At 44.9% G+C, this 71,390-nt stretch overlaps 2 protein-coding genes and 1 long non-coding RNA gene across 4 annotated transcripts in view; 1 reads left to right on the top strand and 2 right to left on the bottom strand.

Moving 5' to 3' along the window:
- Positions 1 to 12,870: 12,870 nt before the first annotated feature.
- LOC132537728 (uncharacterized) lies at positions 12,871 to 28,750 on the bottom strand. Its single transcript, XR_009549184.1, has 2 exons — positions 27,960 to 28,750; positions 12,871 to 14,100 (listed from the first exon to the last, which is right to left on the bottom strand). It is a non-coding gene; the product is annotated as an uncharacterized LOC132537728 (long non-coding RNA).
- Positions 28,751 to 37,956: 9,206 nt separating this feature from the next.
- On the bottom strand, positions 37,957 to 61,464 carry QDPR (quinoid dihydropteridine reductase). Of its 2 annotated transcripts, XM_060188293.1 has the most exons (8): positions 61,308 to 61,454; positions 57,653 to 57,703; positions 55,929 to 56,021; positions 51,734 to 51,830; positions 49,458 to 49,598; positions 42,784 to 42,892; positions 41,179 to 41,262; positions 37,957 to 38,544 (listed from the first exon to the last, which is right to left on the bottom strand). In XM_060188293.1, exons 1-8 carry the CDS (start codon positions 61,404 to 61,406, stop codon positions 38,439 to 38,441), a joined length of 780 nt encoding a protein of 259 aa, XP_060044276.1. In that variant the 5' UTR covers positions 61,407 to 61,454; the 3' UTR covers positions 37,957 to 38,438. The 2 variants fall into 2 exon arrangements, with proteins under 2 accessions (XP_060044276.1, XP_060044277.1); XM_060188294.1 differs by lacking the exon at positions 57,653 to 57,703 and having other exon boundaries at positions 61,308 to 61,464.
- Positions 61,465 to 70,064: 8,600 nt separating this feature from the next.
- Positions 70,065 to 71,390, top strand: part of CLRN2 (clarin 2) — a 10,513-nt gene continuing 9,187 nt past the window's right edge. The window contains exon 1 of the mRNA XM_007517863.3: positions 70,065 to 71,318. Within this exon, the coding sequence (XP_007517925.1) occupies positions 71,066 to 71,318 (253 nt within the window). The 5' untranslated portion in view covers positions 70,065 to 71,065. The remainder of the gene's footprint in view (positions 71,319 to 71,390) is intronic.

Here is a 71,390-nt window from a genome sequence, read left to right as displayed (position 1 = left end):
ATCAAAGACAGCAAGTGTTCTTATTGATCAACATTTTTCCAAGAAGAAAATCCACGGAGTTCTATTGGGTTTAGTGACTTTGCCTGGTTATAAAACACTCCACAGAAGAATTACACACAAAGCATATCTGATTAGGAATCGCAGACAGAGACGCTAATCAGGCAAAGAAGTCTTACAAAATGATCATATTTCCTAAGAGAGCATCCATGTGGTTTGATTTGTGAGAGTTAAACAACTGTTGCAGAGGTCTGTGCTCCTGGCTACTCAGCTGGGCCCGCCTCACTCCGCAGGAGTTCCGGGTCTCTTCTGGAAACCTCTGCACCTGAAGCAGGTGCACTTCATCAGTCCTAAAGATCCACTGTGCACATTGTGACCCAGAACATGGTGCAACCCTATAGAGTGAACACACACTCAGCCATTAACCACCTTCAGTCTCTCACCACCACCACCCCCGCCCCATCACACACACACACACACACACACACACACACACACACACACACACACACACCCCTAATACAGACTGGTACAGATGCTACATTGCCTAAACTAGAGCTAATGGGGTGGGGGGGAAGGCAAGGGGTCAAAAAGCAAAGGTGAGTTGACCAGTTGTCTCTGGGTGTCCTGATTAAGGCTTAGAGCCTAACTCTGGAACCAATGGAGGGGAGGGGAGAAAGAGAGACGGCAGGGAGGAAGAATAGAAGAGAAGAAGGGAGGAAAGAAGGAAGGAAGGAAGGAAGGAAGGAAGGAAGGAAGGAAGGAAGGAAGGAAGGAAGAAAGGGAGGGAGGGAGGAAGGAAGGGAGGGAGGGAGGAAGGGAGGGAAGATGGGAGGAAGGGAGGGAAGATGGGAGGAAGGGAGGGAAGATAGGAGGAAGGGAGGGAAGATGGGAGGAAGGGAGGAGAGATGGGAGGAAGGGAAGGAAGGAGGGAGGGAGGGGATAAAGGAAGGAGAAGGTGTGGGAAAGGAGGAAAGCTAGGAAGAAGATAAGCAGGGCCAGGTGGTATTGCACCTGGTGGAGTGCACACATTATAGTTCAAGGACCCGGGATCAAGTCCCTAGGCCCTGTTTCCTGGAGGAAGCAAAGCTACAGGACTCTCTCTCTCTTTGTCTCTCTGTCCCTCTGTCTCTCTCTGTCTCTGTCTCTCTCTCCCTCCCTCCCTCCCTACCCTCTAGATTTCTCTGTCTCTATCCAAAGATAAATAGAATATATTTTTTAAAAATAATCTATTGGGAATCGGGCACAGGTGGCGCAAAGCGCAAGGACCAGCATAAGGATCCCGGTTCTAGCCCCCGGCTCCCCACCTTCAGGTGAATCACTTCACAGGCGGTGAAGCAGGTCTGCAGGTGTCTGTCTTTCTCTCCCCCTCTCTGTCTTCCCCTCCTCTCTCCATTTCTCTCTGTCCTATACAACAACAACAATAGCTATGACAACAATAACAACTACAACAAGCACAACAACAAGGGCAACAAAATGGGAGAAATGGCCTCCCGGAGCAGCAGATTCATAGTGCAGACATCGAGCCCCAGCAATAACCCTGGAGGCAAAAAAAAAAAAAAAACTATGTTACTCCAGAAATATGGTAGCATTCTGGTGTTTCTCATATCCGGAGTCAGAGTAATTCCTTACTTAGTCTGCGGGGAGGTAGGATCACATGGCAAGGCTGCTTTGAAAGGCTTGCTTCCTGGTACAACTCCCTTTTTGTTCTCCTACTGGGGTGTCTCTGTGGTGAGAGGGAGGTGCTGTGACACTGGCCATTTGCTCTGGAGAGCTGTGCACCCAGTGGACTTGAGTGAAGGACGCATAAATTTTGATTCTAAGACACAGAGTTTGGGGGTGTTTTGTTAACACAGCTGCACTCACCCTACCCCAACCAGTGAAGAAAATAAAAGTCAAAGACAATCTTTTTAATTTTAAAGGAGAAAGTTGCACACTGGCTGAAACCTCATCGAAGCCCAATGAAGACTTGTTGAATGGTGTACAAATTAGTGACGTGTGTGTGTGTGTGTGTGTGTGTGTGTGTGTGTGTGTGTGTGATTTATTTATCTATTAAGGAAAAAGACAAACAGAGAGAGAGAGAGAGAGAATCACAGTAGCACCCTGATGCATGCAAATCTGGGGGTTAAAACCCCATGACTTGACATCTAATGCTGTAGCCTCTCAGCCTCTTTTATGATGTCTGTGATGATTCTAATCACTTTAATGAGGAAATGTTGATTTGCAACACTGGCAAAGACATGTGTCATTGTCACAGGAGTACCATTTCACATCTCCCCAAGATGGGTGTGAGGGCACCTCACCCACCACTAAATTGCCTCTCCATCCAAGAGCGGGTCCCCAACCCCTTTTTTTTTTATTTTATTATTGGATAGAGATAGAGAAATTGTGAGGGGAGAGATAGACAAGGAGAGAGACACCTCTTCACCACTTGTGAAGCTTTTCCCCTGCATGTGGGGACCGGGGGTTTGAACTCAAGTCCTTGCACACTGTAATATGTGCGCCTAACCAGGTACACCACCTCCTGCCTCCCAACCTCTTTTTTTTATTTTTTAAAAATATTTATTTATTCTCTTTTGTTGCCCTTGTTGTTTTATTGTTGTAGTTACTGATGTCATCATTGTTGGACAGGACAGAGAGAAATGGAGAAAGGAGGGGAAGACAGAGAAGGGAGAGAAAGATCGACACCCGAAGACCTGCTTCACCGCTTGTGAAGCGACTCCCCTGCAGGTGGGGAGCCGGGGGCTTGAACCATGATACCTGCGCCGGTCCTTGCCCTTTGTGCCACCTGCGCTTAACCCGCTGTGCTACCGCCCGGCTCCCCTAACCTCTTTTTAATGCTCTCCATTTCAAAATGCTCTTTTGAAATGGAGCATAGTTACTAGACCACCTTGCATCTACCCTTGTTTTGTCTCCTAAGTCTCATCTATGACTAAGAACACCTGACTTGACACCCTTTCCTTATGCTAAGTATACTCCCCACTGTTGTCAGGCTACTCTTTTCCTTGCCTCCAACTGCCTGAGCTATTCGCTGAGATGGCATATGTAAAGTGTATTTCACACTATTAGCGCACAGTGAGCATTCAGTAAAAGTCAGTGATTTGTACAATTGCATTAAGTGTTTTATCATTTCTCCCCTTATTCCGTCAGTATCCACAGTTTTAGTTGTCTATCCCTTTGTCTTGTTTTTTTTTCTATGCCCTACATAAGAATAAAATCATTCAGTGCTTATCTTTCCCCTTCTGCCTTATTTTTTAAAGGTTTTTAATATTTATTTATTTACTTATTATTGGATAAAGACATTAATTGAGAAGGGTGAGGGAGAAAGAGAGAGAGAGAGAAAAACAGAGCGACACCTACAGCCCTGCTTCACCATTCATCAAGCATTCACCCTGAAGGTGGGGAACAGAGGCTTGAACCTGGGTCCTTCTTCATTGTAATGTAGTTGCTTAACCAGTTGCACCACTACCTGGTCCCCTAGTATTCAGTTCATTATTGTTGTCTTTCTATTTGATATGACCAAAATAAATTGAGAGGGAGTGGGGGTATAGAGAAGAAAAAGAGAGAGAGAGAGAGCTGCAACACTGCTTCACCACTCATGTAACTTCCCCCCTTCAAGTGGGGTCAGGGGGATTGAACCCAGGTCCTTATGCATGCTAATATGTGGGTTCAGCCCAGTGCATCTCCACCCAGCTTTTTTTTTTTTACAAAAAGAAAAACACTGACAAAACCATAGGATAAGAAAGGTATGACTCTATACAATTCCCACCACCAGAACTCCATATCCCTTCCCCTCCCCTGATAGCTTTCCTATTCTTTAAACCTCTGGGAGTATGGGCCCAAGGTCATTGTGGGATACAGAAGGTGGAAGGTCTGGGCATTGACAGGTCGATCCATACTCCCAGCCTGCCTCTCTCTTTCCCTAGTGGGGTGGGGTTCTGGAGGAGTGGGGCTCCAGGACACATTTGTGGGGTCATCTGTCCAGGGAAGTCTGGTTGGCATCATGCTAGCAACTGGAACCTGGTGGCTGAAAAGAGAATTAACATACAAAGCCAAGCAAGTTGTTGGCTAATCATGAACCTAAAGGCTGGAATAGAGCAGACGAAGAGTTGGGTGGGGTCTCCATTCTGTAGATAGCTAGTAGGATATTTTAGATTTATTTCAAAGGGCCTGTGGCTATACTAGTTTTTTTTTTCCCTGAGCCTGAAATCTACCTGATGTGCAGGTAGATTCTAGTTATTGTCTGGGAAGATGATGTCATGGCTGTAAAATGGACCAGAAAACTGGATCTGAGAAGAGAGTAGCTCCCAAATATGGCAAGGACTGCAAAAGCTGAATAAAGGCAAGAAACTGGCATACCTTAACAATGACTCTTTAGTCACTATCAGGCCACCCCATCAGCTGGGGCCCTAATCAGGGAGTCCTGAGATTCCCAAACAGACATGATGGGCCCAGACCTCAAATAAATCCCTCTCTCTATTGTTACCGGTCATTTCTATCAGGAACAACACAACAGATCCCTTTGTGGGCCACTATAGGACCTTGCCCTCAACTTGCATCAACAATGGTAGAGAATATCCCATCCTCTGAAGGGAAGATGGACAACATTCTCTATGCTACACCTGAGGAAGATGGGTCCTCATATTGGGGCAGCTTGCAATGTTCCTACTCATGACCATAGAATGTGAGCTCAGATCTACAGAGATGCAGAGGTCACATAGGCTCCTAAGCTAAATATGGGCCCCAGATCAGATCAAATTGATAGAGTTTACAGTCAACAATATTTATATATACCTTTCATGTATTTGGGAGCTACTCTCTTCCCAGATCCAGCTTTTTTTTTTTTTAGTTTTTTAAAAATATTTATTTATTCCCTTTTGTTGCCCTTGTTGTTTTATTGTTGTAGTTATCATTGTTGTTGTCATCATTGTTGGATAGGACAGAGAGAAATGGAGACAGGAGGGGAAGACAGAGAGGGGAGGAGTGTTGTTGTGCGCAGGCTGCGGAGAAGAGAGAGCGGGGGTCTGGAGCGAAGAGGAAACACAAATCTTTATTTGCGCTGGCTCCTCAGAGTTGGGTGCTAGAGAAGCAGGTTGGGCCACGTGGAGGTAGCAAAAATGGCCACCTCACGCAGTAACCTTTCCTGCGTCTGAACACCGGAGTGAAGCGCTGGCAAGAGAACGAGGTGCGGAAGAAGAAGGGCTTTTATAGGAGCAGCTTTCGCAAGAATGGGAAGGGGAGGAGTAACCATAGCACTCCAGGATAGGATAATAACTCTCGTGAGAATGGGAGGGGGGAGGAGTAACCAAAGCACTCCAAATATCACGGGGATATAGACAATGCCCTGAGCGCACAACATGGCTGAACAGGCACTCCAAGAAGGTCCCAACTCTCGCGGGAAATTGCAATAGCCTGAGGGGACAACATGGCAGATGTGACTGCATCGGCACAATTTCCCAGCAGAGGAGAAAGATAGACACCTGCAGACCTGCTTCACCGCTTACGAAGAGACTCCCCTGTAGGTGGGGAGCCGGGGGCTCAAACTGGGATCCTTATGCAGGTCCTTGCACTTTGCGCCACCTGAGCTTAACCCGCTGCGCTACCACCCGATTCCCTTTTTTGCTTTTCTTAACCCCAATGGTCACCTCTGTGCTGCTGAAGAAAAGAAAGGGCGCTATGTTGCAAAGAGTGGTAATTATTAGATTAAAAGTCTAACTTGAGTGAAAGTCAAGAGACAGCCTTGTAGGTAGTAGGTGGACAGCACTTCAAATGCTGTTTCTTCCAATGTTTACTGTTCTAGCAGGTCAGTGCTGGTGTGCCCATAGTGAAAAAAAAAATCTACCCAGGAACTTTTATTGGGGGCTTATCAAAATGGCAGGTTTATTAGCTACAGAAAAACCACCATGGGAAAAATAGTCAGGAGAAAAAGATCAGCTAGATATGTGCCAGGAGCCATGAATCCTTAAACTTAGTTCACCGGCGTTCAGCTATACAGCACAGGTGGGTCCCTGGAGAAAGAGCATCTCACAGGTCCAGGGAGATCAGACAGGAACAGCAACAAATAAAGAAAGAAGGGGCAGAAAAAATAACTTCTGCCAGTAGCTCACTCAAGTAATCTCTTATACCCACACGGTATTAGCTGCATGCTAATTTCATACATTGTCCATAATTCCTTTCGTATTCTTATGTATTCCCATATCACAGGTAAGCAAACTAAGACTGGCAGAAGTCCAGCTAGTCCAAAAATATTCACCCCCAAATTGCCAGGTCAGGACTGTCACCCAGATCCTCTCTTTGAGCCCCTTGTTCTCACAGTCCCCGCAATTTGTCTTGTCCTTTGAAACAAGCCGCCTGGCTGAGCTCCCTCTTGAGAAGCTTGTGAGTGCATCTCCAACTTTCTCTGAAGCATCTCCAACTTTCTCTGAAGCTATTCCCTTGAAGTCTTCAGGAACTGATTTCTCGAATTTCCGAGTACCAGTCACTGGGGACATACAAATTTTATTAAATTAGCAGATGGCTATGGGAATAAAAGCTCTATTGAAGTGATTTTTAATGGGCCTTCTGCTTTCCCTAATGAAGTTTCATGGGTCCCTTCCAAAAGAAAGCTCGTGGCAGGGTAAGACGTGGCCAGACTCCCTTGCATATTTCCCAGGAAGAACCACTTAATGCAATCAAATCACAGACCTGTCAGAGAGTTTCAGGACTGCTTCCTGGAAGGATTTTCTTTTAAGTTCTATTTGCATGAAAATAACCTCCACTCCAACTCTCAAGGCCACTTCCTGATGACCAGGGAGCCAGAGATACATTCCAACAGGAAGAAGTCAGAATCAACTTGGCACTAGGCCTTTACACTTTTCCTCGGGGAGAAAAACAAAATGCAGCTGCTTGTTAAATTCCTCCCATGTCAAGTCTGAATATGTGCACTGTCATCTCAGCCTCACACCTATTAACTAAAAGACCTAAAAGACATCTCGGGTCCTCTATTCCTGCAGCCTTCATGCGATGAAGTTAAGTCCTCTTACACTGAATAGGAGGCTAGAATTATAGCACACATGGGGGGGGGGGGGATTAAGTCAAATCCCCATGCTCAAATGCACTTCTCATTCCTCCTCCTCCTCCTCCTCTTCTTCTTTTTCTACCTCCTCCTCTGTCTCCTAATTTCACTGCAACCCATAACCCCCTACACTTGAATAAAAGCAAGATTTTTTTTCAACGCTGTGTCCATTTTTGTCCCTTCTGTGAGGCCAGGACTGGTTCAGGTGTAACCAGAACCTGTCATCAACAGTCCCACTCACTGGAATCAGGATGAATCGCCTGTGATGGAGAAAGCAGGTATGCAGTGAGCTGGGCTCTGCTGCATTCAGACTTTCCCACTGCAATTCCTTGTGCCTAGAGGAAGACTTCCCGCCTTATTCCAATTTTAATTAGCAAAATGTCTATTGCACCTGCCAATTCCTGCCAAGGCTCACCTACTCCAAGAAGCCTTTTCAGAGCCTACTACTTGGGGAGAGAGAGAGAGAGAGAAGGAGAGAGAGAGAGAGAGAGAGAGAGAGAGAGAGAGAGAGAGAGGACCTGAAGGACTACAGCACTGAAGCTTCCTTCAACATGATAGGAACTAGGCTTGAACCTGAGTGACACACATGGCAAAACAGTGTCCAAGTGAGCTACTTTCCTGGCCCTTGAGGCTTATTCTAAGTGTATTAACTGTACACCCTGGGCTGCTTTGTTTTTGTTTTTGTTTTTTTGCCTCCAGGGTTATTGCTGGGGCTCAGTGCCAGCACCATGTATCCACTCCTCCATGAGGCCATTTTTCCCTCCTTTTGTTGCCCTTGTTGTTGTAGCCTTGTTGTGGTTATTATCATTGTTGTTGGTGTCACTCGTTGCTGAATAGGACAGAGAGAAATGGAGAGAGGAGGGGAAGACAGAGAGAGGGAGAGAAAGATAGACACCTGCAGACCTGTTTCACCACCCGCAAAGCGACTCCCCTGTAGGTGGGGAGCCGGGGGTTCAAACCAGGATCCTCACGCTGGTCCTTGTGCTTGGTGCCATGTACACCTAACCCGCTGTGCTATATCTATAAACCCCCTCCAGAAGGCTCAATCTTATTGTCAGTGTCCACTAGTTGACTTTTTAAAATTTTATTCTGTTCTTTTGTCTCTTTTGTTTCCTTGGACAGCAGACAGATATGGTAGGGAACAGGGGTAGAGGTGTTCTGATGGGTTGGGGTGGGGAGGTAGTTTTTTAAAAAAAATGCAGCCAGAGAAGTGGTTCAGTGCTGGATCTGCATGCAAGAGACCCCAGGTTCTATCACTGCACTACATAAGCCAGAGTTGAGTGATACTCTGTTCTTTCTGTCTCTCTAGCTTTCTCTCTCATAAAAGTAAAGAAATACATCTTTCAAAGAAGAAAGAGAGAGAAAAGGGAGGGAGAGAGACAGAGACAGAGACAGAGAGAGAGAGAGAGAGAGAAAGTCTATACTAAGCTTGTTTTCGGAAAAAAAAAAAAAAAACTTTAAAATTGGCCTGTGGGATAGCTCACCTAGGACACACAGAGCCCTGAGTTTGAGTCCAAGCAGTATATGGAAGTATCACAACACCGGGAAATGTTCCACAGATGGCAGAGTGGTGGTGGCTTTTTTTTTTTTTTTTTTTTTTTGCTCAGTCTCTTTCTTCCTTTCTCTGTTTCTACTCTCTGTCTGAAATAAAAAGCATGAAAAAAAAAAATTAGCCTGGAAACAGTCAAGCCTCATATATATATGAGATTTCAAAAGTAAGTCAGTAAAATTTAAAGGAATAAATTTCTCCCCTTTGTGGTAGCCTCATCTAGAGTTACAATGTATCAAGCTGACTTCCTCAAGAATCCTGTAGACCAGCCTTTAACCGTTATAGGATGGATGCCCTTGACACTGGGGATTAAGAAAACCAGCACTGGGTTTGGATTTAGGCCTCCTGGGTGTCAAAACCTGGTGAATTCTCTCTCTAGCCCAAAATCTGTGAACAGTGGTTTTATAGACAGTCTTACTTTCTTCTGCAGAGACAGACTGTTACTAATAATAGTAATAATGATGAGGAGGATGAAAATAGTGGCTGGCTCTGAATGGGGATTTTATAGTAGACGTTGTTCTATCTTTTGAAAAACCATATGTTTTTTTTTCCTTCTATTTATTTATTTATTTATTTATTTATTTTTATTTTGCCTATAGTAGCTGGGGCTTGGTACTGGCACTACAAATCCACTGCTTTTTTTTTTAATTATTAGTTATGACAGAGAGAGAAAGTGAGAGAGGATGGGGAGATAGAGGGAGAGAAAGATAGATACCCGCAGACCCTCTTCACCACTCCCGAAGCCAAGATTTGAACCCAGTTACCAAACAGGATTTGAACCCAGTTATCAAACAGGAGGTGCTATGGTAAGAGGAAATTCTGGCACTGTGGTCTTTCTCTTTCTCTCTCTCTTTCTCTCTCTCTCTCTATCTATCTCTATCTCTATCTCCCTTTTGAATGAAAAGGTGGCCTGGAGTGACAAAATCATGCATGTTTGAGGGCCCCCTGCTCAATAAAAATAAATACAGAGAGAGAGAAAGAGAGAGAGAGAGAGAGAGAGAGAGAGAGAGAGAGAGAACTAGGAACAACCATTCCAGATCAAAGCAGACATTTCCATCTCCCAGAAAGTCCTCTCCTGTCAATTCCATTCACCCGGATGACAGTCCTCTGACTTTGACAGATTAATTGCTCTCTCCTCTTCATGAATTCAGCACCATGTCATTTTTTTCCACTTTTTTTTTTCCCCATCAGGATTATCATGGAAGCTCTATGCTGACATGATTCCACTGTTCCTGGTGGACTTTCTTTCCCCACCTGAAAATAGAGAATGAGAAACAGAGGAATATTGCTCATGAAACCTCCCAAATGCTAGTGCTCCAGAGACTGGAACCTATGCCAAGGGTGCTACATGTTGGGTGAACTGTCTCCCAGTGCCCAGTCCCTCTACCCTGCTTCATTCTAAACTAAGTCATCTGACCATGTGGCAGGGGGATGCTCAGAGGGCTGGAGTTCTTGTGTCCACATATGTGCACTGGCTATACACAGAGAAGCAGTGTGGAATAATGGGTAGGATCCTGGGGGACACTCAGAGACGACCCCTCTTAGCTCCCCTAATCCCACTGCCCCATGTAACAGGTTCGAGGGAAGAAGCCACCAATGAGTTGAGTGGCAGTAGCTAAGAAAGAGAGCTCTGTTCCCAGCCCCAGGTTCAGTCCCTAAGTGATTCAGAGGACAGGATTCCTTGCGTGACAGAGGAGCAGCCTGGGGACTGGGATCTCAGGACCCCACAGTAGGCTGGGGGCCCGGATCAGGCTCCTTAGTGATTGGAACTCCTTTCACGTGCACCGTTTGTCTCACCTCCCAAATAAATTAATCATGGAGACTTTTAAAGGCTTTTTTTTTTCTTTCAGAGGAATCTCATTACTAACTGCACGTTTGGTTCCACTAATCAATAGTCCTCTCATTTTTAGACAGCTAGTGGGAGAGCAAAAAAAAAAAAAAAAAAAAAAGAGGCAAAAAGAAAGAAAAAAGAAAACCTTCCATTTCTCACTTTATCAGCTCCAGCCTTAACACTGAGTGACTGCTTTGAACTTATTTTATTTATTTATTTTTATTTGATAGGACAGAGAAGTGAGATAAGGACAGTGGAGCTGGGGAGACAGCATAATGATAATACAAAAGATTTTTCATTACCTGAGGGTCTGAGGTCCCAAGTTCCCAACCCCCAGCATAAACCAGAGCTGAGCAGTGCTCTGGTCTCTCTCTCTATTTTTCATTAGTAATAAATAAAGAAGATATTTTTAAAACAAAAGAGGGAGAGAGAGAGATTGCTTCACTACTTGTGAGGCTCTCTCTAACACACACACACACACACACAGGGACAGGAGGCTTGAACCTATGTCCTCGTGCACAGTGATGTGTGTACTCAGCCAGCTGTGCCGCCACCCAGCTCCCTGCCAGGCTAGCGTCACGGGCAGGAGAGTTGATCCAGGAACCAAGCTCATGGCGATAGCAATCCAAATCTTTATTCATGCAGGAGCCCCAGAGTCCGGTGTGAGTGCAGCGGGTTAAGCCACGTGGAGTCAGCCACAACGGCTGGAGTCTGCCTCCAGGTCTGCACGCATGACCTCCTCTAGGTCGGGAAAGGAAGAGAGAAACCAGAAACAGAAGTGGCTTTTATAGGATAAAACCAGAAGTGGCAAGTCAGAAATGGAAATGGCTAGGAAAGGGGGTGGAGAAAGGAAAAAGGCACGCTGTCCTCTCTGGCTATTCCTATTTCCAGCCTCCAGGGATGTTTGGTCAACATCAGAGATATACACAAATAACAGTCAAAGGGCCCCAGAGGCAAATAGCCCTAAACTGTGCCTACTTTCTTGGGTGAAGACCAGGAGTTGCAGAATAAACATTGAATTTTACATAATCATTAGAACTGAATACAGTAAGTCTTATATAGAGTGGTTTACATACTAGGTGAGAGATTATTTAAATATGTACTACCCTCTCAGTCACTAGTCAGAAGGGACATGTGCACCCCTGTGTTCATAGCTGCATTATTCACAATAGTCAAAGACTGGGAAGCAGCCTATATGCCCATCAACAGATGACTGGCTAAAGAAGTTGTAGGATATATATTCCATGGAATACTACTCTGCAATCAAAAAAGATGATATTGTGTCCTTTGGGATAAAATGGATGGAACTGGAGGTGACTGTGCTTAGCAAAATAAGTGAAAAGATGAAAGATCACCACCAGATGGTTTCACTCATATGTAGAAATAGAGATCTGATTTATATGAGCTTACAAAAAAAAAAAAAAAAAAAGTCCAAACGAAACAGAAGCAAGCAAACTTTAAGACTTACGAGGACTCTGGTGGTTCTCTTTGTGAGGTGGGAGGTGGGGATACAGAACTCTGGTGGTGGGTATGGCGTGGAACTATACATTGTAATCTTACAATCTTGTAACAAACTATTATCTCCCCTCCCTTTTCAATTTCTCTTTCCTGTCAATAGTTTGGTTTTTTGGGGGTGGAGTCTTCAAGGCCTAGAGTATCAGATAGCTCACTGGGTAAGGCCCTGCTTTATCCAGTGCTTGGTCCAGGTTTGGGCCCCCACACTTCATGGGTGTCCCACAGCACTAGGAGAAGCTCCAGTTTTGTGACATCTCTTCCCCCCTGCCTTCTTCTTCTTCTAGCATTTGCCCCCCGCCCTCCGCCTGTCTCTGAAACAATAAAAAAATTAAAAGATCATGCCAGGAGTAGTGAAATCACACATGCTCAAGGTGCCATTACCAAAGACAAAAAGAAAAGAACAAAACACAGGCCAAGGAGTGGGTGGTAATGACAGCTGCCATTTCTTGAGTGGATGTCTTGTGCTTAGAAATACAGCAGAAGGCATCTGAGAACACGGAGCCTGGAGTCACTGGGCTGGCTGTCAATGCTGAGCCCCGTGAAACAAATTCCCTGCACGCATCTCTATAAAGTGGTGGGACTGATTGCCTGAAAAAGTGACAAGGCTTATAGTTCATGAGATCCAAGAGAATACAGGCCTCTTTTTTATCTTTTAATAGTAATTTTCTTTTTTTTAAGAGTTTATTTATTTATTAATGAGACAGATACTGTCAGATACTGAGGAAAGAAAGAACCATACATACTGGGATTTGAACTCAGGACCTCATGTTTGAGAGTCCAATACTTTATCCACAGTGCCACCTCCTGGACCACACATCTCCCTTGCTACTTGTTCCCATTAAGGCCCCTTCAGCTCTCAAAATACCATGTTTACAGAAACACCACTGCATTCCCTTAACTGTGAAGAAATACCTTAAGCAATACTTTCTTTTTGATATAGTTTTATTAGTGACTTAATAATGATTTACAAAATTATAAGATAACAGAGGTATAAAGATATAACAAGGGAGTTCTATGTCCTGATTTCCTCCATTGGAAGCTACAAAGTTCTCCCAAGGTTGCAGATATGGGTTAACTATTATTTTTAAATTTTTTATTATCTTTATTTATTTGATAGAGTCAGCCATAAATTGAGAGGAAGGGGGAGATAGAGGGGGAGAGAAAGAGACATCTGTAGCACTACTTCACCACTCATGAAGCTTTCCCCCTGCAGGTGGAATCTAGGGGTATGAACCCAGATCCTTGTGCATTGTAACATGTGTGTTCAATCAGGTGCACCGCCACCTGGCCCTTGGACTATTATTTTTACAACTATTTGTCTATATTTATATATATATATTTGCCCTTCTTTTTCCTTATGGTCCTGCTTTCTCTTCCTTTCCAAGTTACAACTATACCTAGTACTATTTCTGAATGCCCCTTTTTCCTCTTCTCTCTCTGGGTCCTGATGAAGTTGGAAGTCAGAGCCCTCTGGTCATTTTCCCACTATCATTTCTCCCCCTTTGGGTGTATGAACCAAAATTCTTTTGGGGGTGCCGAAGGTGGGAGTTCTGGCTTCTGTCATTGTTTATCCGCTGAACATGGGCACTGGCAGATGGATTCATACCCCAGCCTGTTTCTCTCCCCCTAGTGGGGCAGGGCACTGGAGGGGTGAGGTTCTGGGACACATTGGTGAGGTCATCAAAGCAATACTTTCTATAGGGCCTCAGAAGCCTTCTTTTAAGTGGTGTCAGAGGAATAACTTTCAGTTAATACTAAACATGCAGAATGGAACTGCTTAAGATCAATACCCTTTTGTTCCCCCTTTGTAATTAATGGAGTGATGGCTTTGTTTTGAAGACTGCAACTTACGGTAGGGAGGGAGGACAGGGAAGTGAATGAAGTCAAACACTACTTACAGCACGCTACTTATAGAGTCAATATTTTAGAGTTTCTCCTTAGACCATTTGAGAGCTTCTTTGTGGCCGAGAAGACTGATCTGAGCGCTTGTGAATCTGCATCATCATGGGGTGAGGCGTGTGCTTGTGATTGCTTTTAAAAATGTTTGCTGGAGTCATCTTTCGCCGGTGGTCCTGGCATCTAAGGGTGTGGTGCTCTTTGTAAGTGCCCTTGGTGTCTGGCAGACTGGGGGCTGGCGGAAAGGAATGTTATAATCTAAGAGAGTGGAGAACAGAAAGTGAAATTCAATGCTGGAGCATAACAGTAGCAAGCCTTGTTCTGGTACTTGGAATTACACCATTGGCTCACCTACCTGATGTCTATTGCTTCCTTTTTTCTTTTTAAGTGTTGAGAAAGATGTAGAGAGTGACAGGGAGAAACACCAGAGCACTGTTCGGCTCTGGTTTGTGTTATCGTGGGGGATTGAACCTAGGACTTTGGGGCTGGAACATGAGAGTCTGTTTTCATAACCATTAAGCTATCTCGCCCACCCCCATTGCTTCTTATTTCCCTTTGGTGAATCTCTCTCCCTCTCAGCTCGTCCTTTTCAGTGAAACTGATCACACCTCAGAATTCAAATCGCATATGTGTTGGTATGCTTCTAAGACCCCTCGTTTCATTGGTTTAATCCCCCCTGCTTAACACTGTATTCTGTTTACATAACCACTGTTAACTAAGCACCACCCTGGCTCACGATGTCTTTTTGCTCTGCCCCTTCTCGTGGTCACCCTGATTTCCACCACTGTCTTTTCGCTCCACCCTCTCTATGTCACATCCTGTTTCCACCCTACTTGGCGAGTATATATAAGGACAGGATTGTGATTAGAGATAGCTTAGATTGTGCTGCGTTCTGCATGAATAAAGACTGAATTGTGTACCACTCAGCCATGAGTCTCTGGTCGTTTGTCTCCCGCCCGAGAAGCTAGCCCGGCACATTATGTACTTTAAAAGTGTATAGGATTTGGGAGCAGGCAAAATAGCTCCCTTGCAAAGTGTGTGAGTTTGCCATATACAAGACCTAGGTTCATATCCAAACTCTACTGCCTTGGAGGACGACACTTCAGTGCTGAGGTCTCTCTATCTCTTGTCTCTCTGTATCTCTAATGAAATAGCCTGGTGTGGTGAAGTTTCAGAGATGACCAATAGAAAACGTTAGAAAAATAATAATTGTAAAAGTTATAAAGTTTAACAGGGAAAGCTCTAAAGTTTGTTGTTGTTGCTGCTACCAGGCTTATTAACAGGGCTTGGTGACTGCACTTGAATCTACCGTTCCCAGCAGCCTTTTTTTTTCTTTTTATTGCTATTTCTATTAGATAGGACAGAAAGAAACTGAGAGGGAGAGGAGGGGTGTATAGAAATGGAGAAAGAAAGACTGTGGTCTGAAAGATGGTGCAGTGGATAAAGCATTGGACTCTCAAGCATGAGGCCCAGAATTCAATCCCCAGTAGCACATGTAACAGAGTGATATCTGGTTCTTTCTCTCTCTCCTCCTATCTTTCTCATTAATAAACAAGTAAAATATTGGAGAGAGAGAGAGAAAGAGAGAAACCTACAGACCTGCTTTTCTGCACCTGGTGTGTCACCCCTGCAGGTGGTGAGCGGGGGCTCAGACCCAGGTCCTTGCACATGGCAATGTGTATACTTCACTAGGTGCACTACTGCCCAGCCCAGAAAAGCTCTATTTTAACTAGAGTCTGGTTTTTTTTTTTTTTGGAGTTTTTCAATTAGTAGATTACCACAATTTATTTGTGTGCAATGTGAATGATATGTTAACTACAACCAACTCCAAGAACAATTTTTCTCTACAAATTTCATAACTTAGTGATAATATTGTATTATTTGAACACCATGTTGAACCAAAATTGTTTTGTTTTGTTCCAAACTGAGCATTGCTCAGGGTTTATGGTGGTGCCAGAAATTAAATCTGGGACTTTGGAGCTTCAGGCATAAATTTTTTAAATTTTTTTTGTATATACTATTAAATAGTAATTATATATATATATGTATATATATATATTACTTTGTTAAAATCTGTTTTCAATGTGGAAAATTTAAACTTAATTTACATGTCACATTCAGCAATATGAATTTCCAAATTTATATTGTTTCCAATATTTGAGTTAGAAAAAAAAATTTTTTTTGTCATTGCCAGGATTTCATTGCTCTGGGTCAACTATTTCAGAATTTTAAATAGAAAGAGAGAACGGAGGGGGTAGGGAGAGAGAGAGAGAAAACACAACATTGAAGCATTCTTCAACACAGTAAAAACCAGGTTCACACTTGGATCTCACATATGACAAAGCAGGCACCTTCCTAGATGAGCTATCTTGCCAGTCATGAAAATGTTGAGCCCTTAAAATTAGAAATGAACTAATTTTCACTCTGAAGCCTCTCAGGACATGGATGTAAAACTAGCCCAACTCAATGGGTTAGAATCCAAATTTCTTCTTAATGGATTCAACAAGTTAACAGCTATTGTATTCCTTGTCATATTGCACGGGGGAAAAAACTTAACATAGGGTCCTGGGAAATAGCCCAATGGCCGCACTTAGGACTTGCATGCCTGACTCCCAGGTTCTGACCCTGGCACCACATCAGTAAAACAGAAAAGGAGAAGTGAGGACATGGAGAAAAAGACTCAGATATCCTGTTGGTGGGAATGCAAACTGGTGCAGCCCCTGTGGTAGACAGCTTGGAGAATCTTTACCTAATAAGAATGAAAATACTTTACAATCAAGTAATAACACTCATAGACACAGACCCAAAGTACATGAAGACATTCTATGAAGGGGCATACACATCCACTATGTTCATAGTGGTGTTATTCACAATAGCCGAGGAGTGCAAGCAGCCGAAATGCCAACTGAGAGATGATGTGGGAAAGAAGTTACAAGAATTCAGGAGTTGGGCAGTAGCGCGGCGGGTTTTGCACACATGGCGCAAAGCACAAGGATCAGCGTAAGAATCCCGGTTCGAGCCCCCGGCTACCCACCTGCAGGGGAGTCCCTTCACAGGCGGTGAATCAGGTCTGTATGTGTCTATCTTTTTCTCCCCCTCTCTGTCTTACCTCTTCTCTCCATTTCTCTTCCCTATCTAACAATGACGACATCAACTACAAAAACAATAACTATTTTAAAAAGGGGCTATAAAAGGGAAAAAATAAATATAAAAAAGAGAAGTTACAAGAATTCATTGGAATACTAGGTGATATTTAAATATCATTTAAAAAGAAAAAAAGATGATATTGGATCCTTAGGGACAAAATAACTAAAATAAATAGATAAACATAATTTTAAAGAACAGCAGCAACAAGAATAATAGCTTTCAGCCACCAAGTTGCAGATACTGTCATGATGGCATCCTGACTTCCTTGGGCAGACAACCTCACCAATGTGTTCCAAAGTCACACCTCCCCAGAGCCCTAAGGAAAGATAGAAACAGGCTGGGGGTATGGATCCACCTGACAACATCCATGTCCAGTGGAGAAGCAATTACAGAAGCCAGACCTCCCATCTTCTGCACCCCATAAAGAATTTTGGTCCATACTCCCAGAGGGATAAAGAATAGGTTAACTTCCAGTGGAGAAGATGGGGTATAGGACTCTGGTGGTGGGAACCATATGGAATTGTACCCCTCTTATCCCACAATCTTGTTGATCATTATTAATTCACTAATATAAAAATTACTACTACTAATAATAGAATCTAATGTGTTACTCATTCACATATGAACAGATACATTTCTGATAGTATAACTAATCCATTCTGGCTGCTTGGAATCTCTAGCCTAGATGGTAAATTCAACCAGTTCCCATTCTGTTCTACCAACAACTTAGCAGTATACTTTTTAAAATATGCAATTTGTAGAGTGGTAAAAAGAATAGCTGACTAAATCTCAACTCAATTATGGAATGATAACTGCATGTAATATGGGCACTCAACTGGGTGGGCCACTTCTCAACCCCCTCAAATACCCGTATAAATCAATTATGATGAGTCTTGGGTCCCAGTGGGTTGTGGTGACCTTAGCAGGTCACAGGACAGAGTCCTCCAAGAGCTCACTGACTTGTTACAACCCTCTATCATTCATTCACTTTATCCTCAGAGCATCTCCCACAGAAAGAGAATCCCAAACTCCTGCAGTGATAGCTCTCAGTAGCTGTTAAGTAACTGTCTTTGGATACAAAAGTTGCCTTACCACACAGGTCCTTGTCAATGTAATAGCGGGGAATAAAAAGGAAAGTCTTGGAGTGAATCTTGGTTGGTCAACCTTTTTGTTACTATTGATCTAATAGTTGATTTACAAGATTATAAAACATTAGGGATATAGTTCCACAATACTCCCACCACCAAAGTTCTGTGCCCCTATGCGCGCACACACACACACACACACACACACACACACTCACACACACACACACACACACACACACACACACACACACACACACACACCAAGTCCCCAAGGATAACTAGCATGGTTTTCCCAAGATCTTAGAAATGGATTGGGGACTGAAAAAGAGTTAAGATATAAAGCAGAACAAATTGTTGACTAATCATGAACCTAAAGGCAATTCTTTTTCAGCCACAGGGTTCCAGATACTAGCATGGTGCCAACCTGACTTCGATGGGCAGACGACCCCACCAATATGTCCTGGAGCCCCACCTCCCCAGATCCCTACCCCATTAGGTAAAGAGAGACACAGGCTGGGAGTGTGGATCTACTTGTCAACACCCATGTTCAGCAGGGAAGCAATTGCAGAAGCCAGACCTTCCACCTTCTGCACCCCCATAATGATCCTGGGTCCATATTCCCAGAGGGATAAAGAATAGGAAAGCTTTCAAGGGAAGGGATTAGATACAGAGTTCTGGTGGTGGGAATTGTGTGGAACTGTACCCCTCTTATCCTATAGTCTTTTCAATATTTCCATAGTCTTTTCAATATTTATAAATATATATTTTTAATTTTTTAAAAAAGAAATGGATTGGTTACTTTTAATTTTGGGGAAAAGAGGGGGTTCATGTATTTCAATTTTCTACATTCCACACCTGAATGAAACCATCCAGCAGTTGTCTTTTACTTCCTTCCTCAACTTCAATGAACATAATCACATCAGGTTCCATCCATTTTGTCCCTAAGGATACAGTATCATCTTTTTTACATTACAGGGAAGTATCCTATTGAATTGCCATAACGTCTTTATTCAGTCATCTATCAATGGACATCTAGATTACTTTCATATATGATTGGCTAGTGTGAGTAACGCAGCTATGAACACAAAGGTGTCTGTGTCCCTTCCACCTAGTGCTTTTATGCTTTTTTTGAATGAACAAGTTGGTCAGTCTTTAAGCAATGGGCTCAGTGCTCTTCTAACCATTGTTGAACTTTGGGAAGAGAACTGGGCATGGTGGGCATTTTCTCACCCTTGAACCAGCAAACTATGAAACAGTATTGTGGGGAAGAGCAGTCAAGACATAATTCTTCTTCTTTTTTTTTTTTTGCTACTGTTTTGTTTATTTTTTTATTATCTATTTAAGATAGAGCCAGAAAGAAATTGGGAGGGAAAGGGAAGCTAGAGAGGGAGAGAGACAGAGAGACACCTACAATTCTGCTTCACCACTCATGAAGCTTCCTTCCTGCAGGTGGGGGCCAGGGGCTGAAGCCATAATTCTAAAACATCCTCTTTATTTATTTTTTTAAATTTTTTATATTTATTTATTTTCCCTTTTGTTGCCCTTGTATTTTTATTGTTGTTGTACTTATTATTGTTGTTGTTATTGATGTAATTGTTGTTGGATAGGAAAGAAAGAAATGGAGAGAAGAAGGGAAGACAGAGGGACAAAGAAAGACAGACACTTGCAGACCTGCTTCACCGCTTGTGAAGCGACTCCCCTGCAGGTGGGGAGCTGGGGTTCGAACCAGGAATCTTACACTGGTCCTTGCACTTCACGCCAAGTGCACTTAACCCTCTGTGCTACCACCAGACTCCCAACATCCTCTTTCTATTAATTTTACTCTCAAATGAAATATAGCGTCTATCTACTGAATAATATGGCTGTATCTTTATTACACCATATATATATATATAATCTTTATTTATTGGATAGAGACAGACATAAATCAAGAGGGAAGGGGATAGTAGAGAGAGAGAGACAGACAGAGAGACACCTGTAACACTGCTACGCCATTCGTAAAGCTTTCCCCTGCAGGTGGGGACTGGGGACTTGAACCCAGGACCTTGAGCAATGTAATGTGTGTGTGCTTGCTTAACCAGGTGTGCCACCAACCAGCCCCTTTATTATATCTTTGTTTGTTGTGATTCTCCAGAAAAGGAAGGCATCCATTGGCCAATATCCTCTAAGCTCCTGTGACCACGCTGGTGGACTGTCAGTCTGTCAGGCTTCCATTTTTCTCTCACTGAAGAAAGAACCTCCATTCCTACACTTGAAAACTCAAGTGGTGGTCACAGAACGTGGCTTGCTTGGTCCGGATGGCCAGGATGTGTTTGCTGATGTACTGCCTCTAGGCAGAAGGTGTAGACGTCAACTCGTGGCTCCTCTAGTCTCTTCCCTTTACCAGGACGGTCACAATACAGCCAGACCTCATTAGGTGATAGACCTGTTTATCACCCATTCAGAGTTGTGGCATCTCACCTCACATTACATCTCTCCATCTCAGTCTCATTCCTACAGTTGACCAGTGTATACTAGATCAACATAGCAGCTTTGTATTTCTATTTTATTTGATTGATTTTATTCATTTATTTATTTTGCCTCAAAGGCTACTGCAGGGGCTTGGTGCCTACACTACAAATCCACTGCTCCTGGAGGCTATTTTTTCCCGTTAGTTGCCCTTGTTGTTTATTTTTGTTGTTATTGTTGTTGTAGTTATTGTTATTGATGTCATCATTGTTGGATAGGACACAGAGAAATCAAGAGAGAAGGGGAAGACAGAGAGGGGGAGAGAAAGATAGACACCTGCAGACCTGCTTCACTGCTTGTGAAGTGAGTCCCCTGCAGGTGGGGAGCCGGGATCCTTAGGCCGATCCTTGCACTTTACGTCATGTGCGCTTAACCCGCTGTGCTACCGCCTGCCCCCCCTTTTTAAATTTTTCTATTCTTATTTATTTATTGGAGAGAGACAGACAGAAATCAAGAGGGGGGAGGGAAAGGTCAAGAGGGAGAGAGACAGAGAGACACCTATAACACTGCTTCACCACTCACAAAGATTTCCCCTTGCAGGTGGGGACTGGGAGCTCGAACCTGGGTCCTCAAGCATTGTAACATGTGTGCTCAACCCATTGTATCACCACCTGGCTCTCTATTTGTATTTTATTGTGCACTACATAGTACAATTTATCTCCTCCACTTTCATTATAGTGCCATATACAGTGCACTACTGAATAAACATTCATGAAAACATATTTTAAATGTTACAGATGACAAAAAGGTGGCATTAAGCTCTGTAAAGATGCTTTACAATTGCACTGCCAGCATAGTCCACTATGCTTGAAATACTGTTAGAAGGTGGCCCCTTACTTAATGACAAATACATTTATTAACCAGGTTACAGAAAGGGACTCTGCCCACTCAATGAGGAAAGACTACCTGGATTCCAGAAGGCGCGTTGTTGCATACCCTGGGGCCCACAGAGCCATTCACATCAACATGTATGAACCAGGAGGATGGGCACAGAATATGAACAAGACTCCTCAAGTCCCTGAAGATCTGTGGCCATTTGTTCCCACAGCCCACCAGTTCCCACAGTAGTTTCCAACTCCTGGCAATTCCTCAGGCCCTTCCCTTGAATCCACTAGGTCAAAACTATTCAAAAACTATTCAGAACTATTCTCATGATACTACTAAGACATCTTGTTCATTCTGTTGACATTTACACGAATAGTAGGAAAGTAGTGGTGGGGGAATTTTCTGGACTTATCACCAATCAAACAGTAATTCCAAGTGTGTGTGTGTGTGTGTGTGTGTGTGTGTGTGTGTGTGTGTGTGTATTTTATTTATTTATTTTGGACAGAGAGAAATTGAAGGAACAGGACGAGACAGAGATAAACAGAGAAAGAGAGAGACGACCGCAGGACTGTTTCAGTGCTTAGGAAGCTTCCCCTCTGACCAGGGGCCTGAACCTGTTCCTTGTATTACTCTTAATGTGTGCTCGCAACTGAATGTACTACCACCCAGCCTTTATTTTATTTTATTTTATTTTATTTTATTTTATTTTATTTTATTTTATTTTAATGAAAGAGACACAGAAAAAAGGGGGGTGGAGAAATAGAGAGACCAGAGCCCTGTTCAGCTCCGGCTTATACTGGTGCTCGGGAGTGAACCTGAGACCTTAGAGCCCCAGGCAAGCGGGACTTTTGCATGACCATTATGCTGTGTCCCCAGCCCCCAAACCAGACTCTTGGTCACAAGTATCCTTCACCCATGAGTACTCAGAGCTTTGAAAAATTGTGACCATCACTTCACCACTTAATGGGAACGAAGTTGGCTAATTTTACAGAAGCTCACGCTTGCGTTCACATCTTCATATTTTTGCAAAGAGACGGAAGGGAGGCACAGAGCTCGTTTGCCACATCCCAAACTTCCATTCTGTGTCTTAGAGAAAAGCAGCTGCTCCTGTTTGAGCTACAAGTTGAATTAGCCACGTGAGAAAAAACTTCTTTCTGTGAAAGGATGACTGACAAATTACGGTCATTCAGCCTTCCATCTTCTTGCCAATGATAAACTTCAGGCTTGCAAGCGAATGTTAGAATTTTGTTAAGCTAATACCTGTCCCTACACATTTTGACAGTTCTGACTCTTGAAAGATTTTTCCTATTGACACAAGTGGTGATGTTAATGGCTGCTGTTTTTTTAATTGTTTGATGAAATATGTCGACAGATGAAGAGATTTGCATGATTTAATGAGCCAGTCTTTCCCTCCCAAAAAACAACAATATATGCATGGCATTCCAAAGTCATGAGTGGGGAGTTGGAGGGGTGAGATGGTGGTGCACCTGGTTGAATGCACGTGTTGCAATGCATGAGGACCCAGGTTCAAGCCCCTGGTCCCCCACCTGCAGAGAAGAAGCTTCACTGGTGGTGAAATAGTGCTCTCTCCCTCTCTATTCTCCCCCTTTCCTTTCAATTTCTCTTTGTCATATTCAACAGGATAAAGAAATAAACAAAATACATTTTTTTTTAAATGTCATGAGTGGGTACAAGGAGTCAATGAGTTTTCATTTCAGATTCCACATTGCAATTAACCTCTAGTTGTCACATAGCTCTTGGGAAGAGAATACCTAACCATTGCCTTCAAAGGTAAGCTAAGGAGAGTCGGACGGTAGCACAGCGGGTTAAGCTCAGGTGGTGCAAAGCGCAAGGACCTGCGTAAGGATCCCAGTTCCAGCCCTGGCTCCCCACCTGCAGGGGAGTCGCTTCACAAGCTGTACCTTTCTCTCCCCCTCTCTGTTTTCCCCCTCCTCTCTCCATTTCTCTATGTCCTATCCAACAACAACGACATCAGTAATAACTACAACAATAAAACAACAAGGGCAACAAAAGGGAATAAATAAATATTTTTTAAAAGAAAGAAAATTAGGGAGTCGGGCTGTAGCGCAGCGGGCTAAATGCAGGTGGCGCAAAGCACAAGGACCGGCATAAGGATCCCGGTTTGAACCCCGGCTCCCCACCTGCAGGGGAGTCGCTTCACAGGCGGTGAAGCAGGTCTGCAGGTGTCTATCTTTCTTTCCTCCTCTCTGTCTTCCCCTCCTCTCTCCATTTCTCTCTGTCCTATCCAACAATGACAACAACAATAATAACTACAACAATAAAACAACAAGGGCAACAAAAGGGAATAAATAAATAAAATAAATATTTTTTAAAAAAAAGAAAGAAAATTTAAAAAAAAAGTAAGCCGAGTACTTAAGTCCCTTCTCAGCTCTGCATCCGTGAGAAGTCAGGTTTTCTTCAAAAACTTCATGCTAAAGGACATAGTCCATACAACACACTATGCGAGCTGATTTGAAACACACCAATATCTAGACATGCCAATGAGATAACACTCACATCTTTGCAACAGGGAAAGAAGCTGGAGTCTACAGAGAAGCCCAAGGCAGGCAGGCAGGCAGGGAGGCAGCAATGAAAAGTCCACCCTTGCTGGGAAGTTTGTTTATTTGTTTCAAGGACCTCCTCCATTTTTATGTAAAGTTTTCTTTACACCCTTATCTAAATAAAACTCAAAATATGATCCAAGGACTAGAGGAAGAATAACAATTTCTAGGGAAAAGAAAAAAAAAAGTTCAATCCCCAAGACTGGGATTTGGGGCTACAAATCAGTTGGGGGCCCTGTACTGAGCCCCAGTGTCCAGCTAAGCAGGAAGCAGCCTGCAGAGCTCCGGAGACCGGCGGTGAGCTTGTCCGGGCAACACAAAGTCTAGGTCACTGAACGCCAGGCTGAGACAGGCAGCCGGGGCTCAATACTGCTGCCAAGGTGCATAAGGAACAGCCTGGTGGCCTAGTTGTAGAGCTCTGAACACTTGCAAGCGTGAGATCCCAAGATCCATCCATGGCACCATTTACGGCAGAGTGGTGCTGCTCTGGTTTCTTTCCCCCCATTATCTAGTGAAAGAAAAAAAAGAAAAAAAATATATATATATATATATATATAATCTTTTTTCTAAAGCACAGTTAAGCAGGCTCAGCTCTCTGGAACACAAAGAGCCGCCCTTTGCTCCTTGATGTCCCTCCAGCGCCCTCTTCTGGTAGCATGCGTCTCAAGCTCCCAGCACAGAGGAGCCAGTGAACTAACTCCCCTCCTACCGTGAATATTCAATGATGGACTTGCCACTGGGAGGGAAGAAATGGATTGCTGGCTCCCTGAATAAAAAACACACCAGATATACATTTGATGACATATAATTCAAGTGCCAAAAATAATCTGTGGGGAGGTGGGGAAGGACACATTTCAAGGAACAGTAAGCTTGGGGTGGAGAAGATAGCTTGGAGGCAGAGCACAAGGCTTGCTTGTGTGATGCCCGGCTCTGCCTCCTCTCACACACTTGCTAGAAATTAAAACAGATCAATAAACGTTGTGTGAACGCATTGTTTTTAAAAGCAAAAGGCACTGATTGGTTCTCAGACCTGTTCTAGAGATATATACTAGCGTGGAGTTTCAAAATGCATATGGAAAAACTGCATATGGAAAACACACTTAACTGGGAGTGTGTGTGTGTGTGTGTTAAATTTTGCATTCAGGTTTTCTGGTTTGCTTTTTTTTTTACTGCAAGAAGCAAATAAGATTTGATGAATCATTAATAAGGGCAATTTAGCAAAATATATCAACAAGCCTGTGCTTTCAGTGACAATGTTATGACTATTTTCCCATTAGCCCAGATCTCTATTTACACAGGCTTTGAAAATGCACATCTCTGAACCAGTGTTTCTGCAGTGGAGGAAGAAACATCAGAAAGGCTAGACAGCTCCAGCAAGTGGCTGTTTTGCACGTCTCACAGAAAACTCTCTTGTCCTCCACATATTAGTCTTCCCAGCCTCCCACATCCAAATCAGAATCAATATTTCCCTCCTCTGGAATCTGGCCTTTATTTTTCATTGATCTGGTGAAAGACTTGCCCAAGCTTACTTGTTCTGTAGTTAGTTTTGCCAGCTTCTTTTTTTTATATATTATGTTTACTTGTTTATTGAAAAGAAACAGAGAGAAATTAAGTAAGGGAGACAGAAAGGGAGAGAGAGAGACACCTACAACACTGCTCCACCACTTGTGTAGCTCAACCAGGTGTGCCACCGTGCAGCCCCCCATGCCTGAATCTCTCTCTCTCACACTCAACTATGAGATCCTCAAGGACAGGGTTCAGGTCTCAGCCATCTTTGAACCCCAGGGTCAAGCACAGAACTTGATATGGTAGCTTCACCGTCACCTCTGTGCATGCTGACCCAGACTTGTTCAGTCAGAGAGAAGGGGGAAGGCTGGCTTGAAGTCGCCAGACTATATCATCCTGGTTTGCTCACAGGAAGTTTGGCCACAGGCAAGCACTTAAGCTGCTTTGTGCCGTGAGTCATCCTGAAGGCACTCTGCAAACAGGCACCTTCCGGGAGACTCTTTGGAGAGAGGCAAAGAGTTCAAAATGGATTTGAGAGTTCTGGAAGGCACAAAGTTTACAGTCCGATTCAAAAGCCAAGAAAAAGAAACAATCAGGTAATATTTTATTCTGCAGTCATCCTTTCTTTTAAAATTGAAGAAGCATTATTGTTGGTGGGATTTCAAACTGGTGCAGCCCCTTTGGAAGACTGTATGCAGAGTCCTTAAACAAATAAGTTACCTTATGACCCAGCAATACCAATCTTAGGTATTTATCCAGTGGACACTCAAGCACTAGTCTGAAGGGGCATATGTACCCTGTGTTTACAGCTGTATTATTCACAAAGAGTGGGAGCAGCCTAAATGTCCATCATCAGATGACTGGCTAAAGAATGTACAGGATATATATTCCATGGAATACTACTCTGCAAGCCAAAAGGATGATATTATGTCTTTTAGGACAAAGTGGATGGAATTGGAGGTAATTATGGTTAGTGAAATAAGAGATGAAAGACAACCACCAGATGGTTTCATTCATATGTGGAATCTAGAGACCTGATACACATGCACTTGCAAAGAAGAAGGAGAGGGAGGAGAGGAAGAGGAGGAGGGTGAGGGGAAGGAAGAGGAAGAAAGAGGAGAAGGAAGAGGAGGAGGAGGATGAAGAAGAAGAAGAAGAAGAAGAAGAAGAAGAAGAAGAAGAAGAAGAAGAAGAAGAAGAAGAAGAAGAGAAGAAAAGACACTGGAGTCGGGTGGTAGTGCAGTGAGTTAAGAGCACAGGTGGCGCAAAGTGCAAGGACCGGCATAAGGATCCTGAATCCCGGTTCAAGCCCCTGGCTCCCCACCTGCAGGGGAGTCTCTTCACCAGCAGTGAAGCAGGTCTGCAGGTGTCTGTCTTTCTCTCCCCCTCTCTGTCTTCCTCTCCTCTCTCCATTTCTCTCTGTCCTATCCAACAACAACAACAGCAATAATAACTACAATAAAACAACAAGGGCAACAAAAGAGAATAAATAAGTAACTATTAAAAGAGAGAGAGACATAATTGGTGAGAACGAGCTAGAATCTGAGGCCGCTAATAAACAGACCTGAAATCCCAGTGCCTTGAGTCTCTAACAGATTGTTTCTCTTTTTGCAAAGCCCATTGTGGTTCTGAAAAATTCTCCAGGCCCTGCAGAGCCAGTACAGAGATGTCACAGCTTCACGTCCTGTGCTTTGGCTCCCAAGTGATACACAGTGCGCCTGCCACAGCCCTTTGGCCAAAACTTCCCCACTTAAAGGGTGAGGAGGTGGGGAATACCCAGCCAGAAAGGGGAGAGGCCACTTCCAGGGTTTCCACAAGGAACATTATCAATTCAAAGTGTGCAAATAAGTGTCTGTCCCACCAGCCCCAGTCCCCTAGTAAAACACTGTGAAGGTCTCTATCTCTCCCTTCCCTCTTGATTGCTAGCTGTCTCTATCCAGTAAACAAAGATAATAACAAAATTTAAAAAAAAAAACAATAAAAGAAGTCCCATTATGCCTTCCAAACCAGAACTTAGAAGCTACCAGCTAACACCCTTTACAGACTTTGCATTACTTGCGATTATAATCAAGAGATTATCCACCCGCTGAGAGAGCTGCAGTTCCATCTACAGGTGTGGAGAGAGCCGAAGGCATGCTGACCCTCCCTTGTGGGTACCTTTGTGTATAATTACTCCCTCCACCAGGATCATCATCCCCAGTTCCTCAAGCTTCATTCCTCTGAATAACTCACTGAGCAGAAGGCATTCTGTAACTCCCGGGCTGGAAAACACTAAACAAAGTACCCAAAACAAAGTCAGCTGCTATTTCCTTTGGTAAAGTTGTGAAACACTGGGTCTTTATCTCCTCTCAGAGGGAAAAACCAAGTGATGAAAACAAGGAACCCTCTGACTGAAGTGTGGAGAATCCCCCCACACCCCCACTCCCACCATGAGCCCAGCCTGCTGAGAGCGAGAGCTTACTGTGAAGCAAAACCCCTCCTCAGGAGCTGTGAGTGTTGAAAGTAGTCCATCTTTGGCGTCACACAGGCTGTCTCGAGACTTGACGTGCTTGGATGGATGTCTGCTCACACAGGAAGGTGCAAAAGCAAAAACAGACTTAGAGACATTCTTGAAATGCTGAGAGTGTGTTGGGAAAACTGCGACTAAACTGTTATTCAGCAGAGTTTTATTTTCGATATTTTATTCATTTATTTATTTATATTATTAATATTTTTTTAGTGAAAGAGAAGGAGAAATAGAGGGGCCGGGTAGTGGTGCACCCAGTTTAGCGCACATAGTACTAAGCACAAGAACCCAGGTTCGAGCCCTTCCTCCGCACCTGCAGCTTCACAAGCGGTGAAGCAGGTCTGCAGGTCTCTGTTTCTCTCTCTCTCTCTCTCTCTCTCTCTCTCTGTCTCAACTGCTGTGTGTGTGTATCTCGTTTGCACTCTCTCTCTCTCTCTCTTTCCCTCTCTTCCTTCTCTCTCAATTTTCCTCTGTCCTATCCAATAAAATGGGAAAAATGGCCAACAGGAGCAGTTCATAGTTTCATAGTGCTGATGCCGAGCCCCAGCTATAACTCTGGAGACAGAGAGAGAGATACAAGAGCACTGCTCAGCTCTAGTTTATGGTAGTGCTAGGGATTGAACCTGGGACCACAGAGCCTCAGGTATGAAAGTCTTTTGAATTGTTAGCTGTCAGACTCAGGCAAAATTTAGTAAAATCATGGGCCTTCTGGAATATACCTAAAATAGACCTACTAACTTTTTCCAAAATGGAGACCCCAAATCTCATCTGCTACACGTCTGCCTAATATAGGTTCCTGATTATTAAACAATTTGTTCTGCTTTATATCTTAATTCTTTTTCAGCCACCAAGTTGCAGATGCTCCTATGATGCCAATCTGACTTCACTGGGCAGACGACCTCGCCAATGTGTCCTGGAGCCCCACCTCTCCAGAGCCCTACCCCACTAGGGAAAGAAAGGCAGGCTGGGAGTATGGACCGGCCTGCCAATACCCATGTCAAGTGGAGAAGCAATTAGAGAAGCTAGTCCTTCCATCTTCTGTACCCCATAATGATCCTGGGTCCATGCTCCCAGAGGAATAAAATAGGAAAGCTACAAACAACAAGAGTAACAACAAGGGCAACAAAGTGGGAAAAATGGCCTCCAGGAGCAGTGGATTGTAGTGCAGGCACCGAGCCCCAGCAATAACCCTGGAGGCAAAAGAAAATAAAGAATAGGAAAGCTTTCAAAGGATAGGATGGGATACAGAACTCTCTCTGGTGGTGGGGAATTGTACCTCTTTCATCCTATAGTCTTGTCTATAATTTTTATTTTATGAATTTACAAAATTTAAAGTCTTTTCCATAACCATTACACAGTCTCCCCAGCACTCAATAGAGGTTTTTAAATAGTGAGAACAAACCCTCCCTTTTACCAGCTAAGCCTAATGTTTACATTTTTTTAATTTGGTTTATTTTTTATTGATTTAATAATGATCAACAAGACCATAGGATAAGAAGGGTTCAATTCCAGGAGTTGGGCGGTAGCGCAGTGGGTTAAGCACAAGGACCAGTACAAGGACCGGCGTAAGGATCCTGGTTCAAGCCCCTGGTTCCCCACCTGCAGGGGAATTGCTTCACAAGAGGTGAAGCAGGTCTGCAGGTGTGTATCTTTCTCTCCCCCTTTGTCTTCCCTTCCTCTCTCCATTTCTCTCTGTCCTATCTAACAACGACATCAATAACAACAATAACTACAATAACAAGGACAACAAAAGGGAATAAATAAATATTTTTTTAAAAAGGGTTCAATTCCACAATTCCCACCACCAGAACTCCACATCCCCTCCCCTCCATTGGAAGCTTTCCTATTCTTTAACCCTCTGGGAGTATGGACCTAGGATCCTTATGGGGTGCAGAAGGTGAAAGGTCTGGCTTCTGTAATTGCTTCTTCGCTGGGCATGGGCATTAGCAGGTCAATGCACACTCCGAACCTATTTCTATTTTTCCCTAGTGGGTCAGGGCTCTGGGTAAATGGGGTTCCAGGACACACTGGTGAGGTCATCTGCCCAGGGAAGTCAGGATGCCATCATAGTAGTGTCTGCAACTTGGTGGTTGAAAAAGCATTAAGAGCTAAAGCAGAACAACTTGTATTATAATAATCAGGAACCTAAAGGTAAGAACATAGCAGATGAGATTTGGGGCCTCCATTCTGGAAAAAGGCTATTAGGTCTATTTTAGGTCTATTCCAAGGGGCCTGTGACTTTATTATTTTTTGCCTGAGCCCAACAGCTAACATACAGGTGGGCTAAAAGTATTGTCCGGGGAGATGGTGTCAGAGTTGGAAATAGGACTAGAAAGATAGATCAGGGGAGAAAGTAGCTCTCAAATACGGGAACAGTATATAAATATTATTAGCTGGAAACCCCATCGATTGGAAACCCCATATTCAGCACAGGAACCCATGTAACCTCTGCATCCCTATAGGTCTGAGCTCATATTCTGTGGTCACAGAACATTCTAGGCTGCACTCATTGCAGGACCCATCTTCCTCGAGTGGCAGAGGATGTTGACCTAATCTTCCTTGGGATTTTTAAAATTAAAAATGGGGCAGTCCCTATGATTGTTGATCCACATTAAAAGCAAGGTCCTATAGGGGCCCATATAGGACCTGATGGAGATGCCCAGTGACAGTAAAGAGAGGGATCTGTTAAGAGGTCTAGACCCATCATGTCTGTGTGGGAATCCTGGGATCCCCTGACTAGGGTCGTGGATGGTGGGGTGGCCTGGTAGTAACCAAAAGAGCCATCCTTACAGTGTGCCGGTCTACTTCAGTTGTATACACATTTTCAAGAACCATCATACACAAACTTAGTTCACAGCCCGTATTTTGTTTTCAATGCAATGATCTTCATTTATTTATTTATTTCATAGGAAAAAGAGAAATTTAGAGGGGGGAAGGTAGAGAGGAGAGAGAAGGAGAGACACCTGCAGGACTGCTTCACCGCTTGTGAAGCTTTTCCCTGCAGATAGAGGCTGGAGGCTTGAACCCAGGTCCTTACACACCATAAAATGCACTCACAACAGAGTGTGTCACCGCCCAGCCCTATAACAACGTTCTAAATAGCAGCTGGAACCCAGCGGCTACACAGGGCCACTAGCCACCTCCCAAGCGCAAAGGTTTCCACATCTTCATGGAGGAAGCGAGAAGCAGGTTCCACCATCCAGTGCTGTTGCCGCTCCGTGAGGCGTGAGGGATTGAACCCAGAGCCCCACGCATGACAGGTAGGCACTCTGCCGCTAGGCCACCTCCCCTACCTTGCAGTGTGCAAACATTCATTTTAATTTATGTCATATGGAATCAAAGAGAGAGTCCCGTGTGAGACAGGAGCGAAGTACCACTCCAGAGCACATGGCTCTAGGGATCAAGGCAGGAGCTGCAGGCATGCGAGCTCCGTGCTCTGCCGACAAGGCCCCTTCCCCGGCCAGCACTGCATTTTTATAACAGTGAGTCTGCTTTCTTCGCTGCATTCTTAACATCCAAAGAAGCGCCTGCTACGAGAGTCTGACATACAGTGGGCTCTTCAGAGCAAATGAACCACATCCACAGAGCAAAACATATATAGCAACAAGTTAAAACTGATTTCAAAAACTGGAACTGAATTCTCTTTAGAAAGACAAATATCGGGTTGGGCGGTAGCGCAGCGGGTTAAGCGCACATGGTGCAAAGCGCAAGGACCGGAGTGAAGATCTTGGTTCGAGCCCCTGGTTCCCCAACTTCAGGGGAATCGCTTCACAAGCAGTGAAGCAGGTCTGCAGGTGTCTGTCTTTCTCTCCTCCTCTGTCTTCCCCTCCTCTTTCCATTTCTCTGTCCTATCCAACAACGAACAACATCAACAATAATAATGACCACAACAAGGGCAACAAGAGGGGGAAATATGGCCTCCAGGAGTAGTGGATTCATGGTGCAGGCACTTCTTCTTCTAGCGTTTGCCCTTCTTCCGTAGCCAGTCAACAGGTCAGGTTGAAAGCTGTCAAGAGCTGCTTGTTGCTGGCTTTGAAAGTGACTGGGATCTATGTGGATTCAGTCGGCTAGGAAGGATCATCAGTTTCCCCAATGAATGAGTACTCACGGGATGCACCACGAGAAGGTCGATCCAATGCATCCCACTGAGCCCCAGCAATAACCATGGAGGCAAAAAAAAAAAGACAAGTATCTCTTTTTTTCCTTTATTGGGGGAATTAATGGTTTACAGTTAATATTCAGTAGTCTGTACACGTGTAACATTTCTGTTTTCCACATAACGCTCTACCCCGCCCCTCCCTCCCACCTAGGTCTTCCTCTGTCATCATGTTCCAGGACTTGAACAATTCACCGCCCCCCCCCCCCCCACACACACACACCAGAGTCCTCTACTTTGGTGCAATACACTAAGTCCAGCCCAAGTTCTGCTTTGTGTTTTCTCTTTCTGTTGTTATTTTTCAACTTCTGTCTATGAGTGGGACCATCCCATATCCATCCTTCTCTTTCTGACTGATCTCACTTCACAGGATTCCTTCAAGCTCCATCCAACATGGAGTGAAGAAGGTGAATAAACTATTTTTAATAGCTGAGTAGTATTCCATTGTGTATCTAGACCACAACTTAACTCAGTCACTCATCTGTTGCTGGACACCTGGGTTGCTTCCTGGTTTTGGCTATTACAGATCGTGTTGCTCTGAACATAGGGGTACATAGATCTTTTTGGATGAGTGTGTTAGACAAACACCTTTTTAATCTTATTACTTAAATATATGTATAATACAATGAATTCCAGCAGAACAGTAGGTCAGACCCTTTGATGTACCACTGAGTCACCTTCCCTGCCCCACAGTCCATGAATGAGTCACTGAGATATGAAATGTCATCTTTTGAGGGTTCCATGTGGTGTGACAGCACTCAGACTTAGGTGTCGGGATAATGAGTGATAAATCTAAGTGTGAAACTATACTCTTCAATCTAACAACACTGTACACCACTGTAAACAAATTCTCAGAAATTATAAATAAAAATGCATCCCTAAGCAAGCTGGTTCAAACATAAGGAACACACAGAGTAAAAGCAAAGTCAGACGAGAAGATGTCGTTGGGTGCTAAGACTGATCCTCTCTCTGAAGTTGGCTACTGCATCTGCAGACCCTGAGGCTTATTGGGTGGTAGATGGTTGAAAGAAGCAGGAAATTAAATCGGGAGTTGGGCAGTAGCACAGCGGGTTAAGCGCACATGGAGCAAAGCGCAAGGACCCACTCAAGGATCCCGGTTTGAGCCCCTGGCTCCCCACCTGCAGGGGAGTCGCTTCACAGGTGGTGAAGCAGGTCTGCAGGTGTCTTTCTCTCCCCCTCTGTCTTCCCCATCTCTCTCCATTTCTCTCTGTCCTAACAACGACATCAATAACTACAATAACAAAAAGGGGACAACAAAAGGGAAAATAAATAAAAAGAATAACAGATACTTTTTTAAAAAAGGAAATTAAATCAAGAGATTTATCCAAAGGATACACAACCACAAATTCAGAGAGACATATGCACTCCCATATTTACAGCTGCATTATTCACACTAGCCAAACAGTGGAAGCAGATGGCTGGCTAAAAAAGTTATGGGGGGGGGGGGCAGACAGTGGCACACCTGGTTAAGTGCATGCATTACAGTGCGTAAGGACCCAGGTTCAAGCCCCTGGTCCCCATCTGCAGGGGGAAAGCTTCACAAGTGGTGAAGCAGGGCTGCAGCTGTCTCTCTCCCTCACTATCTCCCCCTTCTCACTCAATTTCTCTGTCCCTATCCAATAAATAAATAAAAATTTTAAAAAAGTTATGGGATATAGACATACTCCACAGATAGTACTGTACAATTAAAAGGACAATATCGTGTCCTCTGGAATAAAATGGATGAAATCAGAGGTGACTTAGCTTAACAAAATTGAGAAGACAACCTCCAGATGGTTTAATTCATATATGGAGTCTAGAACTGATACACATTAACTTGTAAAAAAGAAGGAGAAGAAGAAGAAGAAGAAGAAGAAGAAGAAGAAGAAGAAGAAGAAGAAGAAGAAGAAGAAGAAGAAGAGGAAAATAAACTATTTCTAAGACTCTGTGAGATGTGCAGTGGTTATCTTTGGGAGATTGGAGGGTGGAGACACAGAACTCTGGTGGTGGATGAGATATGCAACTACATCCTGTGATCTTACCATCTTGTAACACACTATTAATCACAAATAATAAATGAAGAAAAAACAGTCAATTCAAGGCAGCCAGTTCTAATGTTACCCCTGTATAGTTTGACAATCAAGTTCTTTTTTAATTATTATTATCTTTATTTATTTATTGTATAGACAGCCAGAAACTGAAAGGGAAGGGAATGGTAAAAAGGGAGAGAGACAGACACCTGCAACACTGCTTCACCACTCGCAAAGCTTTCCCTTGCAGATGGGGACCAAGGACTCAAGCCCAGGTCCTTCTGCACTGCAACGCGTGAGCTCAACCAGGCATGCCACCACCCGGCCCCATGACAGGCAAGTTCTTATTATGAGTTCTGCCTACAAAATATAGATGAATTAATTATGTGGTGTCAGTGATACTGTTTAACCATTATATCATCTCATTTAGGCACTGGGAACAGTGGACAGATAAAAGGATAGATAGGTCGATGGGACCTCTGGTCTCCCAGCACCAAACCTGACACAGTGGGTATTCAACAAAAGTGAGGCCTAGATTAGTCTGTAAACCAAGTGTGTGAAGGTGGCAGGAACATATAACAAGGGATAAGACCTCTTCCCTGTGGCTGGGAGGTATTTTGCTAGTCCACACCACAGCTGATCTATGATGTTAGTCTATACTATAGCTGATAAAAGGTAACAATCTATACTATTGCTGTTGCTGGAGAGAGAGAGAGGGAATTGGTTTGTTAGTGGACTGGGTTTTCTAAGATATTGTGACACTGGTACCACTTAAGAAGCAGTCGCTTGGAGCTTGAAGGAATCATGTTAAGTGAGATAAGTGAAGCAAAAGGATGAATATGGGATGATCTCACTCACAGACAGAAGTTGAAAAACAAGATCAGAAGAGAAAACACAAGTAGAACCTGGACTGGAGTTGGTGTATTTGCACCAAAGTCAAAGACTCTGGGGGTGGGGGGGTGTTCAGGTCCTGGAACAGGATGGCAGGAGGACCTAGTGGAAATGTTATGCATGTACAAACTATTGTATTTTATTGTTGGACTGTAAACCATTAATCCCCCAATAAACAAATAAAAAAAGAAAGGAGCTGCTGGTTTTTTTTTTTTTCTCTTTTTCTTTTTCTTTAACCTAAGCTTTCCACTCCAGTGAAGAAAACAAACAAGAGAAAGGCAGGCAAGCAAGGGGGGGGGGGGGGGTTAGGAGGAACAGCAACAAGTCTCCAGTGCTTGAGGTTACATATGGATCTGAGCTCCACTCAGACAGAGCTGAGCAGAGGCCCCGCCAGGAAAGTTGAAGCGAGTTCCACACACTGCTTGCCCCCTTGTGGACAATCATTGAACTGCTTGCATTTGCCAAAATCCAAGGGAACTTGCAAATTTGCTCACAATGGGAAAATCTTCAATTTTCAGGTTCTCCACGGAAAATGGTATGAGGACTTGTTTGAAAAAAAGAAAGAGCTTTACAATCCTGCATTGTGACCACTAGACATTGATCTGAAGGACATGAAAACACTAATTCAAAAGGACATACTGACAGATTTGTAGCTACCCTGTTCACAACAGCCAAAGTGTGGAATCAACCTAAGTGTCCGTTCACGGGTGACTGGGTAAGAAAGCCATGAGAAGCAGACCCCGTGGGTAACTCCCCTTCCATTTCAAAAGATAATTCTGTGTCTTTCAGAACAAAAGAGAAGCAACTGGGGGGGGGGGGTGATCATGCAGAGTAAAATTAAGAAAATCAGAAGGAAGCCAGCAAGTGACTTGGCTCTTTTGTGAAACATAAATAACTATAACTTACAAAAAAAAAGTAATGATAGCCAACCTGACTATAAGACTCTGTGAAAATGACGGCAGTTATGGAGGACAGCTGAGAGAGGGAGCTAGAATGATAGCTGATATAATGGCACTGGAACTTTGGTGGAGGATAAAGTAAATGTATTTATGGAGGAGACAGCATAATGGTTCTGCAGAGAGACTCTCGTGCCTAAGGCTCCAAGTCCCAGGTTCACGCCCCCCTGACCACCACCACAAGCTAGAACTGAGCAGTGAGTGCTCTGGTAAAAGTGTGTGATCATACTTCTAGAATCTTATAATAGTGGGAGTTAGGCAGTAGCAGCGGGTTAAGCGCACATGGCACAAAGTGCAAAGACGGGCGTAAGGATCCCCTGGCTCCCCACCTGCAGGGGAGTCGCTTCACAGGCGGTGAAGCAGGTCTGCAGGTGTCTATCTTTCTCTCATCCTCTCTGTCTTCCCCTCCTCTCTCCATTTCTTTCTGTCATAGCCAACAATGACGACAATAATAATAACTGCAAAAATAAAACAAGGGCAACAAAAGGGAATAATTTTTTTAAAAAAGAACCTTATAATAGTGCAAGCCAGGGCCAGGGAGATAGCTAGGCCTCTCCGAGCACAGAACTAGCTTCCAGGGCTGAAGCTGCAGAAGTCACAGCACCACACGCCAGAGCTGAGCAGCACTCTGGTTTTACCCTCACGAAGGACTGACATTATTGATTTAGATCATGCTTGCTTCTCTGCCACTTGTCAACTACACTGCAAGCCCCTCACACCCCTCCGGATAATTCTGGATGATAATTGCCAGATATCAGTACATTGACCTCACTTGAGGACCACCTTCATCTGTCCACTTAACACTTATCATTTCTGCCTTAGAGGCTTTGAACTATTAGTAACATTTGGAGTAAAGAAGTAGAATATCTGTCTAATCTATCACCTATCAGTCACCATCATCCATTATCTGTCCATCAGTCTCTTCCTTCATCTCTATCCATCTATCTATCCTTTCATCTCTCCATCTGGTCTGGCTGTCCATCTCTATCTTCAATGATCTATTTCTTGCACTTTCGTGGACATTCGTGGGTGAGTGGGTCAGTTTCTAAAATCATGAGCCATACCACTCACCTCAGCTGCTCCTTAGGCCCAAGAGGAAATTGTGCCTGTATTACTACATGATAAGACTATTTTAGATCTGAGCCTTGTCAAACATATACAAATATAGAAAGGCCATTACAGAAACAACAGCTGATCCCTATCTGCAACCTTGAGAGAACGGAGGGAATGGCGACACGGAGCTCAGGTGGTGAGAACGGTGTGGAATTACATCCCCGTCACCTTCTAATTTTGCAAATCAATATGAAGTCACTAATAAAATTTTCTTTTTAAATAATAAATAAATAAATCTGGGGCCAGGCAGTGATGCACCTGGTTAAGCACACACATTATAGTGCTCAAGGACCTGGGTTCAAGTCCCTGGCCCCCACCTGTGAGAGGAAAGCTTCACGAGTGGTGAAGCAAGGCTTTAGGAGTCTGTCTCTCTCTCCCTTTCTATCTCTCCCTTCCCTCCCAATTTCTCTTTCTCTATCCATAAATAAAAAATAAATAAATAAAGTTGAGCCTTGTAAGGACTCGACCTCTAGCAGCCCAGGATTCTAGAATGTTCTTCCATGATCACTGCTTGGCTGACGTGCTTTGATGAAAGAAGACACCAGAAGTCGGGAGGTAGCACAGCGGGTTAAGTGCAGGTGACGCAAAGCACAAGGACTGGCATAAGGATCCCGTTCCATCTGCAGGGGCATCGCTTCACAAGCACACAAGCAGTAAAGCAGGTGTCTGTCTTTCTCTCCCCCTCTGTCTTCCCCTCCTCTCTCCATTTCTCTCTGTCCTATCCAACAACAAGAATAATAACTACAACAATAAAAAAAGGGCAACAAAAGGAAATAAAGAAATATTTTTTAAAAAAGAAGACACCATTCATCAAGAACATTTATTAGGAAGAAAAACTCCCCCAATCACCACCTGTGGTCCCTCTACAGAGCCCGGGGGACCATTCACACCACACAACAAGTCTTAAGGCAGTTTCGCTAGAGGCTACAAAAACGACATCAGTGACACATTCCAAACTAATTTGAGCCCCCGAACCCCTCCGAAAATGACAACCTCTCAACTCATCTGGGTGACAGTGACATCGGGAACAGAGTCTTGAAGACAATTCAACATGGCACAGATAGAGAGGACTCAACAGAGACCACCCAGGTCTGGGAACTAACAGATCTACAGTGCCACCTGCTGGCTTCACAGGATTTGTACCGGCAGGCGAGCAGGTGCAGCCTGTCATGAGAGAGAAAACTAGGATGGTCTCGTACCACTCACAGGATGACAAGAAACACTGACATGACCACATTGAGCTAGATGGGCACCTCTGGCCTTTCCCTCACAAACACTGAGGAGTAGTTCAAAAATATGCTGGGGTCAGCTCCGTCTTTCCCCCTGTGGTAACCACCTGGATCAGGCTTCCTGAGCTCGGGCGGTTTTTCTCAGTGATCCAGTCATAGAAGGTCCTGGAAAAAAAAAAAAAAAAGAGCAAGTTTCTAAGAAGTGCAATGCTGGGTATTCATACCTGTGATGTAGGTGCTGAGGGAGAGCTAGGAGATGCCATGAACACATGCACACGCACACACGTTCCCCAGTGATTTATTAAGACCACAGCTTTTTATTTTACATTTTTCTGCATTGTTGCACTTTTCTCCTTTGTAACAGAGTGGTATGACCTTAAAGGACATTGCTCTTTTTTTTTTTTTTTTTTTTTAAGATTTACAAGAAAGAGAGAAAGAGAAAGAGGAGAGAAACAGAGAGACCAGACCACTGCTCAGCTCTGACATACAGTGATGCTGGGGATTGAGCCTATGCCCTGTGAGGACTCAGACATGCATGTGGTGCCCTAACAGTTGAGCTCTCTCCCCAGCCCCGAACGATTCTAAACAATATTTTAATTAGCTCATTCCAAGAGGCAAACTGTGCATCCTACTTTAGACCTTGCTCTAGTGCTTCTCCAAAAATAAATAAAAGAGAAAGAGAGAGAAGAAATTTTTTTTAAGTACACACTAACTACTGTGCCAGGCAATGGGAGGACATACAACAAAAGAAAAATATTAGAATAAAATATGCTAAATGAAGGAGGATCCCTTGCTCGAAGGAATCCTGGGGAGGGGGGATTCATCAAGAGATAGAGAAAAAAAAAAAAAAAGCCTAAGGTCAAGGAAGAGAGCTCAGCCCACTAGAGCACTGACTTGCTCGTCTAAGGCCCCTGGCACCACCACATGCCAGAGCTAAGCAATACTCTGATCTCTCTCTCTCTCCCTCCCTCCTTCCTTTTTTATAATAAATCTTAAAGGGGGAAAAAAAAAAAACATTTTTTAAAGCACAGGAATTCACTAGGTTTAAACAGCTAGCTGACAATTTCTAAAATAAAACATTAGCACCTAAGCACACAATCGCTTTGATAATCCACACCACTTCCCAACTGGGACTTTGGACTTTCAACTGGAAAACACTCAGAAGTTGCTGGGATATTCATTCTCTAGTGAAGATGAAACCTTCTAGACCAGAGCTGATGATTTAACCGTCAGATGAGTGGAGTTACAAGTGTTAGCATGGCTAAAACTCCCCCAAAGGAGGCATGATCCATAAAGTGTCAGCAGAAGGACCACGTGTGGCACTTCCTGTACGTCTAATGTGAACACTGCAGTGTGACCTGCAGTGTGTTACTGTGTGTGATACGTGTGTGTGTGATAGGTGATGCATGGTGAGTCCGTGATTTGTTATGTCCCATCTCTGGGAGAGGGACAGGGTCAGAGGGTGGTACTGGCGGATGTGTGAAGATATATGCTACTTAAGCAGGCAGGAGGGGGGTCCCAGATTTGATCCCTGGCACCAGCAGAAACAATAAAAAAAAAAAAAGAGTTCCACTGGGGAAATAGTTCAACTGACAGAGCACAGAACTTACAAGCCTGAGGTTCCCAGTTCAGCTTCCAGGGGCTCCTGTACCAGAGTGGTGCTCCAGCTTCCCCTCCCCACTTCCCTCATTCCCACCCTTCTCTCTCTCTCTCTCGTTCTCCTCCTCCTCCTTCTTCTCTCTCTCTCTCTTTCTTTCATTCTCCCCCCCCCCCAGTCTTGGTAGCAGTTTCTCCCAACTCTAACACCCAAAAGATACTTTTTGGGAGATTCTCCGCTGAGCATCTGGAGAAAAGTCCATATAAGCCTTTAGGGGAGACTGAACCCACCCAGGTCAAGTTCACTGTCTTTATTTCCCCCAATCACCGGCGTTTCCCAGTAGGTGACAGAGGCCCTGGGTTCGAGCCCTGGCACCATGTGGGAACACATGCCACAGACAGCACCATGAGTGTCTAAAGTCCCAGAAGCCACAGCGTCAACCCCCAGCACCACCTCATGTTGTGAAGAGTACTGTGGTGTCTCTCCTTTCCCTCAAAGAAATAATGAGTGGCTCCTGGGGATATATCCTAAGGAACCCAACACACCCATCCAAAAAGATCTATGTACACCTGTGTTCATAGCAGCACAATTATAATAGCCAAAACCCAGGAAGCAACCCAGGTTTCCAACAACAGATAAGTGGCTGAGCAAGTTGTGGTCTATATACACAACGGAATACTACTCAGCTATTAAAAATAGTGATTTCACCTTCTTCACCCCATCTTGCATGGAGCCTGAAGGAATCCTGTGAAGTGAGATCAGTCATAAAGAGAAGGACAAACATGGGATGATCGCACTCATGGACAGAAGTTGAAAAGTAAAAACAGAAGGGAAAACACAAAGCAGAACTTGGCCTGGAGTTGGTGTCTTGCACCAAAGGGAAGGACTCTGGGGTGGGGGTGGGAGTGGGGGGGGTTCAGGTTCTGGAATGTGATGGCAGAGGAGGACCTAAGTGGGGGGGGTTAGACTGTCATGTGGAAAACTGAGACGTGTGACACATGTACAAACTACTGTATTTTACTGTCAACTGTAAACCACTAAACCCTCCAGTAAAGAGAATATATATAATATATGAAGAAGAAAGGATGAAAGAAAGAATGGAGGTAGCAGGCCAGGGCAGCTGCTCCGCGGCGGGCCAGTGGGCTGGCTCACGTGAGTGCTTGCCTAGGCGTGGCCCATGCCCGTGTGACCATGACACTCACTCCACTAGGAACTCCAGGGGCGTCCAGGAGCTGAAGTCGGCCTCAGGCATGGACTTCCGGTTCATGGGGGTGTCCAGGGTGATCCTGCATGGATGTAGGCAGAGAAGAGAGGGTCAGATTTCACGCCCTGACAGGGACAAGCAGCCCTGCTGAGTGAGGGAAGGCCCAGGGAGTCTCTGGCACACGGGGTGGGGGCAGGGTGGAGCTTCTTTTTATATCTTTTTGCCACCAGAATTATCACTGGAGCTTGGTGCCTGGATGACTCCACCCACCAACCCCAGTCATTTCTCCTTGTTCCTCTAAACAATGGGTGAGAAGACAGTGGGTAGAGAAGATGAAGGGAAGGAAGCGGAAGAGGGGGGGAGAGGAAGAGAAAGGAGGGGAGGGGAGACACCACAGTATCTGGACAGCAGCTCAGTGGTGAAGGCCACGCCTGGCATACAACTGGCCCTGGGTTCAATCTTGGGCACGGCATAAAAACAACAAAAAAAAAAAAAAGAAGAGGACACTAACGATAACCATACATAGTGGCATGTGCTCAGACGTTTCTTCTTTATACTATAAAATAAAACCAGTAGAGGACACATACTACCACATACAAGGACCCAGATTCAAGCCCCTAGCTAGCACATCAGAGTGCCTCTCTCTTTCTCTCTCTCTCCCTCTACCTGTGTCCCTTAACTTTATTTATTTAATTTGATAGGACAGAGAGAAATTGAAAGGGAAGGGGAGACAGAGAAGAAGAGAGACTCAGAGAACCACTTGCAGCCCTGCTTTACCACTAGTGAAGCTTTCTTCCCTGCAAGTGGGGACTGGGGGGGCTTGAACCTGGGTCCTTGTCCATGGTAACATATGCTCTTAACCAGGTTTGTCATCACATAGGCATCTCTCTCTCTCTCTCTCCCTCTCTCCCTATCTACCTATCTGTCTGTCTAACAATCTATCTAGCTATCTGTCTCTGTCTGCATTAAAGTAATGACCATGGGCTGGAAAGATAGCATAATGCTTCTGTGAAAAAAACTTTCATGCCTGAGGCTCTGAGGCTCCAGGTTTAATTCTAAGCACCATTAGCCAGAGATGATTCAGATCTCTGGTCTCTCTGTATCTTTCTCTATCTACCTCTCTTCCATTAAAATAAAAATTGAGCCAGCAGAGAAGCAATTACAGAAGCCAGACCTTCCACCTTCTGCACCCCATAATGATCCTGGGTCCATGCCCCCGGAGGGATAAAGAATAAGAAAGCTTCCCGTGGAAGGAATGAAATACAGAGTTCTGGTGGTGGAAATTGTGTGGAATTGTACCCCTCTTATCCTACGGTCTTGTTGATCCTTATTTAATCAGTAAAATAAATAAATATGTAAAATAATAGTAATAATAACAATAATAGTAATAATAATGGCTGTCAGAATGACAGAGAGGCAAGAAGTCCCAGAAAAAGGTCCCAGGGAAGGAAGAAAGACAGCTTAGACCCCATCACTCAATCCACCCAGGAGAACTCACACCTGGGTTTTAGAGAAGCCCAAAGCCGAGAGGGAGACACACACTCGGGTGCAAGGAGGAGAGCGGCCCCGGGGACCCTGTGGGCCGAGAGGACCCAGCACTCACGGCAGCACGGCGATGGCAGCCGAGCCCGAGGGCATGCCACTGTTCTTCCCCGCCAGGCTCTGGCAGAGCTGGTGGACTGCGCCCTTGGCCATGCCGTAGCCGATCATGCCTGGAGAAGGGGAGAAAAGGTCAGTGGTCACTCGTGTATCCCAGGACATCTGCGGCTACAGGGGCCGGGGAGGATGCATCTGGCACTTACTGTGAATCATAAACACCTTTGGGAGTCGGGCGGTAGCGCAGCGGGTTAAGCGCACATGGTGCAAAGCGCAGGGACCGGCGTAAGGATCCCGGTTCGAGCCCCCGGCTCCCCACCTGCAGGGGAGTCGCTTCACAGGCGGTGAAGCAGGTCTGCAGGTGTCTCTCTTTCTCTCCCCCTCTCTGTCTTCCCCTCCTCTCTCCATTTCTCTCTGTCCTATCCAACAACGAATGACATCAACAACAATAATAACCACAACAAGGCTACAACAACAAAGGCAACAAAAGGGGGTGAAAAAAATAGCCTCCAGGAGCAGTGGATTTATGATGCAGGCACTGAGCCCCAGCAATAACCCTGGAGGCAAAAAATAAATTAATAAAAATAAAAATAAAATAAAAACCTTTGTGGGAAGCCAGGCGATGGCACATCCAGTTAAGCGCACAAAGCACAAGGAACCGGGTTCGAGCCCCTACTCCCCACCTGCAGGGGGACGCTTCAGGAATAGTGAAGCAGATCTTCAGGTATCTCTCTTTCTCCCTTTTTTTTTGTTTTTTGTTTTGTTTTGTTTTACCTCCAGGGTTATTGCTGGGGCTCAGTGCCAGAATTATAAAGCCTGCTCCTGGAGTCCACCCTTTCCATTTTTGTTGCCCTTGTTGTTGTTGGATAGGACAGAGAGAAATCGAGAAAGGAGGTGAAGATAGGTAGGGGGAGAGACAGAAGGATAGACACCTGCAGACCTGCTTCACCACTTATAAAGGAACCCCCCTGCAGGTGGGGAGCCAGGGGGCTTGAATCAGGATCATTATGCCAGTCCTTGTGCTTAGTACCATGTGCGCTTAACCCACTGTGCTAACATCCGGCCCCTCTCTCTCCCTTTCTGTCTCCCTCTCTTCTCTCAATTTCTCTGTCATATCCAATAAAATGGAAAAAATGGCCATCAGGAGCAGTGCATTCATAGTGGCCGGCACTGAGCCCCCAGCAATAACCCTGGAGGCAAAAGTAAGTAATTAAAAAAAAACTGATAAAGGTGGACTCAAGTCCCCTTTGCTTCCCCCCCAGTGCACTGTAGCCTTGACCTAGCTGAACTTTGACTTTGAACTTGACCTAGCCAGCACAGCAGGCACACGGTGTAACTACTGAGCCTGCCAGTCACACCCGTCCTCCCGGCACTGATGAGCTGACTGGTCCAGGGCAGGGCACCTAAGTCTCACAGAGGCTTGGTCTCCGCGCCTGTAAGTCAAGGGACACATGGCATCTACTTATCAGGCAGGACCTCTGGTGACAAATCAGCCCGAGCAGTCTGGGGGCTTGACCCAGCCGTCTTGGCTTGTGGGAGGTGAACACCTAGGCAAGTGCTAAATTAGTATCACTGTTAAACTTCTGTTCTAAGAAGAGCTTGAAGGCAGGGAAGACAGCATAGCGGCTATGCAAACCGACTCTCCAGCCTGAGGCTCTGAGGTCCCAGGTTCAGTCCACAACACCACCATCAGTCAGAACTGCATAGTTGGGTGGGGGGAAGGGGCACACATGGGGCAAAACACAAGGACAGGCATAGAGATCCAGGTTTGAGCCCCATGGCTCCCCACTTGCGGGGGGGGGGGAGGTCACTTCACAAGCAGTGAAGCAGGTCAGCAGGTGTCTGTCTTTCTCTCCCACTCTTTTGATTTCTCTCTGTCCTATCCAACAACAACTACAACAATAACAAGGGCAACAAAATGAAAAAAAAAAAAAAAAACTGCCTGGATACTGGATATTTCTGCATCTGAATCAAAGCAAAAATGATCCCATGACTTAATATCTAAGAGCTTACAGATGGAATATCTAAGCAAAAGTCAAGAGTAGAGTAAATATTAAGAACTTATGTGGACAGGAGGTAGCACAATGGGTAGAGCTGGACTGTCAAGCACAAGGTCCTGAGTTTGATGCCCAGCATAATATGTACCAGACTGAACCTCTACTTTTCACTCTTTCTTGTCAATAAATAAATCTTGAAAGAGAGAAAGGAAGAAAAGAAGAAAGAAAGAAGGAAGGAAGGAAGGAAAGAAGGAAGGAAGGAAGGAAAGGAGAAACAGAGAGAGGTAATTCACACTGTATACACCTGGGGCCAGAGAGGTAGCATGTGGTTATATAAAAAGACTTTCATGCCAGAGCTTCCAAAGTCCCCGGTTCTATTGCTCACACCACTATAAACCTCTTGTGCAACAAAATAAATAAAAATAAAAATAATAAAATAAAAGATTTGTGCCCTGAAATATCTAAGATATTATTAACATCAATTAAGATATTTACAATGACTTACATGTACCCTGCATAACTATGAAATTATACCACACCTTATAATTTTGTAAAACACTTAATTCCCTAATAAAATGTTTTTAGTTTTAAAAAGCTGTTGAAGTTACCCAGTAATTATATAAAGAAGATACTGCTACATAGCTCCATTTTAGAGATAACTAAACTGAGGCTGAGTGAGAGGTTAAGTAGTATCACATAGTAATTAAGGAGGGGAGAAGGAAAAAAAAAAAAAAACACCAGAGAATGCCAACTCATTCAGTTCCAGGGTTCCAAACTAGTTACAAATAGCAAAGGGTATTTATACACCAAAGGGAAAGTAGGACAGTTGCATCTTTTTAAAAAAAAATCCATCTAGGAGGGGGCAAGCAGTAGCACAGCCGATTAAGCGCACATGCACCAAGCGCAAGGACCAGCGTAAGGATCTGGTTTGAGCCCCCAGCTCCCCACCTGCAGGGGGGTCACTTCACAAGTGGTGAAGCAGGTCTGCAGGTGTCTATCTTTCTTTCCCCTCCCCCCCCCCGCCGTCTTCCCCTCCTCTCTCAATTTCTCTCTGTCCTCTACAACAACAACAATAGCAATAGCAACGAGAGCAGTAACGAGGGAAACAAGAATGGAAAGGGTGGCCTCCAAGAGCAGTGGATTCATAGTGCAGGCACCGAGCCCCAGTGATATCCCTGGAAACAAGAGTTCTAGGGATTTCTCGTACAAATGTCAAGCTAGTCCTTATCTTTCTATTGACCTCCTAGTGGCTCTGGCTTACGTCACCTCTAATAAAAATCAGCCAACATTTGCAAAGCGTTAATGACTGCGATCACCATAGGCTGAAAGATTATGTACTGAGAAATTTAGTAAGAAACAGACTGGCAAGAAATTGTTCATTTGTAAGGGCCTAAGAGTTCAGTGAGTTACATAAGACTTGGAAAGGGGGCTAATGCTTAAGAAAAGCAGTTTCCATTCTTGCTCTAAAAAGGGTTTGACGAAACCATGACACCACCCTGTCTTCCCTGGGCAGACAATCTCACCAGTGTGTCCCAGAACCCCACCTCCCCAGACCCCTGCCCCCACTAGGGAAAGACAGAAACAGGCTGGGAGTATGGATCTACCTGCCAACACCCATGTCCAGCAGAGAAACAATTACAGAAGCCAGACCTTCTACCTTCTGCACGCCATAAAGAATTTTGGTCCATACTCCCAGAGGGATAAAGAATAAGGAAGCTTCCAGTGGAAGGGCTGAGATAGGGAACTCTGGTGGTGAAAAGTGTATGTAATTGTACCCATGTTACCTTATTATCTTGTTAATCATTATTAAATCACTAGTCAAAAATTTTAAAAGATAAAAATAAAAAGGGTTTCAGTTGAGGCCAGGCAGTGTCACACTTAGTGGAGTGCCTACCTCACCATGTGAAAGGAACCAGGTTCAAGTGCCCGATCCTCAGGTGAAGGAGGGAAAGCTTCACAAGCAGTGATAGTACTGCCAGTGTCTGCCTTTCTCTCTCCCACTTTGTCTCCTCTCCTCTGCTCTCAATTTCTCTCTGTCCTATCAAATTAGGGAAAGAAAAAAGAAAAAAAAAAAAAAAGACACCTTTGGGAGTGTTGGATTCAGTGCAGGCACTGAGCCCCAGTAATAATCCTGGTGACAATAAACATAAATAAATAAATAAATAAACAAACAAACAAATAAATAAATAAATAAAGGAAGTCTGGGTGGTAGCACACACATTACAAACCACAAAGACCCAAGTTCAAAACCCCAGTCCGCACCTGAGGGGGGGGAGTAAGGGGGGTGCAGTTAAGAGCAGAAGCAATGCTGCAGGTGTCTCCCTTTCTCCTGTCTGCCCTTGTCTCGATTTCTCTGTTCTATCAAATTTTTTAAAAAATTAATAAATAAATATTAAACTCAGATGATACATACCCACCCAAGATCCTTTAGTCTTATCCCCAAAAGTGGAATAGGGGTAAAGCATATGTCCCCAAACTCCTATGCTCACTCAAGTCCTGAACCCCAGGGTCTCAGAGTAAGACAGTGCTTAAAGAGGGGCCCTTAGAGAGGTGAGTAAGTCAAAATGAGGTTATGAGGAGGCCGGGCGGCGGCGCACCTGCTTGAGCACACACATCACTAAGGGAAATAACCAGGGTCCAAGCCCCAGGACCCCGCCTGCAAGGGGAAAAGCTTCACAAGCAGTGAAGCAAAGCTGCAGGTCTGTCTGTCTGTCTGTCTAGCTAGCTAGCTAGCTAGCTAGCTCTCTCCCTCCTTTCTTTCTTTCCCCTGCTCCCCCCTCCCTAACAGGAAAATAAAGATAAATAAAAAGCAGCAGCCACCAAGGACAATGGTGTTATTGTGCAGGCATGATGCTCCAGCAATAACCCAGATGGTTAGAGAGGAATAAGTTAAAAAAAAAAAAAAAAAAAAAGGGGGAAGTCCGGCATTAGTGCGGCAGGTTCAGTGCATGCGGCGCAAAGCAAGGACCTGCGTAAGGAACCCAGTTCGAGCCCCCGGCTCCCCTGTAGGGGAGTCGCTTCACAGGCGGTGAAGCAGGTCTGCAGTTGTCTTTCTCTCCCCCTTCTCTGTCTTCCCCTCCTCTCTCCATTTCTCTCTGTCCTAACAATGATGACATCAATAGCAACAACAATAACTACAACAACAATAAAAAAGAAACATGGGCAACAAAAGGGAAAATAAATATATATATGGGACAAATATATATAAATAAATATATTAATATTAAATAAATATATATAAGAGAAATAAATATATTTTAATATATAAAATATATAATATTTAATATTATATATATATAGTCACATCATTTGGAAAGAATCTGGGTTTTGGGTCAAAGACAGCTGACAGAAGTAGGAAGATGAGTTAGTTAACCTCTCTAGTTTTAGCTTCCTGGCCATAAACTGAAAGAGACAATAGTGACAATTGAATTACCAAGATTAGATGAGATGAACAAAAGGACAGCAAGCCCTACTATCACTACACCTCTTCACGAGAGTCCACACCTGGATTTTCCAGCGAAACCCAGTCAGAAGTGTGGGGAAATTGTGAGGATATGTTGAGCATGGTGTGGGACCTTCCTACTGAAAAGTGGGAGCCTGGGTGGCACGACCTTTCTGTCAGTCTCTCTCTACTTGAGATCGAGCATGGAAGAAAATGATCGCCAGGACAAAGTTCCCTCTGCCAGTCTCCCTGCCTCACAAAAGACTCTGCATGCGGCCCATTTCCTTGCTCCCAAACCAGCTGGTTCATTTACTCAGCGGTTAATAGAAGTCCATCTTCTTTGATCACATATGGCCCCTACATCAGTGTTCTGCCTTGTCAAACAATAAACAAGGACATTCTCCTTACCCCTCCACCCCCTCCAGTCCTTTTACTCTTACATGATCTATCTCCTCTCTTAAGGATCCTCTCTGTCTGCTGGTTATTGATAACCCTGCTTCCTTTGTTCCTTTGATCAACTAAACCCCCTTGTTCAACATTTACTAGGAATGCTCTGACCTTTTTCCAACCTCCTACCTCTCTGTCCCTCTTCTCCCAAACCATATATGGAATGGATAACTTACTTCCTCCTACAACCCCTTATAAGCCCTACTTTGCTGTTCAATAAACGGATTGCGCATGAAACGTTCCCCTGGTGATCTCTTGTTATGTCTCTAGCTACGAACACAGTGAAAGACCCAGTCGGCTCACTCCTACTGCCCCAGATGATTCTTCTGGGCCCCCGCATCTGGTGCACAATAGAGCCAATAAACCAGGAGTTTGTGCCCGGGAAGAGGTATCCCCACAAGAAATCCAACAAGGATTTGCTTGTTCAAAACCTGGGGGTGCAGGAGATAGTCCCGATGGCCCAGGTACTATTCCACAGCCCGGTGCCTCCCGGGCCCATACAAACATAATATGATGGTACTAACTGCCAAGTAAAACAGACTCTGCCCTCCGCTCCTGATCAATTGCAGATAAACACAGTGGGTGGAAGGGCCAGATGACAATATTCCTTTAACTGTGGTGACTCAAGCTTAAGACCTAAAAGGAGATGAAAGCTGACGGCCGCTTGTGAGCTCCCTGGAGGGTACAGAGCTGACAGTCCTCCTCTGGCGGCCACCCAGCGCCCTCCCCCGGCCCCTTCCCTACTCCCAGGGGGACTGGCAGGAAGCTGTGTGCCACAGGAAAGTATAGGCTTACCCGGAGTCCCATCCAGGGCCGCCTTGGCCCCCGCCAAGGTCAGAAGGCCTCCATCCTTGAGGTGCTTGGTGGCCAGGTGGCTGGAGATGGTGGAGGTCCACATGCTCTGCTTCCACATTAGGTCACAGTTTTTAAAAAGAGCTGAGGGGCAGGGATAGAAAGCGTAATGGTTATGCAAAGAGATTCTCATGCCTGAGTCTCTAAAGTCCAGGGTTCAATGCCCCCCCCCATCACCACCACCATAAGCCAGAGCTTGAGCAGTGCTCTGGTTAAAAAAAAAAGGAAAAAAAAAAAAGAGCTGAGAAGGGGAAAAAAAAAAAAAAAGCAGTGCAGGGCTCAGCATTCGCAGCCAAGAAACTGAACGGTGGGTGAGCTCAGCTCCCAGCACCACCTCCCAGTCTCCCCAGACCGGTCCATAGGGTCTAGTACCAACAGCACCGGACTTGTGGCCACAGAGACAGATGTTCAAATCCAGACCAGGAGATCACTGAAAGTTGACTATCTCGTTTTATTATTTACTTATGTATTTATTTATTATCATCTTTTTTATTTATTGGATAGAGACAGAAATCCACAGGGATGAGGGTGATAGAGAGGGAGACAGACAGGGAGACACCTGTAGCCCTGCTTCACCACTTGTAAGGCTCGCACTGTAACATGTGTGCTCAACCAGGTACGCCACCACCCGGCCCCCATATGTATTTATTTATTTATTTATTTATTTATATTGTAAAAACAGAAATCAAGAAGGGGAAGGGGGGGACCTGCAGCACTGCTCCAGTGTTTGTGAAGCCTCTCCTTGCCAAGTGGGATTGGGAACTTGAACACAGGTCCTTGCAAGTGTGCGTTCTACCTAGTGCATCATCATCCCGTCCCAATGTCTTCATTTTAGCCGATAAAGGAGGACCTGAAGAGGGGAAGCTTCCCAAGTGGTGGAGCAGTGCTGTAGAGCTCACTCTCTCAACCTCTATCAAAAAAGGAAAAGGAACAGAAAAATATTAAGGATAACTGCAGGGACTGGTGTCATCATGTAGGCACTGAGCCCCAGTGACAACTCTGGTGGCAAAAAATAAATAATAAATAATAAATGGCAACCGTTGACCTGAGACATCTGTCAGGGTCAGAACCTAGGACTTTCATGTCTGAAGCCCCCAGGGTCAATCCCAGTACCACTTAAATCAGAGTTGAGTGGTGCTCTATGCTCTCTCCCCTTTCCTCAAAAAATTATATAATCTTTTAAAACGTGAAGGCCATTAACAGAGTACTTTGGATTGAGTTTAATTCAAGGATTAGTCCAGTTTATAGAGGGCATTAGATTTTGAGAAGAAAAAGAGAGAGGACACTAGCTTGGTGCTGTGGACTTAGATGTCTGAGGCAGATTCTCCATGTGAGAAAGATTAGAGGGACTGTTCCCATATAGACATGAAAACAGCTGTGATAGCAGACCGTTTTTAAACTATTATTCTTTGACCACAGTACTGCCCAGCTCTGGTTTATGGAGGGATCAGGAACTGAATTTGAAGAGTGGGGCTGGGTAGTGGCACACTTGGTTGAGTGCACATGTTATTAATCATAAGGATCTGGGTTCAAGCCCCTGCCCCCCAGTCCTCATCTGCAGGGTGGGGGGTAAAGGGTAGCTTCACAAACAGTTGATGCAGGTCTGCAGGTATCTCTCTTTCTACCCTACTCTATCTCCCCCTTCACTCTCAATTTCTATGTGTCCTAATAAAAAAGAGGAGCAGGAGGAAGGAGAGGTAGAAGAGAAAAAAGAGGAGGAGGAGGAGGAGGAGAAAAAAAAAAAAGGTGGCTCCATCTTGCAGGCACTGAGCCCCAGCAGAAAGAGAAAGATATCAAAGGTGACAAAAGTTAACAATTGAACACTGAGCTGGTCTTTTAACATATGTGTGTATATACATACACACACACACACACACACACACACACACACACACACACACACACATTTAAAGTTCACAAAAACACATTCACCCTTAATAGAAAAGCCCAAGTCTGAGTCTTTCGGAGTTTCAGAATGTTCTCTCTCATCTACCCTCATCAGCTCCATCTGACTGGGGCAGAAACAATGCTTCTTCTGTCTCTACTCGAACTTTCTGCTCAGGGTCCTTCTCCCCTGGGCTGTCTGTGGGCTGCTCTTCTCACAGGAGGTGCTGATCCCTGCCTCACAGAGCTGCGGTCAGGATTCCCTGACACACAGAAAGCCCCGGCTCACAGTGCACACACAGCGGACTGAAGGGTTAACTGGGAAAGGGACTCACACTTGGACTTGGCACTGCCACCGGCCCATCCTCCAGCCACACAGAGGATGGCGTCCACCTTCTGTTCCCCCAGGAGCTTCCCGACGTCAGCAGTCACCTAAACGGAGGTGGGCAGAGAGGTGAACCAAGAGGCCAACGTCTCCACAGACATCTCATTACCATTCACTGGCCTTTCAAGCCAGTTAGCAAAACCTGCAACTTGCACTTTGGAAATCAGACTGGGGGTGGGCGGCAGCACACACACCGCCAGGCACAAGGACTCAGGTCCAAGCCCTCACTCCTCACCTGCAGGGGGTGCTCGCTTCACGAGTGGTGAAGCAGGTCTGCAGGTGTCTATCTGTCTCTCTTCCTCTCCCTCTCTTATCTCCCCTTCCTTCTCAATTTATCTCTGTCCTGTCAAACAAAATCGAGAAAAGAAAAAAAGGGGAGAAATGGCCACCAGGAGCAGTGGATTCATAGTGCTGACCTAACAATAACCCTAGTGGCAATAAAAAAGAAAGAAAGAAAGAGAGAAAGACAGGAAAATCAGATTTAAGGGGCCAGGCAGTAGCACACCCAACTGAGTATACACACTACCATGCACAAGGACCCAGGTTCAAGCTCCCAGTCCTCACCTGCAGGGGGACAGCTTCATAAGTGGTGAAGTAGGTCTATAGGTGTCTCTCTCACCTCTCTCCTTCTCTATCTCCCCTTCCCTCTCAATTTCTGTCTCTATTCAAAACTAAATAATTTAATTTAAAAAAGAAAGAGAGAAAGAAAGAAAGAAAGAAAGAAAGAAAGAAAGAAAGAAAGAAAGAGAGGAAAGTGGCCACGTGGTGACGCACCTGGTGGAGTGCACGTGACATTGAACAAGGACCCAGGTTCAAGTCCCCAGTCCTTACCTGCAAGGGGAAAGCTTTGCGAGTGGTGAAGCACTGTTACAGGTGTCTCTGTCCTTCTCCCTCTCCATCATTCTTACCTTCTCAATTTCTGACTATCTCTAGCCAATAAATAAATAAATTTTAAAAAAGAAAGGAAGGAAGGAAGGGAGAGAGAGGAGAGGGGAGGGGAGAGGAGGGGAGGGGAGGGGAGGGGAGGGGAGGGGAGGGGAGGGGAAAGTCAGAGCAGCACTCTGGCAGTACCAGGGATCAAATTCAGGGTCTCCATGCCTGTAAGCCAACTGCGCTATCACTGAGCTACTGGCCTGGGTGACTCCTTGTCTAAAAGGGAAGTGAAATGAGAAACCTCATTTGGGGGGATATTGTGCAGATGACGCGAGTTAATGTGGAAAAGCGCTAAGAATGTACCCAACACACAGCGATGCTGTCGAGTTCCACCACTCCCTGAGCCACTAAGAAAGTAAACTGGGAGTCTTAACCCAGAACCAGGGTTTAATATCTCTTCCTATCTGAACAGCCTCTGTACGTGGCAGAGAAAACACCGAACCACAAGATGGCCGCTCTTTACCCTGAGTCCCTCTCCTCTCTCCTGGAAGCCCACAGGCACCCGTTCTCCTTAGCCCAGAAATATACTTCATTTTAACTTTCTTTCCTCTGCCTCCTCAAGTTTACGTGAGTTGTTCGTTCACATGAGAACAGATTTGATTTTTTTTTTTTTTTTGCTCCTGTCAATCTGTCCACTCTCATTTTGGTTATTCAACTGGTCCCAGAAGAATGCAAAGGGGTAGGGAGAAATCTGCCTTCCTTGCACACATAGAAATAGAGAAATAACTGCCCCAAACTGAAATGTCCAATAAGTAAAAACTAAGAAAATTGAAACACAGCAGTCAAGTGAAACATTATAAGTTTTTCTTATTATTTTTTAATTTTATGTATTTATTTATTTTTTTTTTTAATATTTATTTATTCCCTTTTGTTGCCCTTGTTTTATTGTTGTATTTATTATTGTTAGCTATTGATGTCGTCGTCGTGGTTGGATAGGACAGAGAGAAATGGAGAGAGGAGAGGTAGACAGAGGGGGAGAGAAAGACAGACACCTGCAGACCTGCTTCACCGCCTATGAAGCGACTCCCCTGCAGGTGGGGAGCCGGGGGCTCGAACCGGGATCCTTACGCAGGTCCTGGCGATTTGCGCCACGTGCGCTTAACCCACTGAGCCACCGCCCGACTCCCTAATTTTATGTATTTATTATTGGATAAAGACAGAGATAAATTGAGGGGAGGGGACAAGAGAGAGGGAGAGAAACAAGAGAGACACTTGTGGCTCTACTTCACCACTCATGAAGTTTTCCCCCTGCAGGTGGGGACCCGGGGCTTGAACCCAAGGCCTTCTTCACAATAGTGTGTGTGCTTAATCAGTTACACCATCACCTGGCCCCCAAGTTTTTCTTCTATAAGTGATCGGAAGAATCTATTTTTATTTTTTTCATGAGGGTTATTTTCTTGCTTTTGTTTTTTAACTTATTTTTATTATTTATGAGAGAAGAGAGAGAATCAGAGCATCACTCTGACACTTGGGATGCTGGGGACTGAACTCAGGCCCTCATGCCTGAAAGTGCAACGTGTTACTGACTGCACCACCTCCCGGGCCCCAGAAGAACTTAAATTAAAAGCTACACTGGGGCCTAGCAGCGGAGCATATGGTGGAGTGAACATGTTCCAGTGAGCAAGGAAGGACCCAGGTTCAAGCTCCCAGTCCCCACCTGCAGGGGGAAAGCTTCACAAGTGGTAAAGCAGGGCTGCAGGTGTCTCTCTCATTCCCGCTCTATTTTCCCCTCCCCTCTCAATTCCTGTCTCTACCCAGTAAATAAGTAAAATGTTAAAAATAAATGAATGAATGCTAAGTTAAAAGGAAAGGTGTCCATAAAATATAAAAAATGCAGGATCATCTCAACTAGTGGCACTGGGAGCATGAAGCATGCTTAGAAAGACAAGAGAGGGAGTCAGCAGTAGCACAGCAGATTAAGTGCAGGTGACACAAAGCACAAGAACTGGTGGAGGGATCCTGGTTCAAGCCCTCTCTCCCCACCTGCAGGGGAGTCGCTTCACAGGCGGTGAAGCAGGTCTGCAAGTGTCTCTCTCTCCCCCTCTCTGTCTTCCCCTCCTCTCTCCATTTCTCTCTGTCCTATCCAACAATGATGACATCAATGGCAACAACAATAATAACTATAACAACAATAAAAAAAACAAGGGCAACAAAGGGGAAAATAAATAAATAAATAAATAAATAAGACAAGAGAATAAGCCAACTGTGGGAGATAAGAGAAAACAAGCAGAAGGAGCTGAGCAGTGGAACACCTGGCTAAGTGCACACATTACAATGCTCAAGGACTCAGGTTCAAGTCCCTGGTCCCCACCTGCAGGAGGAAAGCTTCACAAGTGGTAAAGCAGGGCTACAGATGTATGTCTCTTTCTCTCCCTCTCTATACCCCTTCCTTCTCAATTTTTCTCTGTCCTATCAAATTAAATAAAGTTTAAAAAATATATTTTAAAAAAGAGAGAAAGCAGCGGGTTAAGCACACGTGGCACAAAGCACAAGGACCGGTGTAAGGATCACAGTTCGAGCCCCCGGCTCCCCACCTGCAGGGGAGTCGCTTCACAGGCGGTAAAGCAGGTCTGCAGGTGTCTATCTTTCTCTCCCCCTCTCTGTCTTCCCCTCCTCTCTCCATTTCTCTCTGTCCTAACGACTACAACAACAATGAAAAACTAGGAAAACAAAAGGAAAAATAAACATAAATAATAATAATAATAAAGAGAAAGGAAGGAAGGAAGAAAAAAGGGAAGAAAAAAGGAAAGAAATGAACTAAATAAATAATAAGTAACTTTGGAAGTATAAGACCAATTAGTAGTTCCCAAAGAGAAGGAGGTAGGTAGACTAGAAGACTGGAGAAGAAACATAAATGTGAATAATAAGCTAGTAAAATGAACTGTGGTTAACATCTCCCCCTCCCCCAGTTTCTCAGGATAATGACTTTCATATTTAAAGATTTACCACTCTTGGAAAGAAAAAAAAAAAAAAAAAACATATCAGCAAAACAAAGCCTACCCCACCCATCCCAATGCTTGGTGGGTTTTTTTTCTTCCTTTCTTAAAGATTTTATTTATCTATTATATGACGGAGGAGGTGGAGGGTGAAGAGCATTAATCTAGCACGTGCAATGGCATCGATCAAACTCAGAACCTCATGCTCGAGAATTGCAACGCCTCATCCCTTGGACCACTCCCTGGGGCCACAGGTGAGGCCTCTGCTGGGGTTACCTGGTCGGCCTGCTCGGGAAATGAGTCCGTCATCTTCACCACGATACTGACGCTGGCTTCTTCATTCTCCACCACGTCAATGCTGGCCACCCACTGCAGGAGAGAAAGAAACAACTCTAGTCAGGGGACAGGAAGTGGTTAAGCCTTTACAGACCCATGCCCAGTATTTACCTAAAACAAACAAACAAACAAAAGCAAAAGCACTAATCGGAAAAGACAGAAGTACTCCCACGTCTACGGCAGCCTGATTTACACAAGCCAAGAGCTTGGATCCAACCTGCCTGCCTCAGTGGGTTGAGAGGCCGGTTGGTGGCACGCCTGCCCGGTTGAGCGCACACGTTACAATGCTTAAGTATCTGGGTTCGAGCCCCTGGTCCCCATCTTCAGGGAGAAAGCTTTGCATGTGGTGAAGCAGTGTGACAGGTGTCTCTCTGTCTTTCTCCCTATCACCACCCACTTCCCTCTTGGTTTCTGGCAATCTCTATCCAATAAATAAATAAAGATAACTTTAAAATTTTTAATAAAAAATAGAAATAATTGTTAAAAAAAATGGGTTGAGAAGGCGTGGTCTCTATACACCATGGAATACTATACAGCTACAGAAAGATGGTCCATTACAACCACACAGATGAAATTGGAGGGTATTATGCTTGGTCAGCAAGACAGAGGGAGACAAACCATATACTGTCACAATATGTGGTTTAATAATAATAATAATAATAATAAAATAGAGGCCAGGGCGGGGGTAAATAGCATAGTGGTTATGCAGAGACTCTCATGCCTGAGGCTCCAAAGTCCCAGGTTCAATCTAGCACACAATCATAAACTAGAGCTGAGCACTGCTCTGGTCAAAATAAAAAGAGGCCAGGTGGTGGCACACCTGGCTGAGTATACACATTACAGTTTGCAAGGACCCAGGTTCAAGCCCCTGGTCCCCAACTACAGGGGAGAAGCTTCACATGTAGAGAAGCAGGTCTGCAGGTATCTTTTTCTCTCTCCCTCTCTATCTCTGCTCTCCCTTCTCAATTTCTGTCACCATCCTCAATAAATAAATAAATAAAATGTTTTAAAAACTAAACTTAAAAAGGGGTGAGGTCAGGCGGTGGCACACCTGGCTAAGTACATCTGTCACCATGCACACAAACCCCAGTCCCCACCTGCGAGGGGGGAAGCTTCATGAGGGATGAAGCGGGCTGCAGGTATCTCTCTGTCTCTCTCCTTCACCCCCTTTCCCTCTCAATTTCTTTCTGTCCTATAAAATAGATAACGTCAGAGATATTTTTAAAAGAACTAAAAAAAAATCAATAAAACAAAAAGAAGTTATTGGGAGTGTAAGACCAATCAGCGGTCACCAAAGAGAATCAGGAAGAATGGAAAGCGGGAGCACCAATCAGCATAAATGGGTCACTCCCCAAGAGGAACGTTAGATGATTTTCTTTTCATTTCTCTTCAAGCACTGGAGAACATAAAACCATTCTTAGCTCCCGGGCTATGGAGAGAGGTGGCAGCCCGAGTCCAAGGCTCTGGAGAAGTGGTATTTGCAGACTCCAGCATGGAGCACTACTAGCTAGAGCGTGGAAGGAAGGGATGGGATAAATCCTGACCCTGCTATCTCATCCTCTGCTCTGGAAAACAAAGGTTAATAATTACTTACCAGGGTTTAGCATTAAGAATTAAAGGAAGTTGGCCAAGGAGGTGGCATAGTGGGTCCAGAGTTCACTCACCAGCATCATGTGTGCTGAAGGAAGGCTCTGGTTCTTTCTCCCTCTCATAATCTTTGGAAAATAATCATTATTATTATAGAAAGGCCAGGAAGATAGCTTAATATGTCAGAGCAGAAGATGATGCCCGAGGTCCTACAGACTCCCAGGTTCAACCCTCAACACCACTCTAAGCCCGCACTAAGCACTGTGCTGGTCTTCCTCTCACAATCAAAATTAATAAAGCTTTTCTTAAAAAAGAATTACAGGGGCAGAGTGCCGAACTCACAAGTATGAGGTACCAAGTTCAATCCCTAGCATCCCATGTGCCAGAGTGATACTCTAGTTCTCTCCCCTTGTTAATAAATAATTTTTTAAACAGTAATAGGTGACCCAAGGGACCAGTGGTGACACACCTGGTTGAGTGCACATGTTACAGTGCACAAGAACATGGGTTCAAGTCCCTGGTCTCCACCTGAAGGGGGAAAGCCTCACAAGTGGTGAAGCAGTGCTATAGTTGTCTCTCTTCCTCTCTCTCTCCCCCTTCCACTCAATTTCTGGTTATCTCTACCCAATAAATAAGAATAATTTAAAAAATTTAAAAAACAGTAACAATAGATGACCCAGGAAGTAGTGCAGTGGACAAGGTGTTGGATCTTCAGTCATGAAGTCAAGTTCAAGTTCAGTCCCCAACAATGCATTTGCCAGCATGATACTCTTCCTCTCTTTTTCATGAATAACTATTTTAAGAAAAAGGTGGCAGATTATTAAGGGGAAGGGGGCCAGGTGGCAGAAGGGGTTCATTTGGCAGAACTCACACCTTGCTCTAAATGAGGTCCTGGATTTGAGCCCTGGCACCGCGGGGGAGGTTCATGGATGTCGGAGCAGTGCTGTGACATCTCTCCTTCACTCTCCATTCTCTATTTCTTCTTCTCCCCCCACCCAGGAATAAAGACTAGAAAAATGAGCTCGGGGGCCAGGTGGTGGCGCACCTGGTTGAGCGCACATGTTACAGTGCACATGGATTCAAGCCCCTAGTCCCACCTGCAGGGGAAAAGCTTTTCAAGTGGTGAAGCAGGGCTGCAGATGTCTGTCTCTCACCTTCTCTGTCTCCCTTTTCCCTCTCAATTTCTGGCTGTCTCTATGCAATAAAGATAATAAAAGATAAAATAAAGATTTTAAAAAATGAGCTTGGGAGGCTGCTCAGCAGTACTGGCTATGCAGGAGGCCCTAGGTTTATTCCCCAACACAACATTTCATTAAATAAGTAAACAGAGAAAACGCAGACTGTTCTGGATCCTGGTCCAGGAGCCACAAGCTTCTGGCTCCAAAAGCGCCAGAGCCCAGCAGTGCAGACAACCCCGAGATAAGAATCACTACCTCGAGCTCTGCAGAACAGAGTGTCCATTCAAGGGACAGAGAATGAAAAGGCTGCACCCCAGCCTTCTGGGAGGGGAGGAGAGAAAAGCTAGCTGACAATCTGCTCGGAACCCCAAGGGCCCCCACCAGGGGAAGGCACACAGCCTTGGGACCTATTATACCAAAAACTCACTGGACAACAATATAATTTCAGACCACAAGGTCAACTAGTGGTTCATTCCCAGAAGGAGAAAGGGTGTATGAAGCAGCTAAAAAGAGATCATTACAGGGAGTCGGACGGTAGTACAGCGGGCTAAGCGCATCTTGTGCAAAGCTCAAGGACCGCTGTAAGGATCCCGGTTCGAGCCCCGGTTCCCCACCTGCAGGGGAGTCCCTTCACAGGTGATGAAGCAGGTCTGCAGGTGTCTATCTTTCTCCCCTCCGCTCTCCACTTCTCTCTATCCTATCCAGCAATGACGGCAATAATAACTACAATAAAACAAGGGTGACAAAAAGGAAATAATATTTAAAAGAGAGAGAGAGATCATTACAGTGTGGAAGAACCGAGGTTCAAGCCCCCACTCCTCACCTGCAGGCAGGAAGCTTCAAGAATGGCAAAACAGTGTTGCAAGTGTCTCTCTTTCTCTCTCCCTCTCTATCTCCTCCTTCCCTCTCAACTTCTGTCTCGTTCCAAAATAAATATTTAAAATTCAATTTTTTTAAAAAAGTCCAAAACTGGACTTTTAGTGATAAATGCAAAGAATATGTTCAGAGATATTGATTTCCACTCATGCCCGCCTGACAGTGCAGTTACAGTGCAATGTGACACCCGTGAAAAAAAATTGTGTTTTTTTTAATAACGTTATTTGTTAGAGTGTATGAACTGTGTAGAGGTGCTCTGGTATGTAGGAGGCCCCTAGTCTTGGGCAAGTACACCCTCCCCAAAATTGTACCACTCGCCTCTGCAGAAGAACACCAAATAAATTGTCCCAGGCTGGCAGGAAGAGGGTGGAGTGTTCAGAAGCCTTTGGAAGCCTATTCCTCTGCCAAATTCTTTTTTTCCCCTTCATATGTTCTAATTCATTTATATGATAGAGACGGAGAGAAATCCAGAGGGGAGGAAGAGAGAGTCCTGCTTCAGGGCTCAGGAAGCTTTCCCTTGCACTTGGGGACTAGGGGATTGAACCTGGGTCCTTGTACAGTGTAACATGTGCATTCAAACAGGTGTGCCACCATCTGCCTCCCCTGTACTAAATTCTAAGATAGAGGAAACAGAACAAAGAAACAAAAATGAAGTTCTTTCTCTGGTCCCCAGGTGTCCTCTTCCGCTTGTGGCAGCTAAGGACCCCAGGAGCGAGCGCTCCCAGAGGGCGGAGCAGGGGACTCTGAGCAGAGTGACAGCTGCGGGGAGAAGGCCAGGGCGGGGCCTCCACCCAAACCCTGAAGAGCCCTGGGGGGCACAGGTCAGAGATCAGCTTTCCCTTCTGATCTGCTCCAGCTTTCTGCAAGCAAACACTGGATTGTGCAAAGTAGGCTAAATAACCTTTGCACAACAGAGATGCCGCCAGCGTTGGGTGGAGGAGGGAGGGTTTGCTGAGATTTCAAAGTATCAGGACACGCTAAAGAAACAGGGGTGCAGGTAAGCTCACGTTTGAACCGCTTTTACCTGGAGCACCTCTCCAGATTCAAAGGAGGTCTCGAAACTTGACATCAGGCTCAACCTGATGCTGTTTGTTGACTGGCTACGGAAGAAGGGCAAACGCTAGAAGAAGAACCTGGAGTCTGGAATTTCCGCTCAAGGACGCCAATTATCTCCTGGAATGCTCACAATTGACGTATGGCGTCAACACTGCTATTTTTCTCCCATTTTACTTGGGGCAGGGGGTGGAGGAGAGGTCAAGGAAGTAAATAACAATAACAATAATAATAATAATAATAATAATCCGTTTGCCATTCTTGAATACCCAGAGTCGACAGTTTGAAATCCTGAATCTTCCTTCCCACCCTCTTTCTCAGTCCCTTCGCCCTCATCGGGTCTTCCTCCCCCTTCTGGAATATTCCCACAGGGCGGAGGCCGAGGGAGAAGCCCCCTCCTTGCAGATCGAGGTCCCCACCTTCCGGAGTCCGGCGTGGACAAGCACTTGTGCAGAGCTCGCAACCCGCAGCCTCCTCCAGGCCGCCTTCCCGGGCTGCATCGTAAATCCCCTGCAGCGAGGGAGAAGCACTGCGCCCTGCACCCCGCAGATGCACGGCCCGGCGGGGCTGTGTGTATGGGGAGCGGGGAGAGCCGATCGCCCCAGCCCCCCAGCCCGCCGATTACCCAGTTGCGCGCCCGGAAAGCCTGCACGCAGCGGGAGCCCAGCGCACCCCGGCCGCCGTACACCAGCACCCGGCGCGCCTCGCCCGCGCCCGCCGCCATCCTGCTGCCGCGCTCCCGCCGCCGCCTCCGCCGAAAGCCCGGGACCGGCGCCCCGCCCCTCCCCGCCCCGCCCCGCCCCGCCCCGCCCGCCAAGAGGGGCCTCCCGGGTCCCCAAGCCGCGCCGCGCCCGCTGCTGCCGCCTAGCGCGCGGTCACCCTGAGAATCTGGGTTGGGGTGAGGGGGGGAGAAATGTTCCTGGGTGTGAGAGGTGTGTGTGGGGGGTGGGGGGGGGTGGGTGTGTGTATTCGTGTGTGTGTGTGTGTGTGTGTGTGTGTGTGTGTGTATGATTAATAGTGCATCTAAGGTCTCTGCTTCCTGTGTGTGTATGTGTGTGTGTATTCGTGTGTGTGTGTGTGTGTGTGTATTCACGTGTGTGTGATTAATAGTGCGTCTAAGGTCTCTACTTCCTGAGTATGGGGTGTGTGTGTATTCATGGGTGTGATTAATAGTGCACCTAAGGTCTCTGCTTCCTGGGTGTGGGTGTGAGTGTGTGTATGCATTCGTGTGTGTGATTAGTAGTGCGTCTAAGGTCTCTGCTTCCTGGGGATATGTGTGTGTGTGTGTGTGTGTGTGTGTGTGTGTGTGTGTCTGTGTGTGTGTGTGTGTGTGTGTGTGTATGTGTGTGTGTATTCACGTGAGTGTGATTAATAGTGCGTCTAAGGTCTCTACTTCCTGAGTATGGGGTGTGTGTGTATTCATGTGTGTGATTAATAGTGCATCTAAGGTATCTGCTTCCTGGGTGTGGGTGTGTGTGCATTCGTGTGTGTGTATGTGTGTGATTAATAGTGCGTCTAAGGTCTCTACTTCCTGAGTATGGGGTGTGTGTGTATTCATGTGTGTGATTAATAGTGCATCTAAGGTATCTGCTTCCTTGGTGTGTGTGTGTGTGTGTGCATTCGTGTGTGTGTATGTGTGTGATTAATAGTGCGTCTAAGGTCTCTGCTTCCTGGGGATATGTGTGTGTGTGTGTGTGTGTATTCGTGTATGTGTGTGTATTCATGTGTGTGTGATTAATAGTGCATCTAAGGTATCTGCTTCCTGGGGAGATGTGTGTGTGTGTGTGTGTGTGTGTGTGTGTGTGTGTGTGTGTGTGTGTGTGTGATTAACAGTGTGTCTAAGGTCTCTGCTTCCTGGGTGTGTGTGTGTGTGTGTGTGTGTGTGTGTGTGTGATTAACAGTGCGTCTAAGGTCTCTACTTCCTGAGTGTGGGGTGTGTGTGTGTGTATTCGTGTGTGTGATTAACAGTGCGTCTAAGGTCTCTGCTTCCTGAGTGTGGCGTGTGTGTGTTTTATAGTGCATCTGGGGGAGTCAGGCTGTAGATCAGCGGGTTAAGCGCAAGTGGCGCAAAGCACAAGGACCAGCTGAAAGATCCCTGTTCAAGCCCCGGCTCCCCACCTGCAGGGGTGTCCCTTCACAAGCCCTGAAGCAGGTCTACAAGTGTCTGTCTTTCTCTCCCCATCTTCCCCTCCTCTCTCCATTTCTCTCTGTCCCATCCAACAACAACGACATCAATAACTACAAAAATGAAACAACAAGGGCAACAAAGGAAATAAATAAAATTAAAAATATTTTTTTAAAAAATAGTGCATCTGGGTGTCAGGCAGTAGCGCAGCGGGCTAAGCGCAGGTGGCGAAAATCGCAAGAACCAGAGTAAAGATCAGGGTTCAAGCCTGTGGCTCCTCACCTGCAGGGGAGTTGCTTCACAGGCAGTGAAACAGGTCTGCAAGTGTCTATCTTTCTCTCCCCCTCTCTGTCTTCCCTTCCTCTCTCCAGTTTTCTCTGTCCTATCCAACAACAACGATATCAGTAACCACAACAATAATAACCACAATAATGATAAAACAATAAAGGCAACAAAAGAGAAAAAATAACCTCCAGGAACAGTAGATTTGTGGTGCAGGTACCGAGCCCCAGCAATAATCCTGGAGAAAAAAAAAAATAGTGCATCTAAGGTCTCTGCTTCCTGGGTTTGTCCATGTGTGTTTGTGTGTGTTCATATCTGTGTGAGTGTTCCTGTGTGTGTGTGTTCACGTGTGTGTGTTCAATAGTGCATCTCAGAACATGGTGACTCTGCTTTCTGGGTTGTGCGTGCAACAGTGGCTTACAAGACTAAGATTTCAGGGTATAGTTCCACACTTCACCCTGTACCAAAGTTCTGTGTCCTCAGCCTCTCACTTCCCAAAGTTAACAACATAGTTCTCATAAAGCCTTAGAAGCAGTCTGCTGTTCGTTGCTGTTGTTGTATGTCGGGCTAGCGTGAGGGTGTTTCTTCCTGGGCGAGAGACCAGGAACTCGTGGTGGAGTGGAATGTAATGCATCTTTATTGATCAGAAACAACCTTTTATATATTTTTAACCGGAAGTGGCAAGTCGGAAAAGGAAATGGCTAGGAAAGGGGGTGGAGACAAGGAAAGAGCGGGAAGGTCTAAAACTTCCATAGTAACTGTTGCGAAGGTTTAACCAGTGGGATTAATTAATACCGTGCAGGCAGGTATTAATAAACCATAGTATTATTAATAAATAAACCATAGTATCAGCAAGGAGGATGGGGGGCTGGTTTAAGGCCCGACAGTTGTTGTTTTGTTGGTCTTTGTTTCTGCAAGTTCATGTACATCAGTTCTCACATCTCAGTGAAACCACCCAGTATGGCAGCTACATGGGTGGAGAGCCTCAGCCAGATGCCAGGACCCGGAGATGCGTCGGATCTCAGGGTTGAGTGAAATTCACTTCAGTCATATGCTAATGACCTGGAGAGATCTGGAAGGGTACACACAAAACATCCCGAGGTGGGACAGTGTGGAGTGTAAGCCACTGACCAAAACTTCTGCAAAGTATTTGTTGGTAAAATCATGCGTCATGGGGCCAGGCGGTATCTCAGTGGGTTAATCGCACATGGCATGAGGCACAGGCATCCACTCAGGGATCCCGGTTCGAGCCCCCAGCTCTCCACCTGCAGGGGGAGTTGCTTCACAAGTGGTGAAGCAGGCATGCAGGTATCTATCTTTCTCTCCCCCTCTCTGTGTCCTTCTCCTCTCTTGATTTCTCTCTGTCCTATCCAACAACAACAGAATGGCAACAATAACAATAGTAAGAACAAGGACAATAAAATGGGGAAAATGGCCTCCAGGAGCAGTGGAGTTGTAGGGCAGGCACTGAGCCCCTGCTATAACCCTGGAGGCAAAAAAAAAAAAAAAATCATGCATCACATCAGAAAGGAACAAGGAAAGTCAAAGATTTATTTTAAGTGAAACATGCATTAGGAACAAATAATAGCTAGTTAGACATCAGTATCAAAAGGTCAGAAATTTTCATGGTGGAGGAAGCATCATAATTGTGGGTGTGGGTTGCTTACAACCTAACTAGAATAGCCACCACTAATGATCATTCCATCAGGTGCATCGCTTTGATGCCCAAAGAAATACTGAGTTTACTCTTTGGTCATCCTACATATAATCTCCAGACTGTCAGGGATGCCAGTGGTCAGAGCTGTGGATAATTGCATTTTTACATTATCTCTAAGGTCTGTGGGTTGGTAAGAAGTTAACTCTCGACATATTCCAGACCTGGCATCAGAGCAGGACTTTGTAAGGAAAGTCAACACTTGAAGAAACAGGTCACTTAGGCAACAATAAAAAGAGATGGTGTTATCTCCTTTGGGATAAAATGAATGGAATTGGAGAAGATGATGCTCAGTGCAGCAAGTCAGGAGGTGAAGGCCAATTACAGGATGGTTTCACTCATGTGCGGAATAGAGACGACTGAGTATACAAATGTGAAAAAAGCAAAATGCCAACCTATTTTCAACCTATTTACTGTGGGAGAACTATAGTGGTTATCGATGGTGATGGGGGTGGGGTCAAAATAAGAAAGAGAGGAAGGAAGGAAGGAAGGAAGGAAGGAAGGAAGGAAGGAAGGAAGGAAGGAAGAAAGAAGAAAAGAAAGAAAGGGAATGGTCACCTGATTTTTTTTTTTGCCTCCGGGGTTATTGCTGTGGCTCAGTGCCTGCATCACGAATGCATTGCTCCTGGAGCCTTTTTTTTCCCCTTTGTTGACCTCTGTGTTTTTTTTTTAATCATTGTTGTGATTATTACTATTGTTGTTATTGACGTCGTCGTCGTTGTTAGGACAAAGAGAAGAAAGGAAGACAGAGATGGGGAAAGACAGACACTTGCATACCTACTTCACCTCTTGTGAAGCAACTCCCCTGCAGGTGGGGTGCTGAGGGCTCGAACTGGGATATTTATGCCAGTCCTTGCACTTTGTGCCACCTGCACTTAACCTGCTGCGCTACCGCCTGACCCCCTCCTGATATTTTTAGACAAATAAATGTGCCTGACAAACAAACAACAAGCAGACATGTTTTTGCAAACATGGGGGCTTTGGTAAAAATCAGCAGGATTGCCAATAACAAATATCAGCAAGTCTGGGATCAGGAAACTCTTCAACAATCCAGTAGCCATCTTTCATCTCTTATTTTATTATTATTATTTTATTATTATTATTTTGCAAAGCACAATCACCTCTGGTTCCATCCATTTTGTCCCAAAGGACAGAAAATTCTCTTTTTTGATTGCAGAGTAGTATTCCATGGAGTACATATCCCATAACTTCTTTAGCCAGTCATATGTTGGTGGGCATTTAGGCTGCTTCCACACTTTGGTTGTTGTGAATAATACAGTTATGAACATAGGGGTGCATATGCCTCTTCAAATTAGTACTTGAGTGTCTGGCGGATAAATGCCTAGCAGGGCTACTAGGAGGGCCATAAGGTATTTCCATTTTTATTTGTTTAAGGACTCTCCATACAGTCTTCCAAAGGGGCTGATTTGTAGGTGTCTTTGGCAGCCCTTTGTCATTGTCCCAGGGCAGAGCAGGGCACAGGGCTCAGAAAGGTGGAGAGCAGGTGGACTGGGGGGAAGGCTGAGCTCAAGTGGACACATCAGACAGGGCAGCCATGTTTCTCCTCCAAACCAGAGTGGAAGATGCTGAGTATTTATTTAGCTGAGTTTTGGGTTTGCTGTTGTTATTATGTAACACTTTATCAATGCATTAAATATAATCTAGCAGCTAATCTAAAAGCCACCAAATTTTGTTTTTGTTGTCTTGTTTTTTGTCATTGTACTGAGGTATTAATGGTTTTCTTATTAGTGACTTAATATTGATTTACAAAATTATAAGGTAACAGGGGTATAATTCCATACCTTTCCTACCACCAGAGTTCTGTGTCCCCATTCCCTCCGTTGGAAACTAGTCATTCTCCCAAGGTTGCCGATATGAGTTAACTACTATTTCTATAATTATCTGTCTAGATTTGTAAATATTTGGCCTTTCTTTCTTATGTCCCTGCCTTCTTTTCCTTTTTAAGTCACACCTACACCTATTACTACTTTCAAATGTCCTTTGTTTTTTTTTCCTTCTCTCTCCAGGTCCTGATGGAATAGGAATTCAGATCATCTTCCCTTAACATTTCTCTCCCTCTGGGAGTATGGACCAAAATTCTTCTTGGGGTGCAGAACATGGGAGTTCTAGCTTCTATAATTGCTTCTTCACTGGACATGGGCATTGGCAAGGCAATGCAAAGAAGGGTCAATGGTTTACAGTCTAGTTGTTAACACATGGGTTCAGTTTCTCATCTCACCATGGCAGGTGTCTGCAAAACACTCTCACCCTCAACTTGGTCCTTTTCCATCATCATGCAGCCCAAAGCCCCCTCCCAAGCCCCCTCCTTGCCCTCCTTCCCCAGAGTCCTTTGCTTTGGTGCCATATACCAAATCCAGACCAAGTTCTACTTTGTGTCTCTCGTTTCTGTTCTCATTTCTTAAGTTCTGCCCATGAGTGAGATCATCCTATATTCCTCCTTCTCTTTCTGACTTATCTCACTTAACATGATTCCTTCAAGCTCCATCCAAGATGAGGCCAAGAAGAAGACTTCGTCATTCTTAACAGCTGAGTAGTATTCCATTCTTGTTCTTTTTTTTTAAAATCAGACCACTGTTCAACTCTGGCTTATGGTGGTTATAGACACTAAACCTAGAACTTTTAGTGCTTCAGGCATGAAAGTCTTTTTGCAGAACCACTAGGCTATCTCCCCAGTCTTCACATGCCAGTTTAACAGCTACATGTTTCCTAAGTAGTTTACTCTCTGCTCTGTCACTCAGGTTCATCCCAGTAAAATGAGAATACCGTCTTCCTAGAGTTTATGAAAAGGTTTTTAAAAGGGATGCTGGAGTGCTCAGAGCAATGTGTGACCACAATAGGAGTTTGGCAAATGCCAATGGAGCAAAATTAGTATTACAACTGAAGGGGTTATTTTTATTAATGATTTAATAATGATTAATAAGATTGTAAGATAACAGGGGAACAATTCCACACAGTTCTCACCACCAGACTTATGTATCCTATCCTCTCCACTGGAGACTTCTCTATTCTTTATCCCTCTGGGAGTATGGACCAAAATTCTTTATGGGGTGCAGAAAGTGGGAGTTTTGGCTTCTGTAATTGCTTCTTCACTGGATATGGGTGTTGGCAGGTGGATCCATACCCCCAACCTGTTTCTATTTTTCCCTAGTGGGGCAGAGCTCCAGGGAGGTGAGGTTCCAGGACACAGTGGTGAGGAAAGTCAGTATGGTGTCATAGTAGTATCTGCATCTTGGTGGCTAAAAGGTGATAATATATAAAGCAGGACAATTTGTTTAATAAACAGGAACCCAAAGATAGGAATAGAACAGATGAAATTTGGGATCTTCATGTTGTGAGAAGAAGTTAGGGAGTCTATTTTAGGTATGTTCCAAGGGGGCCATGACTTTAGTAATTTTTGCTTGAGCCTGATATCTAACATGCAGGTGGACTAAAAATATTGTCTGGGATGAAGATTGACTTTTGTGTGTCTGTATTTATGGGAGAGAAGCAGAGCATCACTCTGGCATATGAGGCACCTTGACAGAACTCAGGCTCTCAAGCATATACATCCTGTATTCTATGACTGTGCCACCTCCCAAGCAGCTATTAACAATATTTTTAAAAATATTTATTTATTTATTTATCCCCTTTTGTTGCCCTTGTTGTGTTTTATTGTTGTAGTTATTATTATTGTCATCGTTGTTAAGATAGGACAGAGAGAAATGGAGAGAGAAGGGGAAGACAGAGAGGGGGAGCAGACCTGCTTCACCACTTGTGAAGCGACTCCCCTGTTGGTGAGGAGCCGGGGTCTCGAACCGGAATCCTTATGTCGGTCCTTGAGCTTTGCACCACATGAGCTTAACCTACAGTGCTACTGCCCGACTAACAATATATTTTAAAGAGTTATTATCAATAAGAGAGAGAGGGGGGTGAACCAGAGCATCACATTGGGACATAATGGCTGAAAGGCCAGACTTGGTCCAATTTTTTTTCACTTTTTTTTTTTTTTTTTTTTTAAGAAAGGAGACATTAACAAAATCATAGGATGGGGGGAGGGTACAACTCCACACAATTCCTGCCACCCAATCTCCATATCCCATCCCCTCTCCAATAGCTTTCCCATTCTCTATCCCTCTGGGAGAATGGACCCAGGGTCGTTGTGGGTTGCAGAAGGTGGAAGGCCTGGCTACTGTAATTGCTTCCCCGCTGAACATGGGCGTTGACTGGTCAATCCATACTCCCAGTCTGCCTCTCTCTTTCCCTAGTAGGGTGAGTCTCTGGGGAATCAGAGCTCCAGGACGCATTGGTGGGGTCTTCAGTCGAGGGAAACCTGGCCGGCATCCTGATGGCGTCTGGAACCTGGTGACTGAAGTCTCTGGACACAGTCTGAAGTGAAGCATGCTGGGGTGGCACTCGTTGTCCAATTTTTAAGTGTTGTGTGTATGTGTGTAAAAGACCAAACCACTACTCCACCCTTAATGATATTCCATTTATTTTCTTTCTTTTAATTCCATTTCATCTTTCTCATTTTTATATTGTTCAGGGATGGAACCCAGGGCCTCTTACCAGGGAGGTACTCTATCTCTGAGCCACCTTCCTGACCCCACTAGTATTGTTTTTATCATGATTTCTGTTCCAGTTCGAAGAAACTCTTATAGATTGTGAGTATCAGTCCTCTTCCATTTGTGGGCAAGTAGGGTGTATTTAAATACCTATCTTGTGGAGGGGGCATGTTTAAAAATTATAAAAATCACTGCAAGAGTGATCCCCCAAACTGCAGTAGATTATAATATCATAGAACTGCTCAGCGTTGATGTGTGTGGTAGCTAGGATGCAAAGCTGTGACCACATGCACTGGAGTCCCATGCACTGCGTGATGCTTCCAGCATAAACCCTATAGGCTGAAAGGAAAAAGACAAAGTGGCTTGAACGGTGGTGGCTCCCTTGGTTTATAACACACATTATAGGTTCAAGCCCCCAAGCCCCATCTGCCAGAAGGAAGTGAAACAGGCCTGCAGGTGTCTCTCCTCTCCCTCTCTCTATCTCCCCCTCCCTTCTCAATTGCTCTTTGTCTCTATCCAAAATAAATAAATCCTATCAAAGAAAAATTGCTGGTGGACCAGATCAACTTCACCAGTATGTGGGGTTATGACTTGCAAACAGACTAGAAAGAAATATTTTTCTAATTCATGTTAAGTGAAAGAAGTCAGAAACAGAAGGATGAATATAGGATGATCTCACTCTCAGGCAGAAGTTGAAAAACAATATCAGAAGAGCAAACACAAGTAGAACCGGAACTGGACTTGGCATATTGCACCAAAGTAAAAGACTCTGGGGTGGGGGTGGGGAGAATACAGGTCCAAGGAGGATGACAGTGAGTTATATATAATGAAGTTATATGGAAAACTGGGAAATGTTGTGCATGTACAAACTATTGTATTTACTGTCGAATGTAAAACATTAATTCCCCAATAAAGACATTTAAAAAAAAAAAAGAAAGAAATATTTTTCTGTGCCCTTTTAGGTGGCATGAGGGACAGAAGCAGAAAAGAACTCTTAATTGTTGGGGTCCAGTTATCTCCACCCCACCATCTTCCACTAGCCACAAGTTGGTTCACGTTACAGTTTTACCCACAGCAGGCTCATTCTGTGATAAATCCAGGAATTATAAAGACATTCTGACACACTGCAGCTAAAAGCCTAGCAACTAGAGTCCACTTCTTGCATTAATGGTTTGGAGGATGCTGACAGCTGTGACATTAAAGAAATGGCCAGACACACGTCAAAGAGATTGATGTTTGGTACCATACATTCTTAGCAATATTCTGCTTCTACCCCTTGAATTTTTGGCTTTTCTCCTACCTTGCTTTTTTTTTTTTTTTAAACCGATTAGTAGTAGCTTTTCCAATCTACCTGGTCTTGCCTGTTTATAACATCCTGGTCATTAAGAGGGCTATTTAAATACTTGAAACGAGAAACAAAGAAACAAACCCTAAGGCTGAAACTTTAATCCAGTGGGAGGGATAGAATTACTTCCCTTAGTAACATGCTCCCCATGCTCACCAGAGTCAGGAGCACCAGAAGTCCACATGTGCTTGTAGTAAACACCACCTGGGCGGCAGGCACCCAGGGAGAGCCGGAGGGTGCCCTTGATGTATTGACATGGCCAAGCAGAGCCGCCCTCAATCGCAGAGCACCCAGATGATGCCCTCGTCGCCCAACCCTGCTGAGGCCTCCATGGGCATGACCTGCACCCATTAGGATGCCTGGGTGGTTCAAGAAGACGTGGTATGGGCTGGCCTCCTTGCTCAGCCTCTCCTCCTTCCTCCTCCTCATCACTGCCCTGGCTGTGCCCCACTGGCTGAGTGGGAAAATCCTGTGTCAGACGGGAGTGGACCTGGTCAATGCCACGGATCCAGAGCTGGTCAAGTTCATCGGGGACATTTACTACGGGCTCTTCCAGGGGTGTAAGGTGCGGCAGTGCGGGCTCGGAGGCCGTCAGTCCCATTTCACCAGTGAGTATATGGAAGCGTGAAGCTGGCTCTGGAAAACGCGACCTGGTGGGGATGATGGTGCTGGTGTGTGCG

Source organism: Erinaceus europaeus, chromosome 3 (assembly GCF_950295315.1).
Source record: "Erinaceus europaeus chromosome 3, mEriEur2.1, whole genome shotgun sequence".
Taxonomy (NCBI): domain Eukaryota; kingdom Metazoa; phylum Chordata; class Mammalia; order Eulipotyphla; family Erinaceidae; genus Erinaceus; species Erinaceus europaeus.
Note: the sequence above shows the minus strand (reverse complement) of the source record. Positions and strands in the feature narration are given on the sequence as shown.

Excerpts from the sequence above, each read along its gene's own strand:
- QDPR (XM_060188293.1), bottom strand. The coding sequence starts at position 61,406 with ATGGCGGCGGGCGCGGGCGAGGCGCGCCGGGTGCTGGTGTACGGCGGC. Across the intron at positions 56,022-57,652 it reads CTTCAGCACACATGATGCTG|TGGGTGGCCAGCATTGACGT; the intron begins GTGAGTGAACTC and ends TCTCTCCTGCAG. Across the intron at positions 42,893-49,457 it reads GGCCCTGGATGGGACTCCGG|GCATGATCGGCTACGGCATG; the intron begins GTAAGCCTATAC and ends CCCCTTCTCCAG.